This window comes from Protomyctophum bolini (assembly GCF_963924005.1).
Source record: "Protomyctophum bolini genome assembly, chromosome: 21".
Classification (NCBI taxonomy): Eukaryota; Metazoa; Chordata; class Actinopteri; order Myctophiformes; family Myctophidae; genus Protomyctophum; species Protomyctophum bolini.
Genome location: NC_137882.1, coordinates 34,598,334 through 34,670,422, shown reverse-complemented (window position 1 = coordinate 34,670,422; position 72,089 = coordinate 34,598,334). Strand labels below are relative to the sequence as shown.

At 43.7% G+C, this 72,089-nt stretch overlaps 2 protein-coding genes and 1 pseudogene across 3 annotated transcripts; all 3 read right to left on the bottom strand.

Annotated features, from left to right (window-relative positions):
• Nucleotides 1–611: 611 nt before the first annotated feature.
• LOC308336507 (extracellular calcium-sensing receptor-like) lies at nucleotides 612–8,563 on the bottom strand (the record flags this gene model as incomplete). Its single annotated transcript, XM_080793873.1, has 7 exons — nucleotides 612–1,522; nucleotides 1,611–1,734; nucleotides 2,067–2,294; nucleotides 2,832–3,107; nucleotides 3,337–3,482; nucleotides 3,708–3,924; nucleotides 8,501–8,563. 7 exons carry the CDS (start codon nucleotides 8,561–8,563, stop codon nucleotides 612–614), a joined length of 1,965 nt encoding a protein of 654 aa, XP_080649999.1.
• Nucleotides 8,564–31,594: 23,031 nt separating this feature from the next.
• On the bottom strand, nucleotides 31,595–64,769 carry LOC308336506 (extracellular calcium-sensing receptor-like; the record flags this gene model as incomplete). Its single annotated transcript, XM_080793872.1, has 7 exons — nucleotides 31,595–32,505; nucleotides 32,594–32,717; nucleotides 32,806–33,033; nucleotides 58,989–59,264; nucleotides 59,813–60,082; nucleotides 64,237–64,300; nucleotides 64,657–64,769. The coding sequence occupies 7 exons, from the start codon at nucleotides 64,767–64,769 to the stop codon at nucleotides 31,595–31,597; spliced, it is 1,986 nt and encodes a 661-aa protein (XP_080649998.1).
• On the bottom strand, nucleotides 55,584–56,856 carry LOC308335998 (extracellular calcium-sensing receptor-like; annotated as a pseudogene). The gene is made up of 3 exons: nucleotides 56,785–56,856; nucleotides 56,573–56,696; nucleotides 55,584–56,484 (listed from the first exon to the last, which is right to left on the bottom strand). The product of its transcript is annotated as an extracellular calcium-sensing receptor-like (transcript).
• Nucleotides 64,770–72,089: the final 7,320 nt, after the last annotated feature.

The window sequence follows — 72,089 nt, the reverse complement described above, 5'->3', positions numbered from 1 at the left end:
CAGACCAAAGTTATTGCTGCTGGTCGCAAGCGTGCGCTGCGCCCGGCCTACTTGCATCTTCAGAAAATAAAAGAAAAAGGATAGGGGGGTGGGGGGAGGCAGAATTTGGGTGGGGGGTAATGACAGAGAGGGAGGGGGGTAGGGGGCAATGGAGACATCACATCATCATATTACAATTTTAGTTGTATTGTGCAGAATAAGAATGTACTTGGGTGGGGGGCAGGGTGGGTTTTAGGTCTGGGCATCAATCAAAAAACCACTACCCTCACACCACTCCTCAGGATTGGCGGGGCTGCGTGAGCGTAGGAAAAAAGGAGGCACAGCCGGACAGCAGGATTGCGGGTATGGGGGGGGGTTAGGGGGAGGTGTGGGTAAAGTTCATGGTTCATTGTTACAAAAATCACCTATGACCAATGTTCAATCTTCACATTTATGAATTAAATAATTGCCTAAAAATCAGTGCATAATGTATGATTGGTATTAAATATGTAAATCAATGACCAATAATTAAGCTTATCAGACGGAACGTTAGGCCAATAGCAGTTGCCGGTTGGATTCCAACTGGCGGAACGTTCCGTCACGAGCAGTTCATTGGTTAAAAATGTCTGCTTCTACGTCTTGGTGGCATGACCCATGATGGACTTCTTAGTGTTTCTCTCAGGTTTCAAAATGATTATATAACACTTTGGTCCAAACAGTGCCACCAAAATGCCCAAACTAGATGCTAAAATAGCAAATACCTCCACTACATCTGCATATTTGCCTGGAGAACTGATATATGCTGGTATGAACGCTATCCACACGGCACAGAAGATCAACATGCTGAAAGTAATTAACTTAGCTTCATTGAAGTTGTCTGGAAGATTCCTTACCATGAATGCTAGGAGGAAACTGAGGAGTGCTAGTAAGCCAATATAACCTAGTAACACTGCAAAACCAACTGTTGATCCAACATTGCACTCATAGACTATCTTTTCAGAATAGTATTGTGTGTTTTTATGAGGAGTTGGTGAGGCAGACACAAGCCAGCCTGTGCAGATTATTGCCTGGATTGAAGTAAGAATCAGAACTGTTCCTCTCTGCTGCATAGGACCAAACCACTTAATGATGTCTGCACCACCAGGCTTGGAGGCCTTGAACACAGCCAGCACCACCATAGTCTTTACCAGGATGCAGGAGACACACAGCACAAAGCTGATCCCAAATATTGCATGCCTCAGCTGACAAGTCCAGAGTCTGGGACGACCAATGAACAAGAGTGAGCACAAGAAACATAGTTTGAGTGAAATCAAGAGTTGGAAGCTGAGTTCTGAGTTGTTGGCGCGGACCATTGGCGTCTCTTTATGATAAACAAAGATCCCCAGGACAATAGCACAGACAAATGTTCCTAGCAATGAGATGGTTGTTAAGGAGATCCCCAGGGACTCATGGTAGGACAGGAACTCAATGCTCTTAGGGACACAGTGGTCACGCTGGGGACTGGACCAGAAGTCCTCTGGACAACTGGTGCACTCTGTAGAGTCTAACAAATAGTACAAGATTAAAGGGACACACACGTATCTTCTTATAACCTTCTGTACATATACTGTAGCTACATTATGTAACCCTACCTGTCTCATTGCTGAACTCTCCCTCAGAACAAGCAATGCAGTCGTAGCAGCAGACAGGTTCTCCTTTCCTTCTGGCCACACGGGTTCCAGGAGAACAGCTCTCACTGCACACCGACCGAGGAGGCTACAGAGGAAAGTAAAAATGATCAGTTTAAATACCAGTAAGACGCGCAAACGCGGGAAGCGAACGCAGCTCGTACATATTTAAGTTAAGTTTTTAACTTAGCCATAACCATATAAGGAGTCCCCAAAGCAGCTATACGTCCAAATATGGAGTGTGTTGCAACAAATCACTCAGCTCCATATATGGGCACAAAGGGGACACACACACACACAGACAGACAGACAGACAGACAGACATGATCTGCTAGGTCTCATAGTAAGTGCTCACTGAATTCGCAATAAATTCCATTCACATCATGAGCTCAATTAAAGATTTTTGAAAGCTGAAATTACTTTTGCGGATTGAAAGTTCCAGAAGATTCTGTCTTCATCGAGGGTGAGTTCTTCATCTCCGGAGGCTGTCATCTTGACCACACCTACGTTGTGAATATTTGTGCTTCCATCAGGGAGCCACGCCCAGTTCATTATATCGAAGATTGGTAAAGCATCACCATTCTCATCAAAGTATACACGATCACCACCAGATGTGGTGAAGTTGACCTTTTCCAGGTAATAGAGAAGCTAGAAATGGTGATGAGCAGAATCATGAAGAGCAAGAGACGTTAAAAACATACTTAAGGGTCCTATTACAGTATGTGCCCAAGTCACGCTACACATTATTTGGGGATTTAAGCATTGTGCAAGTGTAGTAGATTTGTGTTTTGGTGAATCTGTGATCGATTGTTTTGGTCTGTCTCAGTGGTTCCGGTATGGGAACTGGCCTTTTGGCTGGCTTTGAAGAGAGACACAGCGTTGTGTGTTTGTTTATTCTCCTTATGCTCCTTTTACAGGTTAAACTGCCATCAGACGGCTCAAAGTATGAACCGAACGTATTGAGAATTGTTTATGACGTTGTGAACTGTATTTTCGTTTGTTTATAGTCACTTTAAGAGCTTAATACAGACCAAATACTTGATGAAGTTTATTGTGGTTTCAGAGAAGCATGGTGTACACTGGGCTCCGCCATCTTCTGTAGCTATACACTGTGGTTTGCGTCGTTTAAATGTGCAAATAAACAAATAAAAATAATCCTACAGGTTAACTGAATTAATATCCCACCTGCCATGGCTGTATTGTCTGCAAACTGGCACAGCTGTGCCCAGGGAAAGGCCCTCTTCCTGGCACACACTGCAACATGTCATGGAGGGCGTGGGCCAGAGCATACACAGCCTTGAATATATTATACTCTGTCCTGAGGTCAGACACATCCAAAAATATAGTTTCTGCCGTTCCCAGGTCCTCTTGTCCAGTACACACCCTTCCACCAGCGTCCACCCACTCTGATGGAAGTGGTGAAAATTTACACTGAAATGTACGTTCCCAAAACTGCCTCACCTGAAAGAACACAATTAATTCATAAGAATACCTGTAAATACAATAATTGATTAATGTAGGCCTATTTATTATTCACTTCATTCACAGTTTGCAGATACTACATTGGTACAATTATACAATGGTGCAAACACAAAATGTCCTAAGGGCTTGTGTTCATTGTGGTCCTGTGTCTCAATATTCAATTCAATGAGACATGTAACTATAGACATACAATTAAACAAATACTTACTATGTTATCCTCATGGTCATTGTCAGGACGTATTTTTAAAAAGAAGTCCTTCAAACCTGGTATCTCTCCACGACGGATGGCAAAACCCAGGGTGCCTCTCAGGTACGGCAGATAGTGAGGATACTGGAGATCGTCTCCCCACCAACCTGAAGTGGCAGCGAAGATCCATAGCAGACCTGTCACATTCTGCTTAACCACCTGTTCATCGTTTCGAAAGAAATGAAAGGCTTGTCTTTCTTTCAATACATTCTCATTTTAGATTATTCTAATTACGAATCCCTAAATTAACATCCTCCACAGATGTATCGTAACACAAACCTCATCCAAGACATTATAAATATAGGACCCATATCCAAACATAATGACCACACGAGCTGTGGACGTCTTCATCACAGTGACAATCCTCTGGAGTTTATCCAGGTCATTGTGGAAGGGCAGAGCCTCTGAATAAGCCACACAACCCAGACCAGACTGGTCCAGGCCAGACTGGAACAATCGGGCGGCGTCACGGCCAGCATCATCATCACTGAACAACAGTCCTACCCAGGTCCACTCGAACCACCTCATAGTCTGGAGCATAGCTCGAACCTGAGTGGATGAGGAATGGACGGAAATGTACTTAGGTTAGATCATACAGTACATGGGCAAACGGCGGCCCAGGGGCCACATGCCGCCCCCATGTTCACTTATGTGGAATACTAGAATTTTGCGGCCCTGACGGGCCGCTCATCCTAGTTACATTGCAGCGCACTATGGGAAGAAGGTAATTGCGGGAGTTGACTCCACATGTAGTAACGGATGGGTTATTAGTTATTATGTGTCCTTATTAGTGTAGTGTAGTCAACATGTTAAGGCTTGTACACACTGCCCAGTATTTGCTTCGATTATGCTGTCGGGGAGCATTTTTGGCACTCGCCGACAAAACCCCTTATCTGACGTTAAGCGATCTACAAAGGCTTTGCAGGTAGACCACATGACATGCCCCTAAAAATATATAAATTTTAATATAAAAAACGATTTTTGCATCTGCCACTTTAGATGACCTGAGATGACTTGATTGATTGACATCAAAAAGGGCCTGTCAGCTCAAACACACAATGCAATACTTGTTGTTGCTTACAATCATCAGTAGCAAAGTCAAATACCAACAAAAATAAAACCCTACCATTTCCATTTCCCCCCCTCTATTTCCCATTCCATGTGCGTTTGTCTTATATGTAGCCTATGAAAGGCCCCTCAATTACATTTTGTAACTATTTTCAGCAATGGGATGATAGTTTATTTGGTGGGTATGTTGAGCTGGTCGTTTTGAAAGTAGCTCTCAAGTAAAAATAAGTGTGGGCACCTCTGGTATAGATGATTATATATATATATTCATTCCGTCAGTAAATCCCTGTAGGCCAGTGTTTCTCAACCTTTTTTGTCCCAGCTGGGCACACTTTTCATAGCCTAAAAATCTCGGGGCACACCTAGATATACGGTGTGTGTATATACTGTATATTTACCGGTGTGTATATATATATATATATAGTAAATATATATATATTTTATATATATATATATATATATATATATATATATATATATATAGAGAATATTAGTGGTCCATGACATGAAAATGTTTGAGAACCACTGCTCTAAAACAACATTGGACAATGATGTTTGACAGTCAGCAATATTGTTGCTTATTCTAGATTTATTTTCTGACTTGATCTGGCCTGTTAACATTTTCATAGACCTGGTTGCTTGTTTCCCTCTCAGTCAATGTGGCTACACTGGTCAAAGCCATGTTGACTGTCTGTTGTGGTTCCGTATGATAATTTAGCTTAGCACACAACAGCTAGGAGGATGCAGCAGGCTGCTGCCGTCATGTTTAACAGTATTTTGCGCAATTTATGACCCCGCATTTATGGATATGGACTTATGGCTCCATCGCTGCCTCTTTCTTTAGTAGAAGTAGAAATTTAACGTGTTGCTGACTGTTTACCGTCCCTCTCACACGCGCGCGCGCACACGGGCGCACACACACACACACACACACACACACACACACACACACACACACACCGCCTCCTGGCCGCTGCAGACCCAGAGGCTCTGTTCAGAGTGAGACCCCGATATAAATTTTTCGGGTTAACGCAGCACGTTAGGTTTAGAAACACTGCTGTAGGCTATATATACCCACATATTGGTAGCCTATATTAGCCCAATATTGGCGTTACGCATTTCACTTGAATAATGTGTGTGCGCGTGCGCATGCGGAGAAAGACAGTTATTTAATGAAACGCAAGATTATAACGTCCTGTATTGGTAGCCTATATTAGCCCAATTCCTGTGTGTGTTACGTGGCGAGAGAGAGAGAGAGAGAGAGAGAGAGAGAGAGAGAGAGAGAGAGAGAGAGACTCCGAGAGAGGAGAGACACTGCACGTCAAAATTAATTGGAATAAAAAAAAAAAATGATGTAGCCGCTGTGTGTGTGTGTGTGTGTGGGGGGGGGGGGTGGCTTACAGGCGTGCGTGTGCGTGTGCGTGTGTGTGTGTGTGTGTGCAATCCAAAGCACTCGGCAGTAGCGAAATAGCCAATGCAAAGTTGCGAACAGTCTAATCGTTTTACTTAGGCAAAAAACAGCTATTGTCGAAGAACAATGTTGATGTAACTAAGACATTCGCTGAGTGACCTATATTTAATATACAGAGATTTAGAAGGAATAAGCAAAATGGTGAGGCGACTATTCCTCCTTCCGCAAAGATGTTTCTCTGCGGAGTCAGAGAGAGGGAGATCAGATTGCAGGGCTGGAGCTAGTGATGGGTGAGCACGGGTGAGCACATGTTGGCTCTGATTGGCTGGTGGCCACATCTTTTGATTGGCTGGTGGCCACATCTTTTGGTGGCCACATCTTTTCATTGGCTGGTGCGCACATCTTTTTGGCCACGTGACAACTTTACACTTGTTAAAATAGATATTATTGATTTCAGCTGTTACAATTCCAAACATGAAAACATGACCCGCTTTAAGTATATCTATAATGGCCAATATTAGTAGCGAAATTACAATTTCAATTGTCTTTTTATGTCCAATGGATTTGAGTATGTTTAATTTAAGTTAACATAAGTATAAATAAATGCATTTGAAATGCAACACGTGTTGAGCTAGAATGGAGATAAGATATTTCTACCAAACAGTATACACAATGTGGCCCTCTGGAGTGAGTGTAGAAATATAGTGGCCCTCTGGAGTGAGTGTAGAAACATAGTGGCCCTCTGGAGTGAGTGTGGAAATATAGTGGCCCTCTGGAGTGAGTGTGGAAATATACTGTAGTGGCCCTCTGGAGTGAGTGTGGAAATAATTGTGGCCCTCTGGAGTGAGTGTGGACATATAGTGGCCCTCTCGAGTGAGTGTAGAAATATAGTGGCCTTCTGGAGTGAGTGTAGAAATATAGTGGCCTTCTGGAGTGAGTGTAGAAATATGGTGCCCCTCTGGAGTGAGTGTAGAACTATAGTGCCCCTCTGGAGTGAGTGTGGAAATATAGTGGCCCTCTGGAGTGAGTGTAGAAATATAGTGGCCCTCTGGAGTGAGTATAGAAATATAGTGGCCCTCCGGAGTGAGTGTAGAAATATAGTCACCCTCTCCTACATCAAACTTGCCCACCCCATGGGTTTCAGTATTCCAGTTTGTGAAACATGAACTATTAGATACCAACACATCTATTGTTATAGAAGTTCACCTGGAAGACAAAACTTGGCATTGTTCTGAAGAAGGATGGGAACTGAGTCCGGTCGCTCAGACAGGAACAACCAGCCGAGTAACTTATCTAGAAAAACAGAATAAAAACAAATACAAAATATCTATTCTGTAATGTACTAGATCATAGGTATTCGACAGTGCGTCTGGTACCCTCAAGGAAGTGCTATTCAACCCATGGCCCCTGATTAATGTATCCGCGGCCAACAATGAAAATATAATATTAGTTATTTTCACAAGATTTTGTAAAAGGTTGTATGGCCTGATGTCAACTTAGTATTAACCACTTACTTTATCACCTGTGATAGTCTGTTCATTATATGTTCTCTTGTAAAGCAGGAAAATGATATGCACATCCCAGTTTCAGAATACGGTGCTGGACCCAAAAAATGACTGAATGAAGAAAAAAGTGGAATGTCCGCACACGATATAATTCTGCTCCCCGTCTTTTTTATTTCAACCTATACATAAAACAACGTTTCGCAGGGGCGAAACATTGTTGTATCGATTATATAGATATTCCACTGTTACGTTCTTAGCTTACATATGATTCATGATAACTACTTTTTAAGTATGTGATGTATTGCGATGCTTTTTGTTCTTGCCTAACTCTTTGCCAGATCCAAGGCATTTCAATGTAGTTGATAGGATTCTCTATGGGATAATGCCGTTTTTGAATGATTTGTGACATTGTGTGTTGTGAATGTGTGACTGTTGTGAATGTGTGACAACGAAAGACCTTCAGAGAAAGCTTGACTTGTCTGCATCCAGGAAAAAAATTAACTGAGTTGATAAAATGTTTAGTTGTTGTGTTGGAAGCCATTTAAAAGAGCCTGCATTTACACTGGGTAGTGTTTCTAGGACAACAAAAAAGGTTATGCCCGGTTGAAGTTTTATTTTATTTTCCAACAGAATAAGAAAGAAAAATAGCAGCCTACAATTTACAAGCTCAGAACATGTCACACTGTGACCTTGTTGATCGGCTGTGTTTGATACTTTTGTCTAACATTAGCATAATGAAGAAATAGGGAATTAAAAAACATTGCAAGTTGAAATATGGAGACACAAGGTTTCTTCTTGACAGCAACGATTATGTTCTATGTCTTTCAAACGGCAAAAAGACCACATTTAATATTTATCATATTATAGATTTGAAAATAGCCAAGTAAACAAAATTTAATAAAATAGTAGTGTAAGGGGGTAGGAAACTTACCATGGGCACTCTGTATACACCTAATATTCTAGAGAGGGTAATAGAACTTTTTGAGGTACTAGGACCCACAATTCCAAGTACCGGAGGAGACCCAACACAGCTCTGATCCAGTGTAAACTGCTCCTCTCTCCCACTGATCAGTGACAACGCTGCAGGGACTGCAACTCCAACTGTAAAACAGGTGTCATAGCAATGGTATCCCAGAGTCACATTGGGGAGCAGGCTGGGGTCTCTGTTGATCTCAGCGATGGCAAAAGCCATGGTCTGTGCCATTCTGAACACTGCCATGAAAAAACTAACACACACAATTACACTGTAGCCTTGAATATCATTGCTGTCGGGCAGAAACCTTGTATCTCCATATTTAAACGTTCTGTTTAATAAATGACTTACTTTGTCATACTACAGTGAGGATTTTTTTTGTTGCTATTTTTGAAGAAAATATTTAAGTGAAAGTGCTTTTGACTAAATAATAACTACCCTAGATCCATCCAAACACATGTTCTGAGAAGGTTTCCAACCGACAGCCTATATCTTTGTAGAAATATACACCTCAATTTATACATCAAAACAAGGTTGGTGTTGTCTTGCTGGCTATTCGTGATACTCACCCACTGCAGGAGGGCTTCTGTTCCTTGGACTGTGTGAACGTCAGCTCAGGGAACACAGAGGAGACGTGGAATGGAAACAAACCACCCAGAAGCACATCTCCAGCCTTGTACATTCCTCCATGTTTTAACTGTGCCTGTAACTCACAAGAAGAGGACGAGGATGAAGACAAAGGAGAGAAGGAAGATAACATCATCAAGTATGAAAACAGTTGTATGTCTAAAGAAGTCCTCATGACTGTCCTCCTCTGTCTAACAACCCCTCCCACCTTCTCCATCCAGTGTCCAGTTGTTAGGTTTTATACCCATGCAGTGCCGTCCCCTGTGCCAGATGACGACATTACGTAATCTTTCACAACACCGATCTGGGCCTTTAGGCCCACACAGAGGCAGGGCTTAACGTACATAGGTATCAGTGGTGGAAAGTAACAAAGTAGAGTTACTGAAGTACTGTACATAAGTTCAATTTTGAGGTATTTGTATTTTTAATTTCCAATGCTTTTACTACTACCAATATTGTACTTTTACTCCTCTACATTTAATTGGAAACTGTAGTTACTTTCTAGATTTTGATTATTATTACAAAACATACATTAACCACTTCAGCCTTATATCCATTTCGGCCATTTGAAAATAGCCGATTGCGACGCATTGTGAGCTTGTAGATCAGCTATTTTTAAAATATTTTTTTGATATTTGAAATGGGCCATATTCTATATAATGAGTAAGCTACTTATACTTTTGGTACATTAAGTACATTTTGATGCCAATACTTTTGTACCTTACGAGAGACAATGGGATCCGCAATAAACTTGCAAATCGGTTCGCAACATGTCACCTTAGTCAGTGGCAGGTTGGTGGTCAGTGTCAGGTTGGTGGTCAGTGTCAGGTTGGTGGTCAGTGGTGGTTAGTGGCAGGTTGGTGGTCAGTGTCAGGTTGGTGGTCAGTGTCAGGTTGCTGGTCAGTGGTGGTTAGTGGCAGGTTGGTGGTCAGTGTCAGGTTGCTGGTCAGTGGTGGTCAGTGGCAGGTTGGTGGTCAGTGTCAGGTTGGTGGTCAGTGGTGGTCAGTGGCAGGTTGGTGGTCAGTGGTGGTTAGTGGCAGGTTGGTGGTCAGTGGCAGGTTGGTGGTCAGTGGTGGTTAGTGGCAGGTTGGTGGTCAGTGGCAGGTTGGTGGTCAGTGGTGGTTAGTGGCAGGTTGGTGGTCAGTGGCAGGTTGGTGGTCAGTGGTGGTTAGAGGCAGGTTGGTGGTCAGTGCATGTTCGGACTAACGGGACTTCGGATCTATGGGCAGTTTCCGGTGGTCAGTGGCAGGTTGGTGGTCAGTGTCAAACCAAACTCAGCTTCTTCTACACAACGGTAGAGTCTGTTCTCCTATACGGCAGTGAGTGCTGGACCCTGAAGCCTGAAGCCAACTCTGCAGAAGTCTCTAGACGGGCACTACACTAGAATGCTGCGTGCCGTACTTAACATCGGTAAGAGCACACATGTTACTAACAAGAAATCTGTATGATGGAATGCCAAGGGTGAGCTAGAAAATAGCAGCCAGGAGAATGAGACTTTAGCAGGACACTGCCAAAGACACCAAGAGCTGCCAGCCAGTAAACTAGTGCTGTGGGAACCAACACACGGGCACCGGTCACGACGACGTCCCACATTAACATGTGCAACACCAACGAGCTGGCCAGATGTATGGAAAACTAGGTTCACTGGAAGACGTCTGAGGAAGACCTAGAGAGAGAGGCAGGTTTCCGGTTAGTGGCAGGTTGCCGGTCAGTGGCAGGTTGCCAGTCAGTGGCCGGTTGCCAGTCAGTGGCTGGTTGCCGGTCAGTGGCACCTGGACAATTTGGGCACCATAAAAACTGTTCAGCTCTGAAGTTGTTAATCAGAGCAGTGGTCAGTCCTCCCCCCACTTCTCAGGTGGCCACTCCTGATTACCAATGAAGTGTGAGGGAAAACAAGAGTAAAGCCCAAGGCATCTTCAACTCACTAGTTGTGTCCCAAATGACAGTCCCTTAGTTGAGTGATGTCATGCATGCAGGCACGCAGGCATGCACGCACACACGCGCGCGCGCACACACACACACACACACACACACACACACACACACACACACACACACACAATGATGTCATTTAATTAACCCAGGCCTTAGAGGCAAATTTTAATAACACAAGGTTGAAACATTGCAATAACACCAATTAAATATCACATGGTTCAATGCCTTAGCAAGTTAGCTGATCTTATCGTTTATTGTTTAATGCCTTAAAGCAGTTTCCCTTTCTACAATGATGTGACATGAAGAGTGTTTGTGTGGGTATAGTGTGTGTTTGTGCAGTCACTATAGGCTAGGTTAAGTGACCTGCAGTGTGTGTGTGTGTGTGTGTGTGTGTGTGTGTGCGCGCGTGCGTGCGTGTGTGTGTGCATATACATTACATAAATTACACAGATGCATTATAATACTATATAAAATGCATTCACATAAACACAGCAACAGTGATCATCAACAGTGGGGATTAGGTGAACTATTTAAACATTTTCTTATTTAAAATGTCCACAGCAGTTGGCACAAACAAAGTTTTGTATTTTTCTTTTTAGCCCCATTTTCGGCCTCCTGCCCGATGATGACAAGTCAAATTCAGAGCGAAGAGGGTGGGTAGAGTCATTGTAAATCTGAATTTGGTTATGAAGCGGTTGTATATGTCCTGAAGTTGCAATGGTTAGTGCAATGATCTTACTTGCCTGGTTGACTACCTGGGTGAGCTTGTTTTCTAACTGAGAGATTCCCAAACCACAATGTTAAAAGTGAGAACCCTCTCAGTGAGTGATCTATAGACCATGGTCAGCGTGTGTTTACTAGCATTAAAACGTATCAGTTTCCTGAGAAGATAAAGCCGCTGCCTTGCCTTTTTGTCTCCACCAGGCCGAAGGCATGGGGGGAGAGTATGTTTTGCACTCCATCCGTGTGTGTGTCCTTCCGTCCGTCTGTCCTTGCGTCCTTCCGTTACCAGCTAATCTCCGGCACCGTTGGCCCGATCCATGCCAAACTTTGCACACACACTCCCTGGATGCCAACGACGAACCTCTGCTCCAAATATTCCTCAGCGGCCTGTTATAGCGCCACCATGAGGCAAGTAGGGGTGCTGAGGGGGCTGTAGCACCCCCAGTGGTTTGTAGGGGAATTGTTTGGAATTGTTTGTATTTTATATATTTTTTTTTATTTGAATGGAAAGAATATATGCCGCCAACATCAACAACGATGTGGATCCACCACAGCCACCGCCGCCAGCCATACCTGTGGTTGTGTTGTTCTATATACATTTTTGTCACTGTATGTCTGGTCATGATCAGATCTATATGTAGTCTTATAAATTAAGGGATGATATTGTCATTGTTATGCGGCGCACCGGCGCCGTTGGGAGAAAAAAAAGGTCATTCTTTGCACGTGCACGCACATTTTAACATGTGCACGCGCATTTTGAAGCGCGTGCATGAGAACGCAGCTCCCCCTAGTGTAAAGTAGTTCCCACGGCTATGCCATGAGGCCAATTTAGGCAAAACACATTTCTGTAAATTATACTCGTACACATTTTATCCATACATAACACAATTCGGTATACACTATCTCCATAGTCATGTGATCAATACGGAGCGGCACCATTTCCCATCTTCCATCCTGATTGGCTAAGATTGGCTTCCAAAGCTCACACGATTGTGTGAAATTAGACATGCACGTGAAATTAGACATGCACATTTCCACTAGGCCGAGGACGACATGCCACAAATGTTCCCCCCAAATCAGCCTCACGGTGGCACTATAACAGGCCAATTCCTGTTTTTAGCTATAACTGCATCGATCTATATACAACTTATGTATGTGCACTCCCTAGAGGCCCTTCACATCTGCCGGTTATAGTGCCACCATGAGGCCGATTTCTGTAAAACAAATTGCTTGTTAGTCGCACAGATTTCATCCAAATCTCACGCAAATTGGTCCACATGATCTCTGTAGTCATGTGATCAAGACGAGTCTGTTGGACTTCTCAGATTCGACACTGATTGGCTTACACACTATGGCCCTCATTTATCAATCGAGTGTAAAATCTGCCACAGATTCGAGTGCAGGTTTCGTAGTACACCCACGTCGCCACGGCATTTATAAAGTGATCGCAAACAGCTGATCCTTCCTTAATTTCGTTCTGACGTTAATAAATGTGACGGCTGAAATCTATCTGGCACGCCCTATGAAATCAAGCCTCGCCCTCGTTTTTGCGACATGAAAACGGCAATACGTTTCCTGAAACCATGGTAACATGAAAAAATAAGTTTCTCCCGTGCCTTGCTGCTGCCTGCCTCACCCCCATCTCTCATACACACGCACAGCACGCACACGCAACTTGCAAGCCCAATGTGTTGTTAAATAAATAAAGAACGAACACCTGCATGAATTAAATAAAGTAGTAGGCCTACCCTGTCTGTTTCTCTCTCACCTCGCTTGCCTTGCCGTCATGCACGCATGCACCTACATGACACCAACATTAAATAAAGCTGTCTGTTTCTCCTCTCGCTTAATTCCCTTGCTGCCCGCCTCACCCCCCGCACGCACGCACATATCGCAATTTGCAAGCAACTTTCACTGTGTGTTGTTAGTTGTATATAAAATTATTAAAGTATTTTTAATTTAATATACAACAAGATATATTAGTGAACGAAACCCTGAACCTGAACCATAATTAAATAACAAATAGGCACACACACGCTGCTGTTTTGCAGGTGCTCCTCCTGTCCGTGACCAACTGACCATGCACGTTCGACAGTCTATTTAGATTGCCTCGCAGTCGCTAGTCGCTGCAGTGGCTGCAGTACTGTCAACTGTCAATTATATTAATGTGCAGCCAAAATATATGGTACTGGTGGTGGTGGGCTGACTGGCTGGGTTAGCCTATACCTATCGCCGATGCGGTTCCCATGCACTTGCGCTGGGCTGGCACGGCACATTTGACATTCCAGTGACACGTCAGGTTTATTAAACGAGGAGGAGATTGCATATACCGTAACTCCAGAAAGACATTGTTGGTCTGCTGTAGATTAGGCTACAGTACAGTATATAGGCTACCCATGCATGTTGGGACTCTCCGCAGCTGCATTGCACTATAGGCTACTTTCCAACGTCATGGAAATATTCCAGCACAGACAGCCCAAATCCTCGCATGTATGCGCTCATGCAAAACACTGTTTAAATGGCTTAAATCAAGCGCTATTTTATTTGTAAAGTTGGAAAGGTCATATGACACAAAGACACATCTTGTAGGTCTATTCCTTTTTTCTTCTTTTTACATGTGTAGCCCATATACATACAGTTTTATATTAACATTTTAGGAGTGAATACATATGTTTCGATGCCTTTGGCAGCCTCTCAGCTGGTCAAACAATGCTGCTCCGCCGTTCTACGACAGAAAAACAAGTGAGGAAAAAGCGTACGCCAGCTCCCGAGCAGACGTTGAAATTTAACTTTGTCAAGGAAATGGTAAATGTCGAAAATGTCGGTAATTTCGGCGTGCACCCATATTTTGGTGTACGCACGGTTGATAAATGAGGGCCTATCTTTATAGTCATGTGTTCAAGACGGATCTGTCCGATATATCATTTTCCATCCTAATTGGCTAACATTGGCTTTCAATGTTTGCAGGATTAGACCGTTTTGAACAAAAAGCCTCAAATCATCCAATTGCCATCCAAGGCAAGAAGAAATGGCACGCTTTTCACATTGGCCTATTATAGCGCCACCAGGAGGCCACAACCTGACCTGCCCTGGTGGAGACCTGTGCCGATGGGCACTTTATCTAGTTCTGGGTGCCTGCCATGCAATGGCAGAAACACAGGTTGAAATCCGAAACCAATACTTAATAATAATCCTATTCAAGACACGAAACTTTGACGTCTATGGCCGGCCGCACGGTTTACCAAAGCCCCACAATATATACATCGAAACGTGCGGCTCGGCCGGGAATGGTGTGCTTGTGCTTTTCTTTCCGATTCGAGTTACCGTGCCGACGTAATTCGCAATAAACGACGCGAAAAATGCCCCATGCAAAGTCAATGGGGAAACGCGGGTAAAAACAGAAAATGACGCGTTACTTTAGAGCCACATTGCTCTTGCACACTGTTACGTAGACACACGATTTAAACGTCAAACAGCACAGGAGGCCATCGACTTTGTCCTGGTTGAGACGGAATTCGAATACGTTGCACGGTTTGCCCGCTATCGCAGTTCAAAGTGTGTGTGGTCTGAGCAAAAATCTCGACTTAGAGTGTCGCACGCCCAGAGAGAGAGCGGGTCAGAGTGAGAGGCCAATGTGAAAACTGTAGCGAAATTCTCCTAACAAATCGTTCTCACGGCCAAAATATTAACTTTACACGCATGGGTTTCGGTAATTTTGTAGCCACACTCGTCCTCTTTCACCCAATGTCACAACCACAGCCCAGATTCATATGGTACGCGAACTACAGCCCTGAAAGCGACAGGTGTACCATCATAATGTTTCATGAAACGCCATGTTAACTGCCTGAATGAGTCAGCATTTTTTTCATCACAAACACAATTTCTTAACTCGCTCTTATAACCACGTTTTTTATCGTACCAATACCACGATCGCACACGGCGTACCTCAATGTCTCGGGTCACTCACGGCGAAAACAAAAATCGCATTCAACTTTTACTTTTTGCGCTAGAGCAATTTGTTCGGACCGTATATCTGAACAAATTCAGCATAACAAAAAAAAGGAGTTCCCGTTCAGAATGGGTTAACTTTCAATAGTGGTGGCATTTGCATAGACTAGCCCAGCTGAAATTGATACATTGTTAATGATTCACCCTTCACACACGCGCGCACACAAACGCACACGCACGCACATGCACACATGTGCACGCACACACACACACATTGAAAGTCAATGAAGAAAATTGGGGAAACACGTAACTCTGTCATTTCTTCGGAACCGGGCCGCCCCCCTGAGAGAAACCAAATGGACACACACACACACACACACACACACACACACACACACACACACACACACACACACACACACCCTCTCTTCCTATTGGCTGGCCTTTACACAGCTATAACTTTTGTTTGCAACATGCTACAGTCTTGAAACTTGCTCCATGGACTTGGACCACCAATAGGAGCACGCTGTAAATGTTTAATTGCTTAAGCCCCGCCCCTCTGTCTTCCTATTGGCTGGCCTTTACACAGCTCTAACTATTGTTTACAACATGCTACAGCCTCAAACTTTGGTACATGGACGTAGACCATCAAGAGGAACAAGCTGTAATGGCTTGATTGCTTAAGCCCCGCCCCTCTGTATTCCTATTGGCTGGCCTTTACACAGCTATAACTTTTGTTTGCAACATGCTACAGTCTTGAAACTTGCTCCATGGACTTGGACCACCAATAGGAGCACGCTGTAAATGTTTAATTGCTTAAGCCCCGCCCCTCTGTCTTCCTATTGGCTGGCCTTTACACAGCTCTAACTATTGTTTACAACATGCTACAGCCTCAACATTTGGTACATGGACGTAGACCAGGGATACTCAAATAGATTTACCTGTGGGCCACATTACAAAAATGGCAAGGGGCCAGGGGCCAGTAGATAAAATTACGACATTAATGATAGTTGATAACTTCTCTCTTTCAATTGCTTTATTTTCGCAAAATGTATCAAAGTACAATGTGCATGCACACAATATGTAAATAAATAAATGTGTTACATTTTCTTGCATAAACACAAAGAGCTGTTTCCATAACTGCACAGCAGCACAAATGATTGCACATAACATGAGTAGCTGTTATAATAACATAACATGAGTAGCTCTTTGCCTGCCTGCCTGTTTGTCTGTCCATGAGTAGTTATTTGTCTGTCTGTCAATGAGTAGCTGTCTGTCTGCCTGCCTGTCCAATTGTCCATGAGTAGCTGTCTGTCTGCCTGTCTGAGTAGCTGTCTGCCTGCCTGCCTAATTGTCCATGAGTAGCTGTCTGTCTGCCTGTCTATGAGTAGCTGTCTGCCTGCCTGCCTAATTGTCCATGAGTAGCTGTCTGTCTGCCTGTCTATGAGTAGCTGTCTGCCTTCCTGCCTGTCCAATTGTCCATGAGTAGCTGTCTGTCTGTCTATGAGTAGCTGTCTGCCTGCCTGCCCAATTGTCTATGAGTAGCTGTCTGTCTGTCTATGAGTAGCTGTCTGCCTTCCTGCCTGTCCAATTGTCCATGAGTAGCTGTCTGTCTGTCTATGAGTAGCTGTCTGCCTTCCTGCCTGTCCAATTGTCCATGAGTAGCTGTCTGCCTGCCTGTCCAATTCTCCATGAGTAGCTGTCTGTCTGCCTGTCTATGAGTAGCTGTCTGACTGCCTGCCTGTCCAATTCTCCATGAGTAGCTGTCTGTCTGTCTGCCTGTCTATGAGTAGCTGTCTGCCTGCCTGCCAGCCAGCAAGTTGGTTAACAGAAAATAAATTGTTATGGCTGAGTAAAATAAAATACAATAAACACAATTTGCCTGAAAATAGATTACCCAGCTATGACCTTTTTCATGAAAAAAAATGAGTAGTGATATGGCTGACTGAGTAAAATAAAACAATCTACCTGAAAATAGATAGCTATAAGTGAAGAGCAATTTCCGCAATTTCCTCAATTTCCATTTCCGCAATTTCCATTTCCGCATTTCCATTTCCACCATTTCCGCAATTACAATTTCAGCAATTTCCATTTCCGCAATTTCCGCAATTTCCATTTCCAACTATTAATGGCAGCTGGGTTTCATCATTCAAATAAAATAGAATTCTGACCGTTTAGCTATAAAATTATGTCAGGGAATAGGGATACACAGTATATGTCTTTCATTTGCATTGCATCTCCCCCCCCCCCCAAGCTTTTATTTTCGTTCGAGTAATAGTACAACTCTAATAGTATTACTTATAATAATGTAATTAAAGATAACTTCATTCAGATTTATTTATTTTTATTTCATTTTCCAGATTTATTTTTCTTCTTTTTTTTTTGATTTTCATTGGTGGGCCAGTCATAATGGTCCCGCGGGCCTGATGTGGCCCGCGGGCCTGAGGTTGAGTATCACTGACGTAGACCATCAATAGGAACAAGCTGTAATGGCTTAATTGCTTAAGCCCCGCCCCTCTGTATTCCTATTGGCTGGCCTTTACACAGCTATAACTTTTGTTTGCAACATGCTACAGTCTTGAAACTTGCTCCATGGACTTGGACCACCAATAGGAGCACGCTGTAAATGTTTAATTGCTTAAGCCCCGCCCCTCTGTCTTCCTATTGGCTGGCCTTTACACAGCTCTAACTATTGTTTACAACATGCTACAGCCTCAAACTTTGGTACATGGACGTAGACCATCAAGAGGAACAAGCTGTAATGGCTTGATTGCTTAAGCCCCGCCCCTCTGTATTCCTATTGGCTGGCCTTTACACAGCTATAACTTTTGTTTGCAACATGCTACAGTCTTGAAACTTGCTCCATGGACTTGGACCACCAATAGGAGCACGCTGTAAATGTTTAATTGCTTAAGCCCCGCCCCTCTGTCTTCCTATTGGCTGGCCTTTACACAGCTCTAACTATTGTTTACAACATGCTACAGCCTCAAACTTTGGTACATGGACGTAGACCATCAAGAGGAACAAGCTGTAATGGCTTGATTGCTTAAGCCCCGCCCCTCTGTATTCCTATTGGCTGGCCTTTACACAGCTATAACTTTTGTTTGCAACATGCTACAGTCTTGAAACTTGCTCCATGGACTTGGACCACCAATAGGAGCACGCTGTAAATGTTTAATTGCTTAAGCCCCGCCCCTCTGTCTTCCTATTGGCTGGCCTTTACACAGCTCTAACTATTGTTTACAACATGCTACAGCCTCAACATTTGGTACATGGACGTAGACCATCAATAGGAACAAGCTGTAATGGCTTAATTGCTTAAGCCCCGCCCCTCTGTATTCCTATTGGCTGGCCTTTACACAGCTATAACTTTTGTTTGCAACATGCTACAGTCTTGAAACTTGCTCCATGCACTTAAACCAAGTTGACCACCTCTCACACCCGCGCACACACGAACGCACATGCACACATGCACACATGTGCACACACACTCATTGAAAGTCAATGGAGAAAATCGGGGAAACACGTAACTCTGTCATTTCTCGACCGTTTCAGAAGCAGGGCGGCTCGCCGGAACCGGTCCGCCCCCCTGAACGAAACCAAATGGACCCTTACAGCTCAGACATCCTAGCATTAGCATGTTAGCATTAGCATGTTAGCATATTAGCATGTTAGCATATTAGCATGTTAGCATTAACATGTTAGTGTGGCAGGATGGGCGTAAGCATTCCCACGCTGTCACGTCCCATCCTCCGCCCACTGATTAGGGCTAGATTGTATCAGCGGCTTTATAAGGTGACGCGTCGGCCGTGTTTGTCAGCTGTCTGTCTCTCCCCTCTACACTGCTGGTGGGTGACACAGGCTCTACGGGTTTGAGTCATTCCTCCCGCACCTCGTTCGCCTAAGAGCTGTCCCGTGGCGCGCTTGGTTCGCACTTCAGTGCAGGTATGTCTCTCTATCTTTGCTGTTACGCTCACCTGCCCTGCTAGCTGACTGTGAACTTGACTGTGAGCACTTGTTGTGTTTTAGCCTTGAAGCTACTTACGCTTTCCCCTGCTGTCCAGTGGCGTGTGGTGAAACAGCACCGCGCCACCTAGGTTAGTGTCCCTCCCTCTCCGCAGCATTTATATTTAATTTGGTGTCTGACGCCATGGGAGCATAAACATGGGCATTTGTTGTTTACAGTATACTGCTTTACCTGGCTACCGCTGCAGTGGGTACAACGCCAGTGCACGTTGGTATCATTAACGCGGGTGAGTTTGTGTGTCTCACTGTTCCTGCCTCAGTGACTATAGTAGTATAAGGGTAGTATTTTAATACAGCCGTTGTGCTTCCAGGGCCGGCACCACACCTGCTGCTTTGCTGCACCCTATCATTCGATCCACACTCGGACTGCAGTGTGTGAGACGGCGCAACCGACGGCCACGAGTGGTCCTCTGGTTGATCGTTTGACTCAATGTCCTCTTGATTGTAGCCCATAGCGGCCGTCCTCTATATTCTACCTATTATAACATATTCCTCTCTATATTGGCTTGTGTGTATATATATATAGATACTTAGTGCTGTATTATATATATTACAACTAGGCCCACTATAGGCCGGAGAGAATCACTGTTATTGTTATCCTGTACCCTACTTGCCCCTGCGACAAGCTAATCTATCTATCCTTCTTGCAGGACCGGTACCGGGGACAGCCACGCTGGAGCAGAGTACAGCCGTCCAGTGGTGGTGGTAAAGCCCTTTTCTTTGAGTTTGTTGTGTTGTGCTTTATTTTGAGTTGCTGTGTTGCATATTGCCACCACCCTGGATAGGTGAGCCTGCCAGCTCGCCTCCTCCCCCCGGTACTGGCTTGTAGTGGTGTGATATAGATATATATATATATATATATATAAATGTATTTGTGTATTGCATATATATAATATATCTCCATGCTCTAGCACTTTATAACCCGTATAGCACTTTAGACCTTATTTACTGAACTGTATTCTTGCTACATGAAATACCTTATTTATTGAACTGTATTCTTGCTACATGAAATACCTACTTGATTGACTGTTTTATACCTTTTATATTGTTAAAACCAATTAACTTAATAAAGACTTTTCTATATTGGTACACACGTTTCTGCCTTGCCTAATTATACTGTATACTGAACCTGTGTTTGGGAGTCATTACGTGCTCCGGGTGTCCAGTATTGCACTTAGTAAATATCTCCTGGGGCGCAATTCCCCAGGTGGCGTAGTTGGCTACCTTAAGCAATACCACCTTACCACATTTGGCGTGGGTCGGCAGGACTTACAAATTAGAAATAGGCTTGGCAGAGACGTGTTAATTTGTTTTCTTTTTCTTTTCTGTTTGGAACAGTGGTTCCTGTGGAAAAAAAAAAACTGGGAGTGTATGGTGTGGATTGTGGTTAATTTGTTCTTTTTTTTTTCCAGTCTGAAGCAAAGCAGCAGTGTGTGGTGGTGGGACGTGAGAGCACCCCGTGGTCACCTGAATTGGCTCCCTGGTTTCCACGGTATACGGGTTGGGTACTACTCCAATTGGTCGTAAGTCTTGAAAATTTTCTGTTCCCATCATGGCTTCGGAGGCTGAGCTACAAGAGCTCAGGGACCTGGTAGCGCAGCTAAGGGCGGATAATAGTTCGCTGAGGCAGGAACAGAGAGATGCACAACCAGGTAGTAGTAGTATTATCTCCTCTGAGGTGTCAGTTCCCTCCACTTTGGCACCGCCTTCGGGAGGGGCCAGTGCTATTGCACCAGAGAGGTTGGTCTTTGTGCCGCGAGATAGAAAGTGCCCGTATTTTAACGGCAGGTCAGGTGCAAGTATAAATGAATGGGTTGAGGAGGCACAGGCTTGCATGCGTGCTCGCTATCTTTCGGCCATAGACCAAGCTTTTTTTCTGTTTGACCACTTGGAGGGGGAGGCACGGGAGGAGATAAGACATCGCCCTGCTGCGGAGAGGGAGGACCCCAATAGCATTATTGGCATTTTAAAAGACTTGTATGGGTGCTCACAGTCCTACGTAGCTTTACAGGAGGCATTTTTCTGCAGGAAACAGCAAGATGGAGAAACGTTACAGGAATTTTCTCTTGCTCTTCTGAGTTTAATGGAGAGAGTCAGACAGCGCTCACCGGCCGGCATGGCTAATGCAGGGGCCTTGTTGAGAGACCAGTTCACGGAACATGTCCTAGAGAGCTCCCTTCGACGGGAGTTGAAACAATTAGTACGTCGGTGTCCAACCAGTACCCTATTGGAGGTTAGAGAGGAAGCGATCCGCTGGGAGCGGGAGGGCATGCCAGGGGGGGCAAGGGGCCGTAGCTATTCCGTCCCCTCGGCACATGGCATCCAGTACGCGGTCCACAGCGGTCCACAGCGTCCATCAGGCGGTAACTCATCTCAGCTCACCAGGGAGGAGTTTAGTGAATTGAAGGACATGCTAAAAAAACAACAGGAGCAGATAAACCAGCTCACTCAGGCAATGGCACTCCGATATGACACTCCGCAGCCTAGTCGGACATCACGTGGTGGTCCGGTGATCTGTAGGAGGTGCCAACAGCCCGGCCATTTAGCTAGAGAGTGTGTGGCACCGGCTCCATCATCAGGTAGGGACAGGCCATCGTTCCCCCACGCACAGGCGGAAAACTAGCACCCCCTGAACTACAGAGCCGTAGTTCGGGTGGGGACCCTAATGGCTCAAGAGGTCTTATTAATGCGGGTACAATATCAAGCTTAATGTCATCTTGTCCGCATTTGGATGTTTGTATTGGGGGGAGACTGGTGCCTTGCTTGATCGACACTGGATCCATGGTGTCCACAATAACTGAGTCCTTCTTTGTACAGAACTTCGAGCCATGGGGCCAGGATCGCCTACGATCGTGTCACTGGTTGCGGCTGAGTGCTGCTAATGGTCTCCCTATCCCCTATGTCGGCTACATGGAGCTGGACGTAGAGCTTTGTGGGAAGATCGTGCCGAAGTGCGGAATACTAATCGTCAGAGACCCTCCAACAACTCTTGCTTCCCAGGCTCCTGGGGTCCTGGGGATGAACGTCATGGTTCGTCGCTATCGTGAGCTCTTTGGCCAGCACGGGGATGCACTCTTTAAATCACTGCCAGTATTGCAGGCCCCCAGTCCCATCGTAGATGCTTTACAACGATGCCACAGGGCGGAAACTCAACCAGCTAGGTTTGACCTGGGGAAGGTAAAGGTTCGTGGCAGGCACGCATGGCGCATCCCAGGGGGCATGATGAAGCTGGTCGCGGCGACATGTACAGACCACGAAGTTCCCACCTCTGTCTTCTTCGAACCCCCGGAGTCTGGTCTACCTGCTGGGTTGTTGGCTTCTCCAGCCTTACTTACAGTGACTCGGGGCACGGTCTATGTCCCAGTAGTCAATGTGGGAACCACTGACGTGTTGCTTTACCCACGGGTTGTCTTGGGCCAAGTGTGCAGCACTCAGGTGATTACCTTGCCTTCGGGCGTCATCGAGGAGGGATCAGTCACAGCGACCATCTCTTCCCAAACCGGGGGTACTTCCATAGCAGACCAGATTGAGGCTCTGGATCTGAGTGCTCTGTCGAGTGAAGACCAAGGACCGGCTAGAGCCCTGCTGCGGAAGTACAGCGGAGTGTTCTCGGCCCACGAAGGGGACTTGGGCTGCACGGACTTGATCTCCCACGAGATCCCGTTACTGGACGATGCGCCAGTTCGCCAGAGACATCGGCGCATACCTCCCTCCGAATACGAGGTTGCAAAGGCCCATATAAACCAGCTGCTGGAGTCTCATATTATCAGGGAGAGTAGCAGTCCATATGCATCTCCCATCGTCTTGGTGAAGAAGAAAGATGGTAGTCTCCGCATGTGCGTTGACTACCGACGGCTAAATGCAAAGACGAGGAGGGACGCATTCCCGCTTCCCCGGATCGAGGAGTCACTGGATGCATTGACGGGAGCTCGCTGGTTCTCGGCTATGGACTTGGCCAGCGGGTACAACCAAGTCCCGGTCGTTGAAAAGGACCGTCAGAAGACTGCATTCTGCACCCCATTTGGCCTCTTCGAATGGAATCGAATGCCATTCGGACTCTGCAATGCCCCGGGGACTTTTCAGCGCTTGATGGAACGCTTGTTTGGAGATCAGAACTGTCAAACTTTACTTCTTTATCTTGACGATATTGTCATTTTCTCTTCCACCGTGGCTCAACACTTGGAGCGGATGGACCTCGTTCTTGGCAGGCTGCAACGGGAGGGCTTGAAGGCCAAGCTGTCGAAGTGTGCTTTCTTCCAACGTGAAGTTCACTACTTGGGCCATGTGATCTCCGGCCAGGGAGTCTCCACAGACCCCGGGAAAATTGAGGCTGTCGCCAACTGGAGTCAACCAGCCACGGTCTCAGAGTTGCGCTCATTCCTGGGCTTTGCCAGCTACTACCGCCGTTTTGTAGAGGGGTTTGCCAAAATGGCAGCACCTCTGCATGCACTGGTAGCTGAACTGGCAGGGACAAAGTCCAAGAGGGCTTCCCTTAAAGTTTCAGAACAGAACTTTCCTTCTCTATGGTCGGAGCAGTGCCAATCAAGCTTTGAGGCCTTGAAGAGGAAGCTTACATCTGCGCCTGTCCTGGCTTACGCTGACTTCTCCTTGCCTTTCATCTTGGAAGTGGACGCCAGCCACAGCGGATTGGGTGCTGTCCTATCCCAGGAGCAGGAGGGCAAAGTGCGCCCAGTAGCTTTCGCCAGCCGGGGCCTCCGCCCCACTGAGCGCAACATGACGAACTATAGCTCCATGAAGTTAGAGTTTGTAGCGCTCAAGTGGGCCATGACCGAGAAATTCCGTGAGTACTTGCTGGGGCATCGTTGTGTGGTCTATACAGACAACAACCCACTGGCGCACCTATCTTCAGCCAAACTCGGTGCAGTGGAGCAGCGTTGGGCCAGCGAACTGGCGCCATTCGACTTCGAGCTGAAATATCGCTCGGGTAGGAGTAATGGGAATGCGGACGCACTGTCTCGACAACACCCAGTAGAGGCGACAGAGCTACAGGAGTTGATCCCTGGTACCACCCTTCCAACTGTGCTGCGGATGGCTGTACCACCGGAGCAACCAGTTCAGGCAACTCAGGCCACCATTACAGCTTTGCCTGGCCATAGCTTATCCGACTTGCAGACCTTACAGGCTGGGGATACGGTCATTCAAGAAATTCTAGTTCACTGGAGGCAGGGGACACGCCCAAGCCCTGCGGAACGCAAAGTATTGTCTAAACCAGCAACAACACTGCTTGGCCAATGGGATCGCTTGGTGGAGAGAGACGGTGTGCTATACCGTAGGGTTTTCCGCCCGGATGGGGCGGAGGAGACGCATCAGTTGGTTCTGCCTGAGGTCCTGAGGAAGGACGTTCTGACGCAGCTACACCAGCAACATGGACATCAGGGTGTCGAGCGAACCACAGAGTTAGTCCGTCAGCGATGTTATTGGCCGGGTGTGTCCGCTGATGTGGCCCAGTGGTGCCTAGAATGTGAGCGGTGTCAGGTAGCAAAGGATACCAGACCGGCTGCACGAAGCTTCATGGGTCACCTTCTTGCTTCACGGCCCAACGAGATTGTGGCGATTGACTTCACCATCTTGGAACCTTCCCGGTCAGGGCACGAAAACGTCTTGGTCATAACTGACGTGTTCAGCAAATACACGCTGGCCATTCCCACTAGGGACCAACGGGCATCCACTGTGGCGCAAGTACTGGTCAATGAATGGTTTTATAAATTCGGGGTCCCTGGTCGCATTCACTCGGATCAGGGCCGAAACTTTGAAGCATCGCTCATCCAACAGCTCTGTAGTCTGTACGGGATTCAGAAGTCTCGGACTACACCGTACCACCCTGCTGGCAACGGACAGTGTGAACGATTCAATCGAACTCTACACAACCTCTTGCGCACACTGCCATCCTTCCGTAAGACTGATTGGGCTGACTACCTCCCGCAGATGCTATTTTGCTACAACACCACCCCCCACCAGGCCACAGGAGAGACTCCTCATTACTTACTGTTTGGTCAGGAACCACGTCTACCTGTGGACTTCCTGTTAGGGAGGGTCCCTGAACCGATAGCAGGCAGTGTAAACGCTTGGGTCACCGAACATCAGAATCGGCTGCAGATAGCCTTTGAGGGGGCTCGGGATCGGCTGAAGATGGCGGCAGATCGGAGAAAAGCGCTTCATGACCCAAAAGTCCGGGACCCGTCCTTGGAGGAGGGCCAACTGGTTTATCTCCGGGACCTTAGCGTGAGAGGCCGCCACAAAATTCATGACTTATGGCATCCCGAGGTCTATAGGGTAATTAAAGCCCCCAAGCCTGGGGGGGCCGTGTACACTATTGCACCGGTGAAGGAACCGAGCCAAGTGAAGCATATTCATCGCTCACTCCTCAAACTCCGGATTGGGAAAGAATCCGCCACCAGTAACTCTCCAAGCAACCAACGGGTAGAACAGTCACCTCCTCAGGTGGGTGACGATCACAACGATGGTGACTGGTTTGTTCTGACATCAGAAGTACCCCAGGCCCCTTTGTCTTTGCCCGTAGATCCATCTTCCCTGTGTCCTTCTGGCCAACCAGATTCCATCCTGGCTGAGCCTGTTATCCCAGAAGAGAGCCCTACGGGGCAGTTGGACCTAGAACCCGCCGTTCCTCAGTTAGACGAACCGCTTATTAACGAAGATAGACAGGTGAGTCCAGAGTGTGCGGAAGCTGATCCGAATCGGAAGGATTCAGCCCCCACTGTGCTGGTGGCTCTCGAAACATCTGCGGTTGTGCCTGTGGACTTAGAGTCCAGCAGGTTACTTCCACTCCCTAGATCTGACGATAATAGCGAGGCAGTCCGGAGAACAGTGAGGTCTACAGCGGGCCAGCATTCGAACCGTTACCACCTTCCACAGGCTGTGGATAGGGGGTCCACGTCGGCATCTAATGCTGTCTACGCTTTGCACAGACCATGGAGTTAGCCATCGTCGGGTCGACGATCCAAATGGAGGGGACGGATTGTGGCAGGATGGGCGTAAGCATTCCCACGCTGTCACGTCCCATCCTCCGCCCACTGATTAGGGCTAGATTGTATCAGCGGCTTTATAAGGTGACGCGTCGGCCGTGTTTGTCAGCTGTCTGTCTCTCCCCTCTACACTGCTGGTGGGTGACACAGGCTCTACGGGTTTGAGTCATTCCTCCCGCACCTCGTTCGCCTAAGAGCTGTCCCGTGGCGCGCTTGGTTCGCACTTCAGTGCAGGTATGTCTCTCTATCTTTGCTGTTACGCTCACCTGCCCTGCTAGCTGACTGTGAACTTGACTGTGAGCACTTGTTGTGTTTTAGCCTTGAAGCTACTTACGCTTTCCCCTGCTGTCCAGTGGCGTGTGGTGAAACAGCACCGCGCCACCTAGGTTAGTGTCCCTCCCTCTCCGCAGCATTTATATTTAATTTGGTGTCTGACGCCATGGGAGCATAAACATGGGCATTTGTTGTTTACAGTATACTGCTTTACCTGGCTACCGCTGCAGTGGGTACAACGCCAGTGCACGTTGGTATCATTAACGCGGGTGAGTTTGTGTGTCTCACTGTTCCTGCCTCAGTGACTATAGTAGTATAAGGGTAGTATTTTAATACAGCCGTTGTGCTTCCAGGGCCGGCACCACACCTGCTGCTTTGCTGCACCCTATCATTCGATCCACACTCGGACTGCAGTGTGTGAGACGGCGCAACCCACGGCCACGAGTGGTCCTCTGGTTGATCGTTTGACTCAATGTCCTCTTGATTGTAGCCCATAGCGGCCGTCCTCTATATTCTACCTATTATAACATATTCCTCTCTATATTGGCTTGTGTGTATATATATATAGATACTTAGTGCTGTATTATATATATTACAACTAGGCCCACTATAGGCCGGAGAGAATCACTGTTATTGTTATCCTGTACCCTACTTGCCCCTGCGACAAGCTAATCTATCTATCCTTCTTGCAGGACCGGTACCGGGGACAGCCACGCTGGAGCAGAGTACAGCCGTCCAGTGGTGGTGGTAAAGCCCTTTTCTTTGAGTTTGTTGTGTTGTGCTTTATTTTGAGTTGCTGTGTTGCATATTGCCACCACCCTGGATAGGTGAGCCTGCCAGCTCGCCTCCTCCCCCCGGTACTGGCTTGTAGTGGTGTGATATAGATATATATATATATATATAAATGTATTTGTGTATTGCATATATATAATATATCTCCATGCTCTAGCACTTTATAACCCGTATAGCACTTTAGACCTTATTTACTGAACTGTATTCTTGCTACATGAAATACCTTATTTATTGAACTGTATTCTTGCTACATGAAATACCTACTTGATTGACTGTTTTATACCTTTTATATTGTTAAAACCAATTAACTTAATAAAGACTTTTCTATATTGGTACACACGTTTCTGCCTTGCCTAATTATACTGTATACTGAACCTGTGTTTGGGAGTCATTACGTGCTCCGGGTGTCCAGTATTGCACTTAGTAAATATCTCCTGGGGCGCAATTCCCCAGGTGGCGTAGTTGGCTACCTTAAGCAATACCACCTTACCACATTAGCATTAACATGTTAGCATTAAAATGTTAGCATGATAGCATGTTAGCATGTTAGCATTAGAATGTTGGTGGCAACGTAATGCGCAATAAACTAAGACAAAATACCCCATTGAAAGTCAATGGGGAGACCTGGCTCACATGTAACCAAATGGACCCTTCTTGAGGCTAAATGTCATCAAATGGTGGTCCGTGGCTCAAATGCTGCACAGACTTGGCAAGCTTCAGGCACCCAGTAAAATTTCTTGAAATTTTGTTTCTAGTTGTAGATGTTATCTGCATTGGTCTGAAAGGTGAATTTATTGTCTATGGTCGTTCCCAGATATTTAAAGTCACTGACCTGCTCCACTTCCTCCCCACTCATAGTAACAGGCCTAAAGATGGACCCTGGACCCTCTGCTCCTGCCCCCCCCCTCCCAAACACAGCTCCTTGGTCTTAGTGACATTAAGGGCAAACCAGGTGACAATACGGTCGATGTGCTGGGAGTAGGAGGGACTGGAAATGTCCTGGCCAAGGCCATGTCATCAGCGTATGTTATGATAGAGAACTCTTTGTTGGTGTATTTCAACTCATTTGTGTATAGGGAAAATATCAGAGGGGATAAAACGCACCCCTGTGGAACGCCAGTGTTTAGGACAAGGCAGTCAGACAGAATGCTTGTCTAAGTGACTAAATTAATTTTTATCCAATAGAGTTAGAGTGGCAACCACTCAAAAAGAAGATAGCCACTAGGTGGTGCCACCGCACTTCATTTGGTTGCCTTTTGACTTGCAATGTTTTCTCATGCTGACAATAAAGCCCTGAATTGATTTGTATTGACAGAACAGAACGGACAGAACAGAACACTGAAATGGTAACTTCACATTGTAAATTGTTAATATAATATACAGTACCAGTAAGACACCTGAGGGTGTACAGGTGTGTTAATAGGCCTATACAGTACCAGTAAGACACCTGAGGGCGTACAGGTGTGTTAATAGGCCTATACGGTACCAGTAAGACTAACCCTATACAGGATCAGTAAGACACCTGATGGCGTACAAGTGTCTTAATAGGCCTATACAGTACCAGTAAGACACCTGAGGCAGTACAGGTGTGTACAGGGTTTGATGAGGGGGGGGGGGAGGGGGGGCAGTTTAAAGGGCCGGGACTTAATTTTCTGACCTGTTGAGAACTCTAGTTTTCGCCGGCTGCACTAATTCATTTGGGGCAGGCCCTTCTAGATTTTAAATGGACAGGTATCAGTCAAAAGGGAGACATCGAAGAGGAAGGACGGATGGGCAAGGATCAACATATTGAATGTCAGAACAAGTTCTGACATACAGTATATCTATATATTAATATTGATGACATCAGGGATCTCCATATATGGGTTTATTTGCGACAGAAGGTCGCATTTACTATATCCTGATTTACTATCATACCTGATGATGTCATAGTGATGTCACGAGACCTGGGCAGAATATATGGGGGATTTCATGTATGGGGATTTTGAGTACACTGACGCACAATTCCATAGTTAACTTCGAACCATTGACATCTTTGTTAGGCAGAATTTCTTTTAAACAATACTTTTGATTATTATTATCGTGAGAACGATGGCTTCCATTTTCACATTGCAACTTTTCTCGACTAGAAAGCCTGCAGTTTCTATTAGCTTGGATTCCCCATCGATGATGTCACTGGTGGACGGGTTTCTGAACTGCCCACAGCCCTCCTATGAACACAGACAGAGTAGAAAAACATCATGATTATCAACAAGGATTACAGCTTGTATAAAATAGCCGACACTATCTGGGTACACATATGTAAGAACTCAATGGCTAAGTTATAGAATATAAACACAATAAAAAGCAAGACAAGTACTTGTTCTATACACTATGATTTATTAAGTCATTATAGCCAAACGGCATCAGCATGTGAGTCATGTCAATGTCATTACAAAGCACAAATTAAATTAATGAAAGAGTTCAACAAAAATCACCTATGACCAATGTTCAATCTTCACATTTATGAATTAAATAATTGCCTAATCGCAATTATTTAAGATAATCACAATAATTTTTGCATAATCATAAATTGTTTCCATGTTGAAAAAAGTCAGTGCATAATGTATGATTGGTATTAAATATGTAAATCAATGACCAGATCTATGGCCATAACAACACATGTACCGACTATCAACAGTTGATGTGATGTGAGGCTGATATGTGTACAACCTCAGTACAGTAGGAAATGAATAAAAATGTGGGTGCGTGCGTGAGTGCCTACACTGTGCCTACGCTCTCCTACACTGTGTCCGACACTGTCTCCTACACTGTGTCCTACAAAGTGTCCGACACTGTCTCCTACACTGTGTCCTACACTGTCTCCTACACTGCCTCCTAAACTGTGTCATACACTGTGTCCCAGTACACTCTCTCATACAATGTCTCCTACACTGTGTCCTACACTGTGTCCTACACTGTCTCCTACACTGTGTCTGACACTGTCTCCATACACTGTGTCCTACACTGTGTCTGACACTGTCTCCTACACTGTGTCCTACACTGTCTCCTACACTGTGTCCTACACTGTCTCCTACACTGTGTCCTACACTGTCTCCTACACTGTCTCCTACACTCTCTCATACACTGTCTCCTACACTGTCTCCTACACCGTGTCCCTCTCAGCTTGCTCCTGAATACCAATACTAAAAATCTCAGCCACTCGCTCACTCACACTCGGTCACACAGTGTTATGGTGAAATTGGTCACCTGCCGAAATATGTGGCAATCGCACGACTTGCCACACTCAAGCCGCGCTACGCATATGCTGAGTTGACGGTGCCAGTGTTCGACACCAGGGGAAGTATGACTGTTGGCTATGGTTGGATCAGTGGAAGTATGACTGTTGGCTATGGTTGGCTCAGTGGAAGTCCGACTGTTGGCTATGGTTGGCTCAGTGGAAGTCCGACTATTGGCTATGATTGGCTCAGTGGAAGTATGACTGTTGGCTATGGTTGGCTCAGCTGAAGTATGACTGTTGTCTATGGTTGGCTCAGTGGAAGTATGACTAGATGTAGTTTAATATGGTAGAAAACAGACCATTAATAACAAGGTTATCAGCAATATATATATATATAATATATATATCCAATACACGTATTGTAATATCATCTGTTATCCATGCTTTTTGCGCAGTGTGGATAGCTCCGTAGATTTCGAGTTAGCTTTTTAGTCAGCCTGTATAAAGGGAGGTGAACGGCAGCGAGGATGCGCGATCCGGTATAGGATCACTAAAGAAGGAAAGGCCAAGCAAAAAAGAAGAAATCAGCGATCTGGTTTGGTATCAATAATTAAGCTTATCAGACGGAACGTTAGGCCAATAGCAGTTGCCGGTTGGATTCCAACTGGCGGAACGTTCCGTCACGAGCAATTAATTGGTTAAAAATGTCTGCTTCTACATCTTGGTGGCATGACCCATGATGGACTTCTTAGTGTTTCTCTCAGGTTTCAAAATGATTAGATAACACTTTGGTCCAAACAGAGCCACCAAAATGCCCAAACTAGATGCTAAAATAGCAAACACCTCCACTACATCTGCATATTTGCCTGGAGAGCTGATATATGCTGGTATGAACGCTATCCACACGGCACAGAAGATCAACATGCTGAAAGTAATTAACTTGGCTTCATTGAAGTTGTCTGGAAGATTCCTTACCATGAATGCTAGGAGGAAACTGAGGAGTGCTAGTAAGCCAATATAACCTAGTAACACCGCAAAACCAACTGTTGATCCAACATTACACTCATAGACTATCTTTTCAGAATAGTATTGTGTGTTTTTATGAGGAGTTGGTGAGGCAGACACAATCCAGGCTGTGCAGATTATTGCCTGGATTGAAGTAAGAATCAGAACTGTTCCTCTCTGCTGCATAGGACCAAACCACTTAATGATGTCTGCACCACCAGGCTTGGAGGCCTTGAACACAGCCAGCACCACCATAGTCTTTACCAGGATGCAGGAGACACACAGCACAAAGCTGATCCCAAATATTGCATGCCTCAGCTGACAAGTCCAGAGTCTGGGACGACCAATGAACAAGAGTGAGCACAAGAAACATAGTTTGAGTGAAATCAAGAGGTGGAAGCTGAGTTCTGAGTTGTTGGCGCGGACCATTGGCGTCTCTTTATGATAAACAAAGATCCCCAGGACAATAGCACAAACAAATGTTCCTAGCAATGACATGGTTGTTAAGGAGATCCCCAGGGCCTCATGGTAGGACAGGAACTCAATGCTCTTAGGGACACAGTGGTCACGCCGGGGACTGGACCAGAAGTCCTCTGGACACACGGTGCACTCTGTAGAGTCTAACAAATAGTACAAGATTAAAGGGACAGACACGTATCTTCTTATAACCTTCTGTACATATACTGTAGCTACATTATGTAACCCTACCTGTCTCATTGCTGAACTCTCCCTCAGAACAAGCAATGCAGTCGTAGCAGCAGACAGGTTCTCCTTTCCTTCTGGCCACACGGGTTCCAGGAGAACAGCTCTCACTGCACACCGACCGAGGAGGCTGCAGAGGAAAGTAAAAATAATCAGTTTAAATATAAATTTCATTCACATCATGAGCTCAATTCAACATTTTAGATAGCTGAAATTACTTTTGCGGGTTGAAAGTTCCAGAAGATTCTGTCTTCATCGAGGGTGAGTTCTTCATCTCCGGAGGCTGTCATCTTGACCACACCTACGTTGTGAATATTTGTGCTTCCGTCAGGGAGCCACGCCCAGTTCAATACATCAAAGATTGGTAAAGCATCACCATTCTCATCAAAGTATACACGATCACCACTAGATGTGGTGAAGTTGACCTTCTCCAGGTAATAGAGAAGCTAGAAATGGTGATGAGCAGAATCATGAAGAGAAAGAGACGTTAAAAACATACTTAATGGTCCTATTATGTGCCCAAGTCACGCTACACACTATTTGGGGATTTAAGCATTGTGCAAGGGGTGTTCCTGTTGCTGAGTTGCTATCTTCCGCCACCAGCCTCATTACTAAAACATGTGCTCTACCCTTTACATTATGCATTGCCTTTCAACAAAACCATATTCATAATGTCACCCACATTTGTTGAGCATTAGGAGTGAGGAAGACTATTTAAAATACCACATTCAGAAGAACATGTAATTATACCACCTGCCCCCTATACTTGAGAGGCATCACCTCTCAAGGCCTGCAGCACGCTCCGTAACACATTCTGTATTTAGTTAGTGCTTTACCTTACTATTTTCCTATGATTTTGTTATATTGTTTTCCTTGTGTCTTAGTTCCAGTTGGAGTTTCCTTTGCACTTTTTTGTACTACGTTTTGTCTCTTGGTTTCCTCTGTTGCTTTTGTTGCCTGTGTTGTCTCACCATTGTTACTCCTTGTGTTCTCCTCGTGTATGGATTTTGGTGAATGAACTCTACATGTACTCTACATGTACTCATTACTCTACAGGTCATTCCAGAATAACTGTTTTTAATGATGTTCACTATCTTAGTGGGCACTCCGTGGTGTCTCAGTAACTTCCAGGTGGTCTCTCTATCTACACTGTCAAATGCCTTTTCGTAGTCGACAAAGTTGACATAGAGTGGGGAATTCCATTCTAATGACTGCTCTATGATAATGCGAAGAGTCGCAATCTGGTCGACACATGACCGATTCTTTCTGAAACCTGCTTGCTCGTCTCTTAGTTGCTGGTCGACTGCCTCCTTCATTCTCTCCAGGATAACTTTATATAGCACTTTCCCTGGCACAGAAAGTAGGGTGATCCCTCTATAGTTGTTGCAGTTTCCCAGGTCTCCTTTCTTTGGGAGCTTGGTAATAAGGCCCTCTTTCCAGTCTGCTGGTATTTCTTCTTCTTCCCAGATTCTTTTGAAGAGTGGATGCAGCAGGCTCACGGTGGTATCAACATCCACCTTTAGGGCTTCTGCCGGGATGTTATCTGGCCCTGCTGTCTCCGCTCTTAAGATGTTGTACAGCTTTCCTGATCTCCTCTCTGCTGGGTATGTCGCAGCTGATGGGGAGGTCGGTCTGTGCTGGTAGGATATCTGGGGGGTTTGCTGGTGGGGGTCTATTTAGCAGTTCCTCGAAGTGTTCTGCCCATCTCTGTAGTTGGCCGTCCTTTGTTTTAATGCTGTTTCCATCTTTATCCCTAACCGGTCTTTGTGGTCTGCTGTATTTGCCCGACATCTTTCTGGTGGTGTCATATAGCTGTTTCATATTTCTTGCTGCTTCCTCTGCTTCTTCGGCTAAGTTGTCGATGAATTTCCGCTTGTCTGCCTTTATGCTCTTCTTCACCATTTTTGTGCCTTTGCTTTCGATGCTCTTGTGCGGCTTTTTGACACTGCTGCTTTCTTCTCCTTCCTTCTTTGAATCCTGTGTTGGGTTTCTGTAGAAATCCACTCCTTTTGTTGGAATTTCCTGTATCCGACCACTTCTTGGCATGTGGATGTTAGTGTCTCTTTGATATGTTGCCACTGACTGTCAATGCTGATCTCATCCTCGAGTATGTCCTGGAGAACTTCAAATTTGTTTGAAAGTTTCAGTCTGTACTCTTCTTGTTTTTCTGCGTCCCTCAATAGGCTCATGTTGAATTTCTGTCGGTTTGTTGTCTCCGTCTTGTTCTTCTTTAGTTTCAGCTTCAGCCTAGCAGTTAACAAATGATGGTCTGATGCTACATCCGCTCCCCTGTTAACTCTCACGTCCTGTAATGTTCTTCTGAACTTTTTGCTTATGCAGATGTGGTCTATTTGGTTCTCTGTTATGTGGTCTGGTGATACCCATGTTGCTTTGTGAATCCTTTTATGGGGGAAGATGCTGCCTCCGATAACGAGCTTGTTCAGTGCGCAGAGATCCATGAACTTCTCTCCGTTTTCACTCATTTCTCCAAGTCCATGTGTCCCCATCACTTCTTCGTAGCCGATGTTTACTTCTCCTATTTTTGCATTAAAGTCTCCCATGAGGATGGTGGTATCTTTCTCTGGAAAAGTGTCCACGATGTTCTGGAGTCTATCGTAGAACTCCTCTTTTTCTCCTTCTTCGCTGTTGTTCGTTGGTGCATAACATTGGATGACATTCATCTTTATCTTATCATTTGTTGTTCTGAACAATGCTGTGATGATCCTTGGTCCATGGGCCTCCCAGTCTATTAGTGCTCTCTGTGCGGGTCTTGATAGCATGAAGGCTACCCCTTCTGTTTGTGGGGCACCGTCCTCCTCATGGCCTGAGTAAAGTAGCATCTCTCCGCTCATCAATCTTTTCTGTCCTGATTGCGTCCATCTTGCCTCGCTGATTCCCAGTAGTGCCAGGTTGTAGTTTTTCATCTCTTGCGCTATCTGAAAGGTCTTCCCTGCTTGGTACATTGTTCTTACATTCCATGTTCCTATGGTGATGCTTTTCCTGGTTGAGAGAAGGGTGGTCGGTCCTGCGGCTTCCAGGGGCTCCTGGCTTTCACCACCTAACGTCATACGTCCTCGAGCTGAAGAACTTCTCTCTCCCAGTGCCGAATTCTCTTGTATCCTTGTCGTCGTTTCTGTAACGGAAAGTGTTTTACGGGGTGGGGTTGTTGGCCCCACGCCCAACCACCAACCTGGAGGACCGGGTGCTGCTTTTTGTCTGACCTCTACTCTAAAACCTGCCAGGCATGGTTGAACCTGCTGAGGGTATGAACCCCCTCCGGTATAGCCTTCAGAGTCACGGAGGTACGCAAGCCTCCCCACCACGGCAAGGTAGCAGCACAGTGGGGAAGCTGGAAGCTAACGTTGAGCGAGTTTGGCTAATCGCGGGAATTGCTCCTGGTTTCGGGACCACCACTTAAGAGGGTTATTCATTGTGGGAATGTGACGAGTCGCGAAGTAATCCTGTATCTCCTCGGCTGGAGTGGAGCGACCGCAACGCTCATCCTTCCCGCTTTCAAAATGTGGACCGAAAAGTTCCTTAAAGTCACTTTCCAGTCTGGACCTTTTTATCACCGGGCGCGGAACAGCACCATCATCCCCATCTTCAGCTTGGATATTCCTCTCGTCGTCATCATCATCATTTTCACCTGCAATGAAAATGAATAACGCCGATTAGTTTACTTTTACATAACATGCAAGAATAATTGCAGCCAAATTGTATTTAGGATTGGGCCTACATTTCCATAGTCACCAAGATAATTATTATTATAGTTTAAAAAATAACGAAATAAATATAGAAATAAACAAATTATTTTTGTAGGCCTATAATAAATTAACAATAACATTGATAGCTTTTATGCACGCAGTAACCATTTAACCATTTTAACAGTCCGCCTATTGGTAGAACAAAGTTGAAGTCATTAATTCTAATTGGAAACACTGTTGTTTTTAATTATACATAGTAGAGCCGACTGTTATATTAACAGCATGGGCTATTGTGACAAAATAAGTAATTCTACTGAACAGAATTATTAATAGACTTATTAGACTGCACTTTAAGCCTTTAAGGCATTATAACATTACCTGCGGCAACAGGCGGCAGCTCGGCGGCGGCCTCCTCGTCTCGCAGCAGCTGATGCAGGTGGTCGCGGGCGTCATCTCTCTTGCTGTCTGGGAGGAACTGCAGATGGTGGAAGCGGGGATCTAGCTGACAGGCAATGATGGGAATTGACTCTGCCAGGCCATCGGACTCGAGTTTGAAGCGAGTTACCAGTTGTTTTTTAACAGTGGTTTTGAAGTGGCGGATCGCACCCAGGTCCTCTTCCTTGACACAGAGGGTTTGGTTGACGGTGTTGAAAATCACGGGATAGAGGAAGGACAGGCCAACATGCAACTCGCCACACATCAGTTTGGTAGCCTTTGCCAGGGGAGATAACACAGGAATGAGTTGCTCTATCAGCTCCCAATGTGATGCTCGCATCGCGAGGGCCTTGGCTAAACTTGGCTTTGTCACAGACTCATCTGCCAGGACGTGTAAGCGTTCAAGCATCATGAAAGTGGAGTTCCACCGAACCGCACAGTCATTTTGGAGTTTATTTTTTTTGGGCATTTTGAGGTCATGCTGTTTTTTTTTTTAACTTTGTTTTTATTTAGGGTTTTACAGACATTATGATCAAACAAATAGAAATAACAACAACATAGTACAAAGACAAACTTCCACATGGACATAGAAATCAAAAACAACAAAAACAAATAAAATAGACATAAAATAAGAAACAAAACAAACAAATTGCATAAATTAAATTTACAAAATAAATTAAATACAATTAAATACAATTAGAACCTTACTTTGGGAATATTTTTAACTCTTCTTTTCCATCATCCTATTATGTTTCACCTCTTGTATATTTATATAACGACCATTTTTCCCATCTTTTTTCATAGAGGTCTACTCTTATTCTTATCTTGAATGTCAACTTTTCCATGTCTTCTATATTGTCCACGATTGCTCGCCATTGTTTATAGCCTGGTATGTCAGTCTTGAGCCAATTTTTTGTGATTGCTTTCTTTCCTGCAGCTAGAAGGATTTTGACCAGATATTGGTCTCTCGGATGGATAGATTCCTCAATAAGACCCAAGTACAATACAAGGCAAGAACAGGGGATGTCGTATCCTATTACCTCACAAATAGCTGTGTGGATTATCAACCAGAAAGGTTGTATCTTTGCACAATTCCAGAAAACATGTGTATGGTCAGGGTTCATGTGGTTACACTCTCTCCAGCATGGCTGTTGGCTCTTAAGCTGTTTGCTCTTAATTTGGGGTGTTATAAAATACCGTATTTGGTTTTTCCATACAAATTCCCTCCACTCCTTTGATTGGGTTGTTGTCTGGTGTTTTTCCCACATATCGTCCCACATCTTTTCTGGAATGTCCTCACCCAACTCCTTTTCCCATTTATTTTTTACATATATTGTGGAAAACTTTTTGGAATCCATCAAACACGAGTACAACACAGATATGGCTTTGGGTGTGACTCTACCATACGCCCGTTCAATGATTCGTATTATGGGGTGTATTTCTTCCGCCGGTCTTTTAATGTTTCTGTTATAATAGTCTCTCATCTGTAAATATCGGAAGAAGTCCTGATTAGTCAGGTCGTATGCATTTTTTATTTCTTCGAAGCTTTTCATTTTTCCATTTTTAGTTAATAGGCATATGGCTGTCACACCCAAATCCCTCCATTGCTTAAACCTTGAATCGGACCTTCCTGGTTCAAACTTCTTATCATATGAGATCCATTTTAACATACCCAATTCCTTTCCAACCTTCAATTGTTTCACTATTGAGTACCACGTAGTTAAAGTAAAAGATGTTATTGGGTCCAAGTCTAATTCACTCTTCACGCTCGTTTGGATCCCTCGTTCTCCTATATTTGTATGAATCGGGATTGTAAACCCTTTTACCTCGATGTCCTTCCACTTAGCTATATACGGTAGACTGCACCAGTTAAGGAGTGGTCCCAGTTGTGCTGCATGGAAGTACTCCTTTAAGTTTGGAAGTGCCATTCCCCCTTTATTCTTTGGTAATTGTAGAGTACTATATCTTATTCTAGGTCTTTTTCCATCCCATATAAACCTTGATATAAGTTTATCCCATTTCGTGAATTGGGCCGGTGGTATAGGGATAGGTAATGACTGGAATAAATATAACAGGCGTGGCAGAACGTTCATTTTAATCGCTTGTATCCTATCACTAAACCCCATTGGATATGTGGCCCATCTCTCTATATCTTTTTTTATGTTATCATCAATTTCTTGGTAGTTACTTGCATATAGTTTGGATAGGTCTTTGGTTATATTTATGCCTAAGTACCTAATTGATTTTGCCTCCCAATTTATATTTATTTCCTTTAGTTTTTGATTCGGCCTACAATTGAGCATGAGAATTTGAGTTTTAGACTTGTTTAATGTATAGCCTGAGTATAGACTAAACCGATCTAATGTTTGCAGTAGGTGTTCAAATGATTCCAATGGATTTTTTAAGTGGACCAATACATCATCTGCAAAAAGGCTCACAACATGTCTTTCACCATTCATTTCTATTCCCGCTATATTTTCGTTGTCTCTTATCATCTGGGCCAGTGGCTCTATAAAAAATGCGAAGAGGGAGGGGCTTAAATTACATCCTTGTCTACAACCTTGTTCTATTTCAAATCTATCTGTCAGAGAACCATTTACCTTTATTCTAGCTGTTGGATTAATATAAAGCGTTTTAATACACTGAATTGCCTTTTCATCAAACCCAAATCTTTCCAGTGTTAGGAATAAGAACCTGTGGGAAACTTTATCGAATGCTTGGGCGGCATCCAGACTAACCATTGCTGCGGGAGTGTTATTATTCTTTATTTTGTGCATAATGTGTAAAGTTCTCCTAATATTATCCTGCGTTTTTCTTCCGGGAATAAAGCCACATTGGTCCTCGTCTATCATATCTGCAATAAAAGATTGAATTCTCTCTGATAGGATTGAGGTATATAGTTTGTAGTCGACATTTAGTAGTGAAATTGGTCTGAAGTTCTGACAAAGTGTTTTGTCTTTCCCAGGCTTTGGTAAAACTGTAATTACCGCTTCCTTCCAGGAGGGGGGGGTAGAGCCATTCTTTTTAACCCAGTTAAAAGTGTTGTGCAATAAAGGTATTAATTCACTTGCAAATTTCTTGTACCATTCTGATGGGAACCCATCACTTCCAGGAGTCTTGCTAGCCTTTGATCTTCCTATTGCTGTGGTGATTTCATCAATGGTTATAGTTTTTGTTATCCTTTTATTTTCTAATTCACCAATACTAGGCAAGTCCAATTTATCAAGAAATGTTCTGGTTTCCTCTTCAGAGGAGGTGGGTGTTTGGGTATACAGTTCTTTATAGTATTTCTGGAAGATACTTTCTATTTCTCCTTGTTTGTATTTTATTTGATTTGTTTTGGGGTCCATCAGTTTGTGAACTGTTATATCGGCTTGCTGTTTCCTTAGGCGTCTAGCCAATAGCCTTGCTGCCCTAGGGCCAGCCTCATAGTAGCTCTGTTTAAAGTACCTTGCTTTCATTTCCACCTCCTGTTGGAGAATATTATTGATTTGTTTTCTTACCTCAGTCATTTGTGTGAATATTTGTCTGTCTGCTCTTATCTTATGTTTTTGTTCCAGTGTTTTAAGGTCAGATAATAGTTGCTTATAATTAGCCAGTTTTTCCTTTTTCATTCTGCTCGAGATTGCAATTAATTTCCCCCTGATAACTGCCTTTAGGGCATCCCATAGTATTGCTGGAGTAGTTTCACCATTGTTGTTATCAGTTAAGTAGTTCTCAATGTCGGTTCTGATTTGTTCTACCACCTGGTTATTATTTAACAGTCCAGCGTTTAACCTCCATATTGTATTCCTTTTTCTGTCAGATAAACAGACCTTCATATAAACGGCACTATGATCAGACACATCTGCTATTCCAATATTACACCCCTGGATCAATTCTCTATTTTCTTTTTGCGTATAGAAATAATCTAACCTGCTATAGACAGAGTGGGTCTGGGAGTAATGGCTATAGTCCCTTTGGAGCGGGTGGAAGTCTCGCCAAACATCAACAAAACCCATTTCTTCCCATGTGTTTTTGACTAGTTTTGAAATGGGCTTTTTATTCCTGTTCAGGCTAGTGGTGTCTAAGTCATAGTCAATCACAACATTTAGGTCTCCCGCACACCAGCAAATTCCTTCTGATTCCAAAGTTATGATGTCAAATAATGTTTTAAAGAATTGTTTATCGCTCTCGGGTGGAGCATAAATATTAACCAACGTCACTTTTGTCTCCTGAATTGTTCCCTTAACAATAATATATCTGCCTTCTTTGTCCTTTATTTCTTTTTGGCATTCAAACTTGATTTGATTAGAGATCAGGATTGCCACTCCTCTTTTACGGGTATTGGTGTGTGAACTATAATATGTATGCTTATAGCCAAATTTCTTCAATTTTTCATGTTCTGATTTGGATAAGTGGGTTTCCTGAAGAAAGCTTATTTGTGCTTTTTCTTTTTTAAGCTTGGTCATAACTTTAGCTCTTTTGACCGGGTTTCCCAGACCGTTGACATTCAAAGACATAAGTTTAATCTCCTGTTTCGTGGTCATATTTGGTTATAGAGTATCCGAAAAAATAATTATGACGGTTCCCTCTTAGGTTCTTGGTGCATTCATATGCAAAGATCAAAATAAAACTGTAAACCCTTTTAACTATATACAAAAACAAAAACATAGATACATATACGAATGCAGACTTCCAAAAAGAGTTGTCAACCTCCTCTCCTTTTTGTTGACCCTCCTGTGGTTTTGTGGGGGAAATCCCTGCGTTAAGGAGGGGCCCCCATCCAGTATTAAAGTTTACCCCTAAAGGTTTACTCATACTAGAGTTAAAGTTGCATCACTTCCCTTTGAACCAACTTAAATTGTTCTATATTCCTTATTGGTAGAAAAATAAAATGAACGTTGAAGGATCTAATAATATGCTTATTTGCTTCCCATTGTATCAAACATGTTCTCATCCCTCCATCTATCCACACATGTACAAGTCAGTGTCCCTTTGATCTTATTTACATTAATTAATTATTCCCCAGTCCTCCATCCACAAAGTAGATGGACGACTGGGGAACACACATAGCACATGTAGATAAATGTTGTCAGAAAAAGAAAAAGAAAAAAAAACATGCTTTCCCCACAGTCAGTCACCCTATCCCTCCCTCCCCACACATACATACACACACACACACACACACACACCGAGGTCCGTATATATAATCCACTTTAATATGTTAGATTGAAGCTTCAGTTCTCGTTCCTAATGTTCTCCTTTGTGAGACAAGTGAATCACATCAACCCCCCTCCTCACCCCGTGCACACACACACATGCGCGCGCATGTGCGCATGCACACATGGGCTGCATGTATAGCTCACCATAATGTTAGAATTAAACTTCAGTTGTTTACTTAAAAAGATTAGCGAACTACACCAACCCTCCTCCCTCCCCACATACACGCACGTACGCACACACACACACACACACACACACACACACACACACACACACACACGAGAATGCAAATATCACACGTTAGGTTTCAGTCCTTTTTTTTTCAATGATTTAACTCACGGCTTTATAGGTTCCTTCTCTCAGTTACTTAGCGTGACTGTATGTTTGCAGCCGTCCTCTCGCCCTTCTCCTCCATGCCGCATTCCGGTCGACTTGTGTCCAGCTGGCCAGTCTGGCATTTTGCAAGCTTTCGATGAGCGTGGGTTCTTTTCCGCCTTCTCTCATGTTGTTTCTGTTGCCGTCGCCTGTCCCCTCTCCTTCTCCGCCGGTCATCAGTCCTCTTTTCCTCATATCCTTGGCTGCTTCTTCTGCGCTGTGGTACACCACTTTCCCAGTGGTCCAGTGGATCCGCATCTTGTTGTAGGGTGTGTTGAACTTGATTTTCGGACTTTCCGCATTCAGGACCCTCTTGATTTCGGCGTAGGCTTTTCTCTGTTGTAGTACTCTGTCCGTGAAATCGTGGTCGAAGTAGATTCTGTTCTGCCCGTACATCACCGTCTTCTTCCCCCAAGCCGTTGATAGCACTGTCTCTTTTACAGCAAATTGCTGAAAGTTAATCACTATTGATCTCGGCGGCTGGTCCGGGTTCCTCTTCGGAGCTAGTGCTCGGTGGGCTCGTTGTATAGACAGTTCAGTATCCACTATTTCTCTTCTCAGCCAATCGTTGATAAACTTTACCATCGATTCACTCTCTGATTCAGCGTCCTCTGGCAGATTGTATAAACGCAAATTACATCTTCTGGAGCGCGATTCAGCATCATCTAGCTTGTCAATCATCATTTGACGTTCTTCCAACATTTGTTGCAAAGTATGGTTTACTTCAGTGCTCCACTGCTCAATCTCTTCGGTGCGCAGCAGGGCGCCGTCCATCTTAGCGTGCTGCTCCTTCATCTCCGTGTCGATCTTGGTGAATTTTTGTGTGAGATCCCTGTTGAATTCAATCAGCTTATTATCCATCTGTGTCGCGATTTCTTCTTTGAAAGTTCTCAAGTCCGTTTTCACCTCCTGTCGTAGGGCGCCGAGCTGGCTGTTGATAGCGTCCAAACTAGCCTGGAGGGAAGCCATGCTGATGTCGTTAGCTTCGGATGCTAGCGTGTCTTCTCTTGTGACTTCTTCTTGGTGTGTTTCTTCACTTTTCTCGTCTCTTTTTTTGTTTCCCCTTCTCGTGTGCATTTCTCGTTGACTGTGGTTTTTGTTTTCTACTTTACAAGTATCTAGCGTGGTATAAATAAGTTGGCTGTGGGAGCTCTCAACTTTATGCGACCGTCCTGTTCGTCGCCATACCGGAAGTCAGAGTGAACGTTTTTAACTCCGAGGTCATGCTGTTTTGCCTTCAGACCGCAAGTTGCCGTCGATGAATGGCGAAAATGACTCACGACACGTTTCGCCAGCTCCACGGACTTGGCGATTTCAGGTAGGACTAATCCAGCTTTTATTGCCAACTGTAGAGTGTGCCCTGCACATCCGAGGTCTGTTGGCGACAGCTCACACATCTCCAAGGCCAGGTTCATGTTTGAGGCATTATCGTGCACCGTACAAAACGCCTGTATGTCCCACTCTTTGATTATTGCAGACAGGCGAGCAGAGATGTTGGTAGCTGTGTGTCGCTCTGTCATGAGGGAGGTAGTCAGGACTCTGGCTGTCATGGTCCACTCATTTGTAATGTAATGGGCCGTTACCGTGATGTAGGGCTCCATGGTTGAGGACGTCCACAGGTCCGTTGTCAGCGACACACTCCTGCCTTTCATCTCCTCTTTAATGCTGGCTCGCACGGAGTCACTCTCTCGGTTGATATTAGCCCACAGAGTTTTGTGGCACGGGGCTATGTATTCCGGTTCAAAAAATTTCAGCATCGCTTTGAAGCCTCTCCCTTGCGCTATACACAAAGGTCTGGTGTCTTGGACGATTACATCTATAATTACTTGCGCAAGCAGAGCGCGCAAGTAATCATTTCGCTTGGTCTCTTCGAAGTGAAGCCAAGTTTTCTTCAACCGTAAGTCTGTGCCTGGTTTGCTGGGACCAGTTACAACATTACGTCATCCTTGAGAGAGTACATGGTGTGTATATGACGTAATGTTACAAGTTACAAGTTACAAGTTACAACATTACGTCATATACACACCATGTACTCTCTCAAGGATGACGTAATGTTGTAACTGGTCCCAGCAAACCAGGCACAGACTTACGGTTGAAAAAAACTTGGCTTCACTTTTTGGAACCAAGTAACCACAGTATACTGCTAATCAAATTACAACTACATACTCTGTATGTAGTTGTAATGTGATTTGTAATTTGTAAATCTGTGCCTGGTCTGCTGGGAACAGACTACACAGATGACCATATCTCTTACGTCATCACTGAGAGCTAGTCATACATATACACACACCATGTACTCTGGTCCCAGTTCTCAACGATGACGTAATGTTGTAACTGGTCCCAGCAAACCAGGCACAGACTTACGGTTGAAAAAAACTTGGCTTCACTTTTTGGAACCAAGTAACCACGGTATACTGCTAATCAAATTACAACTACATACTCTGTATGTAGTTGTAATGTGATTTGTAATTTGTAAATCTGTGCCTGGTCTGCTGGGACCAGACTACACAGATGACCATATCTCTTACGTCATCACTTACTATTTACTATTACTATTTTTCATATAAAGGCAGAAGATAGTAGAAAAGATAAAGACTAGAGCTGGGACTCGATTAAAAAAATTAATCTAATTAATCAGAGGCTTTGCGATTAATTAATCTAGATTAATCGCATTTTAATCGCATATCATTATTTGACCCGAGAACAGTGAGAAAGCATTTTTTTTCAACTGGATTTTGGTATACTAGTGAATCAATGAATAGTGAATACATAAGTTTAAGCAATAAAACATTGTTTTTGTAGTAATAGGGGTAATAATTCATTATTGAATAATTGCACACAACTGTGCTGTAATCCACGCTACCATCGGATAGCCTTTTAAATCCTATTTCCAATCCACGGGGACAAGCAAAGTGATCTCAGCGGCTTCCCCCAGTCTGGTGAACTGTCTGCGGTGTCTGGTGGTGTTATTATCTGAAGAGGACACGAACACTTTGAGCGCAGGTCCGTCTGAAAACTGTCCAGTGACAACGTTCCGCGGTGAAAGAAATAGTGCGATTAAAATGCGTTAATTTTTTTAATGCATTAATTGTTCTGTAGTTAATTAATCGTAATTAATCGCAATTAGTCCCGGCCCTAATAAAGACACACGGTTATTTGATCTGGATTGCACAAAAAGTTAACTATCACAAACAGGAGGTTTACCAACAACACTCAGTATAGCAATTGGTGCACAAGTGATGTTGACTACTAATGTAATGGTATCTGATGGATTAGTCAACGGTATCAGAGGACTTGTTGAGTATATTGACTTTGAGAAAAACGACACCTATGTTACAGTAATACTTGTTAAATTCCAAGACAAAGATGTTGGTCTTAATGCGAAGTCTAATAGTAAATATAAAAATTACCCAGAAGCAGTTCCAATATACAGACATGAAGCTATAATTTTCCATGGAGGCAGAAGAACAGGATCAACAAATAGGTTTCAATTCCCGTTGACATTAGCTTGGGGATTAACTATTCATAAGGTTCAAGGTTTAACTATACAAGAGATTGTCGTATCTATGAAGGGCTCACGTTTTAACCCGGGACAAGCCTATGTAGCATTCAGTCGAGTGAAAAGGATAAGAGATCTATACTTGATTTTAGTCCTAAAAAGATCAAAGTAGATAAGAATGTAGAAAGAGAAATGATACGATTACGACAATCACCTCTAGAAAATCCAAATATACGGAAGATAACTCAATTACCATTAAAACATTCATTAAAAATTGGATTGTTGAACATCAGAGGTTATCTAACACATTTACAAGATATAAACTCAGATTCCCAACTCGAAATGTTGGATCTAATAGCTTTTACTGAAACACACTTAAAGAAAAATAATAACATTACTTTTAAATTAAAAACAATGAACACCAATTACAAAACAATCAGGAATGACAGAGAATATGATATAGGTGGGGGAGTTATGTTTGCTATAAAAGAAGATATTGCCATTGAAATAATTAAAAAAGAAATCGAGATATTAGAAAAAGTAGAACACGTACATGTAAAAAATAAAGATCTATATATCATTCTTATGTACAGATCACCTAAAACAAACCTTACGGAATTAAACACATTTCTCAAGAAAATGGTAAAGTATCTATCATCTCCGACTTCCACAATTATGATAATAGGAGATTTCAATGAAGACCATTATACTGAAAAAGATATAAATATAAAGACCTTCATGTCAAGATTAGGCTTTAAACAATTAAATACAAATCCAACTACAGATTTCGGAAGTATTTTAGATCATGTATATTTCAACAAATTTGAAAGTATTATTACAGAAATTGAAGTTAGAGACACATATTACTCTGATCATGATTTAGTATTAATATCACTATAGTACAAAATGAAATACATTTAAAACAATTGACAATTTACAATAAGTAATAAAATAATTATACTGTATAATATATTTTAATTCAGTTTATATACCTTTTTTTTCATCACATATCAATGATTCATTTTTCTGTAAAAAAGTAGTTAGGTAGCAAATAGTTACACGTAATGATTATACATTTCAAACGTTCCTTCACAGAGATACTGAGATGTGATACTTTCCAGCGGTCGAAAGTACTTGCGCGCTCTGCTTGCGCACTAGTAGGCCATTTATGGCCTACTAGTGTGCAACAAGCAAGTATGCACTCGGCAGAGTGCAGTTCTAGTTAAACCTGTGATATCCCGTTTTCTTTGGTCTGATAGAGGCTTTTTGGCGTAACTGCTCATTGACGTCTGCACTGGGCGACTAGTATCCCCCTTACCGGCATGCTTGTTTTTGAGATGGCCGAGCATAACGCTTGTGTTCTTGTGGTACACGTAGGTCGCCTTACAGAGTGTACAGGACACCGTTTGTTTTTCTTCATCTAATGTGAAGTATTTCCACACGTGTGACCATCTATTTGTCGGGGTCTGCGAGCTGGTTTCACCTGCATTCTCTCTCTCCGCCATTGTTGTTTTCGTCTTGACACCTTTCTCCTTATTTTTCCCTCCACCGTGCTAAGTTCCGCCCTCTGTGTTTAAGTTTTCCCTCCACTGTGCTAAGTTCCGCCCTCTGTGTTTACGCATGAGGTGATTATTGGTAAAGCCAGGACACACTATCAGGGTAAGCCAATCAGGTTTTGCATTCCGTGTCCCACACACACAATCGCATGAAAAAAGGGAAAAAAAAAAAAAAAAAAGCTCAACTTTCGACTCGCGCTGCTGCGAGTCGACTCGTGATAATTTATCGATAAATCGATAAATCGATTTTTTGATGAATGCCCTAACACACACACACAAACAAACAATGATGTTATTTAATTAACCCAGGCCTTAGAGGCAATTTAAATAACACAAGGTTGAAACATTGCAATAACACAAATTAAATATCACATGGTTCAATGCCTTGGCAAGTTAGCTGATCTTATTGTTTTTTTGACAAGACTGTCAATAGTGTAAGTTTAATGCCTTTAATCCAGTTTCCCTGTCTACAATGATGTGACATGAAGAGTGTTTGTGTGGGTATAGTGTGTGTTTTATTCCTGAATAAAGTGCCTGGTGCTGGGAGTCTGGTGCAACGCACAGGGCCTGACCTGGTGAGAGCAGGAGTGGACCTGGTGAGACGTAGGAGGTGCCCGGACAGGAGTCAACCTAGAGCCATAAGAAATCTGTGTTAACGGAATCGCGGACGGAATCGCGGAAATGACCAATAAAAATGGAATTGGAATAAAATGCGGAAGGACGAGCTTTTTAGCCACATGCGTGAACGTGCAGTAAGCATGTCGTTGTTGTTTATATATACTTTTATTTTGAAGGTTTAATGCTGTTGTGCTGTGTTTAGTTACACAAGTGACGTTGTTTGGGCGGAAACAGTGCTCTCTGATTTTCACAATAAAATTACACTACAGCTGTTGCAACGTGTACGTTACTTCCACACTTGGACTGTAAAAAATATGGACAAAGCGTTCCCCGGGTCTAACATGAACGTAAAATGAAGCCTGTCAGTTCTTGCAATGGAAGTCGCCATCTTTCTAGATCCTTTTGGGCCCAGCTGGCCCATTGGCTGGCCCTGACAACGAGGCGGGACTTCCCCCCTTCTTCTTCGTTGGTTTTTATTTTGACTCGAGTAGGTGGGGGATCCCGTACATAGACTGTAACGGTAGCCACGCCCCTCAGAACATGCGCGACTTTATGGTAATTTTTTTAATAAATGGGACTATAATTTTCCAAAAAGAATATTATGACATTATAAATGAGACTTTAAACTAGTGACTGGAAGCAAAAAGTATTCATGACCATGTTTATTAAGGTAATACAGTCTAGGGGAAGTTGGGCCCAAATACATGGACTTCTATGGGGCTATGGGTTTTTTTGGGCCCAATGACAGTGCCACAACAGGCCATTATATGAACTTTCAGGAAATCCCGATTTCCTTGTGGCTTCACAAAATATCTGTCTGACTGCCCCCCTGCTTCCACAATGCTCCAAAACACAACAACACAACCATGTCCAAGCGAGCGGCTCCCTCCCCTTTAGCGTCTTCAAAAAAGTTATGAAACTCCACGCTAGGCGCTAAATACAGAGCAGATCAGTACACTGACTTTTATGCCTCAGGGGATAAGCGTTTTTGTAAATGCTGTCAACATACCATGGACTGGACTCGCAAAAACATGTGCGACGATCACATAGCCTCCAAAAGCCATAAAAAGAACAAGGAAAAACACCGTGCTTCTCAAAGCACACCAGCTCTGCAAACGACCATAACAGCAAGTACCTCATCAGCAGACTCAAGGCTCAAAGCTTTGAACAAGCTAAAGAATCTACGACCGTTTCTAGTGAAACACTGCAAGCAGGGAGGAGCGCTGCCCGAGAACGGAACGACCCTTCGCCAAACGCATCTGCCCCGTGTGTTTGACCAACAAGTGCTGTTTTGGAGAAACTGCGTGGGAAGAAGTTGGCGGTGGTTGTTGATGAGACAACCGATACCAGGGACTGCAGCGTTATGGTGAGCTACTTAACAGCCTATTAACATAGCGTTTAAATAGACTACATTATTTTAGCTGCAGTGTCCATTGTACACATGCAAAGTGTGATAACGATGATCAGTGATCACAATAGATACAACTAGGGCTAATCACTGACACTATTGTGATTAAATAGCCAAACAGTACAAAGCAAGTTATCAACATAGGACTATAATGGTAAATCAATTGTTTAATGCAAATAATGTACAATATAGGTGCATATTAATGATATAAAGTAAACTAAAGGTGCATAAATTATGCATTACTAATTTACTATATTATCCCAATAGAATAGATATAGCTAGACTACTGACATTGTCATATCAGTAGTACCTAGCTGTATTTGTTTACACTTGAAATGTGAGTGACGTTTTTATTTTGTCACAATATAATTTGTCTTAAATATAATTATGTTTGGCTTGTGTTATCTTCCATTGCAGGTGTTGAAAACCACTACTCTCTGGTGGATGTGATTTTCATGGAGCGATGCAACCACTCAACAGTTGCCCAAGCCATCATACAATAATAACACAGCAATAATCTGGACCTGAATGATGTCTGGGCAGTGGTCACAGATAATGCTGCCTACTGTCTGAAGGCATACCGGTAGGCTACTGGACAAGGAGTTTATGTTAAGAATCAAATGTTAAAGTGTATTATTGTATTTGTAATATTTAATTAAAGGAGAAAAAGGCCACTTTTAACAATTGATTGTTTAAGCCTGTAAGACTAAGGGCTGGATTTTGAAGGTGCGTTTTACCATGTGGTAATACATAAATTGGCCTCGCTCTGCGCACAATCGTATTATGAAAGCCTTATCGTCCCGTGTTGAACGCACACACATATGGAATACGACGTTGCTGAATATTTTAGCATTGTGGGAGTGTCCATATGTTAATTATTTTCGCTTTGCGCAATTTGCTATTAAGCCCCTTGACCTGCGCATAACGATTAGACGTGGGTCTAGGCACCTCATAAACGCAAAAATCAGATAAAGCACTGTTTGATTTTACACTTGAGCGGCTCTGGGACGCTGCTGGAGTGTTGCCAAGTCTGTTTATTATAAGCGGCTTCTTTTTCTGTAAAGTTGCTTGTAAATATTGGTAGTTGTGGTTGCTTTTCTTGTTTTTAAAGGTTTCTCTCCTAATGCTGTTTAAACCAGTGATCCTCACACAGCACATTCCCATGTCAAGGATCCCCAGATGAATGCATTTGCCCAACTAAGGACGGCTAATACAAAAATGTAATTACATTTTTCCAAGATTACTTTTGAAAATAGCAGATCTACCAGCTCACAATGCATCACATTCATTCATTAAAACTATGAACTCTGACTGCAGGCGGATATATAATGATCATTATAACAATGTGCAAGAAAATATTTAAAAAGATGTAAGAACTTTATATTTGTGGACAATCAAAATATGTTTTTTATTTTAATGTGGTGTCATTAAAATTAATCTGGATATGGCAGACTCAATATCTAGAAAATAAAAACATGGCACTTCATTTAAAATAGGTTACAGACCCCTGTTATATGCGCTTATTTTGGGATTATTTTTATAGACCTATTTACTTGTTTCTCTGAGACATGGCAACAGCGTCTTTTTATTGCGTCATTTTATTGTGAATGTTGAGATTAGAAACGGCCATAATTCTTTCATTTCTCAACCTTAAAAAAAACCAAAAACATATGCATAATCCTTGGGAAGTTTGCTTTCATACGCTGTATCACACTTGATTCAAGTCTTCTTCAATAAAATGCTACGAGCGAAGACCATACCATCACAGGACCATACCGCATCACGGGCATACGCACCAGGCATTCAACTCATTACTCATTTCAAATATAATATAATTATAATTTAAATTAAAATATAATTTTACTGGTGTTTCTCAATAGAAACAACTTATTTTGAGGCATGAAGGTGACAGCATGCAGTGCAATAGGAATAATTAACCCAAATGTGACAAAGTCATATATGTCATGTCTTCTATGGTGCCAGCCTGAAGAAATGTAATATAACGATCCCCAAAGTGCGCATTCCGTATGTGACATCAGCTGACTGGTAAAGAAAATAGTACGGACATGTTGATTGGGTAACTCTCAAACACGCCTTAAACACTCCCATGACTAATTCAAGGCCGTTTTGCGCACTCCACGGGGTGTCGAAAGCGCTTCTTAACATGCTTAAAATTGCAATATGACATACCTCACGCCCCCAGCTCATATTACTATAATATTACATGTAATATTATATGACTTGCATAATCGAGCCCTAAGACTTCTAAGATTCTCACCCCTGGACACAACTGTAAACAAATACAATAATGTATAATAACTGTGTGTGTGTGTGTGTGTGTGTGTGTGTGTGTGTGTGTGTGTGTGTGTGTGTGTGTGTGTGTGTGTCATACAGGGATATTCTGCAAGGAATGATGCTCAACAGTGTCCATGTAACCTGCCTCTGCCATATCATCAACGGGAGGCATACTATGTCGGGAGAGGGTTGGGGTTAGGTTTAGGTGTGCTGCCCCGGGGGAGGTTAGGGTTAGGGTGAGGGTTTGAGGTAGGTTGTCGATCGGACCAATGCTCCGTCGGACCAAAGTATAGTAACCATCATCAACCTGGTGGGTGATACCTGGCAGCACTACAACTACTTCTCTGAAGCTGCATCACTTGTGTCAGCGATGAGATCTGTCTTCTGCAGGAAGCCTGCTAGAAAGAGAAGATGGGTGAGCAGCTTCCTCGTCAACAAGGAGTTTGTGCACACCAAGGCTCCTCCTGAATCAGTGGGCACCAGATGGAATAGCTGGTTTGAGGCAGTGCAGTACCACGCAGAGCATGTTCATCTGTACAAAGATTTTTTGTTGGCAGAAAATTCATCCGCCCAAGCAGTCACAAACATCATCAGCCTGCTGGAAACAGAGGAAAAGTTGGAGGCCCTCACTGTGAAGCTAACCTTCATCGCAGAAGGCTGCTCCAAACTGATGACAGCTCTGACCATCCTGGAAGGAACCCACCAACCCACAGCAGTGTCTGCATACAACATCATGGAGGACCTGGGCTCTTACCTAGTGAATGGAACCGCAAAAAAAATGCTGAAGAAGACAGGTGTTCGAGGGAGGAAGCAGATTCTCGACAATCTCCATGACGCCTTCCACTTGGCCTTCACAAAGTTCTCCAAGCACTGGGACCTTCACCCAGCCAAACAGGTCTACAAGCTCATAAGAGTGTTTGATCCAAGGCAGGCACCATCCATGGGGAAGCAGATGGAAGCCTACACAGCACTCAAAGCCATGGAACAGCCATCACCTGAGCTCAGTGAGCAATGGATTGCCTACCAGCACTGCAGGGAGCCCTTGGAAGCTGATGTCACGCTTGCTGATTACTGGAAGGGCATGAGTGTGAGATTCCCAAAGGTTGCAGAAGTGGCAGTGCCCTACATCTACTTCCCAGTCAGCTCAGTTGACTGTGAGAGGAGTTTCAGCAAGTATATAATTCTCCTTACAGACAAGAGAGAGAGGCACTCACCGAGCTCAACACCAAGAGGCTGACCATCATGTACTACAATGGAGATGTCTCCGACAGATGGAATGGAAAGCAAGCTAAACGGACAGACAGGAGCTAATAACTTAAGGAGTAGTCAGCTACTATACTGCTACAGGGAAACAGAAAGTAGAAACACTTGTGATGTGAAACACGTTTTATTGTTTCAGTTTATTCCACAGTTCAGGTTTTGATTCAAGTTGCTGCACTGTTGTTCATTTATAATGAAGCTGAAAAGCACTTTATTTTATCTTTATAACAGAAAAACTTATTTATTATTTGTCTTTATTTTAATTGAACAGTATTTCTGTGTTGCAGCACTTTACAAATTAAACGGACTGTTGTTTCTCCATTCAATTGTGGACATTTATTCATTAGTGATGTGTGCCGGTTCCGTTTATGGTACTAAAAATACTATTATATAAATATTAAAATGGAAAAAACTGAATTTGGGAAAAAATAAAACGGAATTGGGAACTGAATTTGGGAAAAAATAAACCGGAATTGGGAAAAAAATTAAACGGATTTCATATGTCTCTAACGTTATGCAATGCCGATCCGGTGCAGATTATTCTTATTCGCCGTGGGGTTTTATGGCGGTTGGCATTCATACGGGCAAGTCGGTGCTTAGGCAGTTCATCATGTTTTTTCCGAGACCGAGAGACAGACCCCCCCATCTCGAAAGGTCCTCCTCCTCGGGAGAAACCATGGAGAAACAGGAGGGGAAGGGGGAATCGAGTGTTGTGGTGTTGGGTGAAATGTGACTCTCTTCTATTCACAAACACACTAGATCATGGGCACGTCCATTTTAGATGCCCTGGCTTCTACACGTAAAGGAAGCGACCCGCCGTCCTCTTTTCAGGAGGGGGGGGGGGGGGGGGATTTTTTCCGGATCACGTAACCGGATCTTTGAAGATGCGACCGGAGCTACTTTATATATTGTCCGGGTGCATAGAAAGATGAATGAAAGTATTCAATAAAAAAGTGATAAAAGCGTGTAGATACGTCGTTCGCAACGGATGTATGGCTGACAAATGACGTATAAAAACGCACCGCGCAAATTTTGTGTTAAGGCGCGATTCACCACTTGGCATATGTTGTGGTAGTGTGAATGATGCGTACCGTTCGTGGGAGCGGATCGCCCAACTGTCCCCGGGACCGCATGGGGGGCGGGTCTCTTGACCGTTGAAGTGTATTCAGATATGGCTCGTTCCAATGTGAATGCATGCATACCTAAAGAAGGAAGTGGACTGTTTTTTTTAAAGAACATGACATAATCTCTAATCGACGAGCCAAGCGCCAACAAAAAAAAACACAGACGCTGCACGATGCGTAACACCAGCGCATTTCTCAACGCCGCTCCACGTGGCTCTTGGGCTTTGCTTGGCATAGTTTCCAAAGTAAAACAAAATAATAATAATGCTAAATTAGAATCCATAGCAAACTAATATCAAACACGACACTGGAGCACAGAACTGACTGACACGGTGAATAGCAGGCAGGCTGACAGTGAAGTAGTATAACGGCAAAGAGCAAAAGAGGCAATGCAATGCAATGTGTTGGGATTTATTGAGACAATGTTGCAGAGTTGATGGTCAGTGTCCGTGCTTGCCAGCCATCAAGCACACCGCCACCTGGAGGATCAAAGTGTGTTATGCATACCCGGGTGCGCTGTTGAATCTCGTCTGTCCACCTCCATGAATGTCCTGCAGTTCCAGCTTTGGCCAGAAGGGTAGCGTGGCTTTAATGTTGGCCAGCCGCTCTGGTGGCGTGGTCAAAGCGGGCCGGCTGCACAAGGACTGAGCCTTAAAGACCACATGACAACCAACACATTCTACATATACACACTGCCGGGTGGAAACCGTGTCCAAACCGTCTTTACTTTTTTATTATATCTCTTCAATCTCTTGTATTTTTTGAAATGTTTTTGAAAATATTAATCAAAGCAGCTTTAACCCATTGAAACCAGAGCCCTTAACAAAGTAATGCTACCGATACATAATTTGCCTCTTACTGTACATACATAGTATTTTCTATTTTGACCCACAGATAATGGAGAGGTGCACATGGTTTATTGTCAATATAGCTCAAACATCAACAAACAGTCTTTAAGGGAGGGTAATCAACTTTAACTTTAACACAGATAATGTTTGTATCTCTGACTAGATGTAGTTTAATATGGTAGAAAACAGACTATTGCTAACAAGGTTATCAGCAATCTAATATTAGCATCTTAGATGCTAAATAAATAGCGTCAATGCTAGGGAGCTAAAATGAAGCCATCCTTGCTATAGAGAGCGCCAATGTTCCCATCTAGATCACCGGATAATCAGCAAAGACCCCCGGACATTGCGTGGTTTATCCAAACCATGGCAGTTTCCTGTAATATCATCTGTATTCCATGCTTTTTGCGCAGTGTGGAGAGCTCCGTATATTTCGAGTTAGCTTTTTAGTCAGCCTGTATAAAGGGAGGTGAACGGCAGCCAGGATGCGCAATCCGGTCTAGGATCACTAAAGGAAAGGCCAAGCAAAAAAAAAGAAATCAGCGATCCGGTTTGGTATCAATAATAACGCTCATCAGACGGAACGTTAGGCCAATAGCAGTTGCCGGTTGGATTCCAACTGGCGGAACGTTCCATCATGAGCAGTTAATTGGTTAAAAATGTCTGCTTCTACGTGGTGGCACCTCGACCCATGATGGACTTCTTAGTGTTTCTCTCAGGTTTCAAAATGATTATATAACACTTTGGTCCAAACAGCGCCACCAAAATGCCCAAACTAGATGCTAAAATAGCAAACACCTCCACTACATCTGCATATTTGCCTGGAGAACTGATATATGCTGGTATGAAGGCTATCCACACGGCACAGAAGATCAACATGCTGAAAGTGATTAACTTGGCTTCATTGAAGTTGTCTGGAAGATTCCTTACCATGAATGCTAGGAGGAAACTAGTAAGCCAATGTAACCTAGTAACACTGCAAAACCAACTGTTGATCCAACATTGCACTCATAGACTATCTTTTCAGAATAGTATTGTGTGTTTTTATGAGGAGTTGGTGAGGCAGACACAAGCCAGACTATGCAGATTATTGCCTGGATTGAAGTAAGAGCCAGAACTGTTCCTCTCTGCTGCATGGGACCAAACCACTTCCTAATGTCTGCACCACCAGGCTTGGAGGCCTTGAACACAGCCAGCACCACCATAGTCTTCACCAGGATGCAAGAGACACACAGCACAAAGCTGATCCCAAATACTGCATGCCTCAGCTGACAAGTCCAGAGTCTGGGACGACCAATGAACAAGAGTGAGCACAAAAAACATAGTTTGAGTGAAAGCAAGAGTTGGAAGCTGAGTTCTGAGTTGTTGGCGCGGACCATGGGCGTCTCTTTATGATAAACAAAGATCCCCAGGACAATAGCACAGACAAATGTTCCTAGCAATGAGATGGTTGTTAAGGAGATCCCCAGGGCCTCATGGTAGGACAGGAACTCAATGCTCTTAGGGACACAGTGGTCACGCCGGGGACTGGACCAGAAGTCCTCTGGACAGACGGTGCACTCTGTAGAGTCTAACAAATAGTACAAGATTAAAGGGACAGACACGTATCTTCTTATAACCTTCTGTACATACACTGTAGCTACATTATGTAACCCTACCTTTCTCGTTGCTGAACTCTCCCTCAGAACAAGCAATGCAGTCGTAGCAGCAGACAGGTTCTCCTTTCCTTCTGGCCACACGGGTTCCAGGAGAACAGCTCTCACTGCACACCGACCGAGGAGGCTACAGAGGAAAGTAAAAATGATCAGTTTAAATGTAAATTCCATTCACATCATGAGCTCAATTAAATATTTTAGATAGCTGAAATTACTTTTGCGGATTGAAAGTTCCAGAAGATTCTGTCTTCATCGAGGGTGAGTTCTTCATCTCCGGAGGCTGTCATCTTGACTACACCTACGTTGTGAATATTTGTGCTTCCATCAGGGAGCCACGCCCAGTTCAATATATCGTAGATTGGTAAAGCATCACCATTCTCATCAAAGTATACACGATCACCACCAGATGTGGTGAAGTTGACCTTTTCCAGGTAATAGAGAAGCTAGAAATGGTGATGAGCAGAATCATGAAGAGCAAGAGACTTTAAAAACATACTTTAGGGTCCTATTATGTGCCCAAGTCACGCTACACACTATTTGGAGATTTAAGCATTGTGCAAGGGTGTTCCCGTTGCTGAGTTGCTATCTTCCGCCACCAGCCTCATTACTAAAACATGTGCTCTACCCCTTACATTATGCATTGCCTTTGAACAAATCCAAATTCTTAATGTCACCCACATTTGTTGAGAATTAGGAGTGAGGAAGACTTCTGCATCTTGTGTGACTATTGCATAATGAAGAGAGGCATGACCACATTTCTAGACAAAAAGACACAGCGGTAAACGTTATTTAACATACCACATTCAGAAGAACATTTACCTCCTGTCCCCACAGACCACCTTCAGAAGAACATGTAATTTACCACCTGCTCCCTATACAGACCAACCTTCAGAAGAACATGTGATTGCCACCTGCCCCTATACAGACCACCTTCAGAAGAACATGTGATTGCCATCTGCCCCTATACAGACCACCTTTAGAAGAACATGTAATTACCACCTGCCCCTATACAGACCACCTTCAGAAAAACATGTGATTGCCACCTGCCCCTATACAGACCACCTTTAGAAGAACATGTAATTACCACCTGCCCCTATACAGACCAGCTTTAGAAGAACATGCAATTACCACCTGCCCCCTATACAGACCACCTTCAGAAGAACATGTGATTGCCACCTGCCCCCTATACAGACCACCTTCAAAATCTCCCGCGCAACACCAGCGGCAGTGGGTAGTGTTTCTCGGCGGCATCAGTCTAACACTCTACCCCAAACCTTTACCCTAACCATAACCGCAAGCACGACGCAACGCATGTCGGACCAAACGCACTGCCGTAGAAGCGAGCAGCAGTCGAGTGTCATAATCCCCCCAGTTTCCCTGGCAGCTGCCGCCCCTTCTCCCGGCAGTTTACCGGCAGTTGCTGCTAGAAGCGACGGCCACGAGATGGAGCGTTAGTGGAGTGACATAATCCCCCGGTACATGCTGCTCCTCCACCCCCCCGCTCCCCGGCAGCGCCACGGCTGTTACCGGCAGTTGCGGCGGCTGGGCGGCGCCGGCTGCCGAACAGACCAGAGTAGCAGAACGGAGCTGTCCTAATCCATCCACCTACTCCGGCTGCTGCCGGTCTCATGCCGTTGCCGGATTATGCACTCTGCAATGTAGGACCAGAGATGAGGGCATGTCTACACAAAACTGAGCTGGCATCCGGGTTCTGTCAAATGTTTCAATGACATTTTCCTTAATATTATTCTATGAGGAATAATTTCATACAATAGTTTTCCTTATTATTCTACATTTGAAAAAGATATAGGCCTACTGTGATCTCATCAAAGTCTTATTCAATAAATAATTGTAAGCTTAGAATCCATTTGATGATCAAATCTAGCAATTAAATGTCTTCCACTCTTACAACTACGGTCATGTTCCGTGACACGTTCTGTATTTAGTTAGTGCTTTACCTTACTATTTTCCTATGATTTTGTTATATTGTTTTCCTTGTGTCTTAGTTCCAGTTGGAGTTTCCTTTGCCCTTGTGTTCTCCTCGTGTATGGATTTTGATGAACAAACCGCCTGCAATTTTGACTGCTCTACCTCTCTGCCTTTGTCCTGCGTTTGGGTCCTAACCCTCTTGATTCACACCGTGACACCTACACACTACACATACATATTTTTCTATTAATAATGTGTAATTATGTATTTTTTTCATTTATACTGTGTAATTTAGATTGTTTTGATTGTTATAATTTATTTTAAATATGGTGAGATTAACTTTATAAACTGTTATAAACTAGACTGTCTCACCTGCACAACCCAATAATATGTTTGTTTTTCAAATGTGGTGTTTTTAAATGCGCATATAAACAATAAATAAAAATAATCCTACAGATAATCCTACAGGTTAACTGAATAAATATCCCACCTGCCATGGCTGTATTGTCTGCAAACTGGCACAGCTGTGTCCAGGGAAAGGCCCTCTTCCTGGCACACACTGCAACATGTCATGGAGGGCATTGGCCAGAGCATACACAGCCTTGTATATATTATAACCTCCCCTGAGGTCAGACACATCCAACAGGGTAGTTTCTGCCGTTCCCAGGTCCTCTTGTCCAGTACACACCCTTCCACCAGCGTCCACCCACTCTGGTGGAAGGGGTGAAAATTTACACTGAAATGTGCGTTCCCAAAACTGCCTCACCTGAAAGAACACAATTAATTCATAAGTAAACCGGTAAATACAATGAATTGATTAATTTATTGATTATTCACTTCATTCACAGTTTGCAGATAATACAGTGGTACAATTATACAATGGTGCAAAAAGGATAACACAAAATGTCCTAAGGGCTTGTGTCCATTGTGGTCCTGTGTATTCAATTAATTGAGACATTTAAAAACATACAATTAAATAAATATACAATCAAATTAAACAAAAATATTTACTATGTTATCCTCATGGTCATTGTCAGGACGTATTTTTAACAAGACGTCCTTCAAACCTGGCATCTCTCCACGACGGATGGCAAAACCCAAGGTGCCTCTGAGGTATGGCAGGAAATGAGGAGACTGGAGATGAAAATCTCCCCACCAACCTGAAGTGGCAGGTAAGATCCATAGCAGACCTGTCACATTCTGCTTAACCACCTGTTCAACGTTTCGAAAAAAAATCAATACATTCTCATTTTAGATTCTTCTAATTACGAATCCCTAAATTAACATCCTCCACAGATGTATCGTAACACAAACCTCATCCAAGACATTATACATATAGGGCCCGTATCCAAACATAATGACCACACGAGCTGTGGATGTCTTCATCACAGTGACGATCCTCTGGAGTTTATCCAGGTCCTTGTGGAAGGGCAGAGCCTCTGAATAAGCCACACAACCCAGACCAGACTGGTCCAGGCCAGACTGGAACAATCGGGCGGAGTCACGGCCAGCATCATCATCACTGAACAACAGTCCTACCCACGTCCACTCGAACCACCTCATAGTCTGGAGCATAGCTCGCACCTGAGTGGATGAGGAATGGACGGAAATGTACTTAGGTTAGATCATACAGTACATGGGCAAACAGCGGCCTAGGGCGAGCCCTGTGTTCACTTATGTGGCCGGCAGGTTAATATTGGAATACTGTTATATTATTGATTTCAGCTGTTACAATTCCAAACATGCAAACATAACCCGCTTTAATCTATAATGGTCAATATTAGTAGCATAATTACAATTTAAATTCTGTCATTGTCAAACAAATAAGTTTGTTTTAAGTTAACATAAGTATAAATAAATGTAATAAAAATGTTAGACCTACTTTTCAGGATTAGCAAATCCTGAAATACTCAAATCCTTAGCAAAAATAGCAAATAATAATTCAGGAGACTGTAGAAATATAGTGGCCCTCTGGAGTTAGTGTGGAAATACAGTGGCCCTCTGGAGTGAGTGTAGAAATATATTGGACCTCTGGAGTGAGTGTAGAAATATATAGTGGCCTTCTGGAGTGAGTGTAGAAATATAGTGGCCCTCTGGAGTGAGTGTAGAAATATAGTGGCCCTCTGGAGTGAGTGTAGAAATATAGTGGCCCTCTGGAGTGAGTGTGGAACTATAGTGGCCCTCTGGAGTGAGTGTAAAAATATAGCGGCCCTCTGGAGTGAGTGTGGAACTATAGTGGCTCTCTGGAGTGAGTGTAGAAATATAGCGGCTCTCTGGAGTGAGTGTAGAAATATAGTGGCCCTCTCCTACATCAAAGTTGCCCACCCCATGGTTCGAGTATTCCAGTATCTGAAACATTAACTATTAGATACCAACACATCTATTGTTATAGAAGTTCACCTGGAAGACAAAACTTGGCATTGTTCTGAAGAAGGATGGGAACTGAGTCCGGTCGCTCAGACAGGAACAACCAGCAAAGTAACTTATCTGGAAAAACAGAATAAAAACAAATACAAAATATCTATTCTGTAATGTACTAGATCTTTGAAAGGTATAGATGTCAGCGAGGAACAGACCAATAGAACTGGACTGTAGGTATTCATCAGTGCGTCTGGTACCCTCAGGGCAGTACTACTCAACCCGCTGCCCCTGATTAATGTATCTGCGGCCAAGAATTGAAGTATAATATTAGTTATTTTCATTGTTTTGAACAAGATTTTAGTTATTGTATTGTAAATAGTTGTATGGCCTGACAACTTAGTATTAACCACTTACTTTATTACCTGTGATAATCTGTTCGTTATATGTTCTCTTCACATTTTGTGAATGAAGCCTCATTTTGGTCTTCAACCAGCCAGAATTCTCCCACCTTCTCCGCTCCCTCCATTGACTCTGATGCTAGCATCCAAAGCAACCAAAGGTATGGCATCCCCATATCTTGCAAGTCCGATATACACGGGTATATTTTACCCAATGTAAAATATTCCATACAAAATATTTCTCATCAAAATATATTGAAGTACAGCAATACATGCATGCAGGGGCGGCCTTAAGGATCGTGAGGCCCCGTTCATGACATCACCATTTTAATAATTCATAATTATTTTTTGTCAGTGTGTATTATCGGACTTCAAAGCATGAACAGCATACACAGCCAAGTAGAAAATACACAAAAGCAGCTTGCTTGATTAAACATTTACTATACTATTACTAGGCTGTTCTGCGCTCTGATGCCCTCTCCACGACCACGCACCGTGGCGCATGAGCAACAACAACAACTCCACATGAATTAGATAGTTTATAAGAAATGGCACGGCGGCCATCCTTGCAGGCAGTGACAGTAACAGAATGAGAATCCTGTAGGCTGTAACCTGTTCATTTTGAGGGGCATTCAGCCTGTTGTTGATGATGAATGATACTATGAAACTTAACAATTCATTAACTAGTACTCACCTAATGACGCCGCCATGGAGGATATACCATGTTTAACGTAATTGCATTTTTTATGAACTTTGGCTAAAAGCATGTTGTTGTTATTATTCCACTACCACCCGGCACTTCTAGTCAGGTAGACTTCCTCTTCCTCAGTGGTTAAAAATAAAAACTACTTATAACAATACTTTTATTTCTTAAGTGAACTACAGGATGTAGTAGACGCAGGATGTATAGTACATGGTATAGTAGGCTTGGAAGGATAAATAAATCACACAGAAGGCAGGAGAAATAAACTCTGCAGACAGTCGCGGCTTTATTATTTTTAAATCTTGCCAACAAAATGGGGAGGCCCCTGGAGGCTCGAGGCCCGTTTCAATTGAAACGATTTAAACATATATAAGGCCGCCACTGCATGCATGGCAACTTGAGCTACTCTTCTTCAATATTTCATCATGACTCACAAAAACAACAAAAAATAGATATCATGGTGCGGGCCTATCATGGGGGGGGGGGGGGGGATCTGTGAAAAACATGCATATTAGATTTTAAATATTCCTTGAAAAAAGAGAAATGAAGTTGGGAACTTCTCCTTTGGTCCACCAATTCCTAAGACGTGTGAGAATGGTCCAGTGAATACAAATATAAAAAAGTGAATGTTAACCAGGAATGTGGGCAGGGAAACAAACCTACCTTCTATGATGTCACTGAGCATCATGAAGGTACTGAAAGACCCACCCACCTCAGACATCAGCAATATGAAAATTGCAAAAAATATAATCGCCCGGGTGAAAATCACCCGTGTAGTGTTCTAGGGTTAAAATAAATGCACTGACAGGACCAGAACTGTCAAGAAAAATGATTCATAATTTGATCACACTTTCAATAGCTGCTTTTAACCCTCCACTGTGTGGATTCAGAATGACCAGGTCATAAGCGTACATAAGGTGATTCATGATAGTTACCTATAAGACAGCCTGTATTGCACTAGATAGATCATCCATGTATATGCACAATGTGCTTAGCCACAACCAGCTTTTGAAACAGTTTGGTTTATCCTGTCAAAAGCTCAAGAAGTTTCAATTTAGCAAAGGAAGATAGTGGAAATATGTAGCTGGCAATCATTTCCTTAATTGCAAAAATGCATAACACTGTGCCGGATTTATTTTTTTATCTGAAAGTAAAGACAAACATTTCCATATGTACAAACATGATTATTTCCAATACTGTGGAACGGATGCTGACCAGAGATATTTGGAAGTGCTGTTTGAGAACTTTACATGTCATTGGAAATTCAGTAGAATGCAGTGCATTGTCAGAAACAGAACAGTTCAGTAGATTGTCAGTGCATTGTCAGAAACAGAACAGTTCAGTAGATTGTCAGTGCATTGTCAGAAACAGAACAGTTCAGTAGATTGTCAGTGCATTGTCAGAAACAGAACAGTTCAGTAGATTGTCAGTGCATTGTCAGAAACAGAACAGTTCAGTAGATTGTCAGTGCATTGTCAGAAACAGAACAGTTTAGTAAGGGGCATATGTCAATGTGTTTTATGTAAATGATCCTGAATAGATATTGTTCCTCTGCTGGACACTTAGCATTAACATTAGGCTAATCAGTGAATTAAACCTGCAGGGAAAACATGCATTTTCAGAAACATTCAAGAACAGATCAGTATGAAGAGTGTGAAGTGTGAAGAGTTGGAATGGCACATCTGTAGGTCTGTTTAGTTTACCTGCCTTTTCTTTAAGGACAGTCTATAATTGTATAGAGGTGATTGATGCTGTACCATGAACCAACATACCTGTAAAACACAGGCTAAGTGCAGTAACTTACCACTTTCACTTAAAACAAAAAAGGGGGGGGAAAGACAGAACAAGAAAGAAAAAAGAAAAGCTCAGAACATGTCACACTTTGACCTTGTTGATCGGCTGTGTTTGATACTTTTGAATAACACTAGCATAATGAAGAAATAGGGCATTAAAAAAGCATTACAAGTTGAAATATGGAGACACAAGGTTTCTTCTCGACAGCAACGATTATGTCTTTCAAACTCCTAAATAAAATAGGCTATTGTGAAAGGGGATAGGAAACTTACCATGGGCACTCTGTATACACCTAATATTCTAGAGATGGTAATAGAACTTTTTGAGGTACTAGGACCCACAATTCCAAGTACTGGAGGAGACCCAACACAGCTCTGATCCAGTGTAAACTGCTCCTCTATCCCACTGATCAGTGACAACGCTGCAGGGACTGCAACTCCAAGCGTTAAACAGGTGTCATAGCAAAGGTATCCCAGAGTCACATTGGGGAGCAGGCTGGGGTCTCTGTTGATCTCAGTGATGGCAAAAGCCATGATCTGTGCCAATCTGAACATTGGAATGGAAAAACTAACACACACAATTGCACTGTAGCCTTGAATATCATTGCTGTCGGACAGAAACCTTGTATATCCATATGTTCTGTTTTAGTTTAATAAATTACTTACTTTGTCATACTACAGTGTGACAAAAAAAAGGTTTTTTTTTTTTTTTTTTGAAGAAAATATTTAAGTGAAAGTGCTTGTGACTAAATAATAACTACCCTAGATCCATCCAAAGACATGTTCTGAGAAGGTTTCCACCCGACAGCCTATATCTTTGTAGAAATATACACATCAACTAATCATGTTTCTATATATCAAAACAAGGTTGGTGTTGTCTTGCTGGCTATTCGTGATACTCACCGACTGCAGGAGGGCTTCTGTTCCTTGGACTGTGTGAAAGTCAGCTCAGGGAACACAGAGGAGAAGTGGAATGGAAACAAACCACCCAGAAGCACATCTCCAGCCTTGTACATTCCTCCATGTTTTAACGGTGCCTGGAACTCACAAGAAGAGGAAGAGGATGAAGACAAAGGAGAGAAGGAAGATAACATCATCAAGTATGAAAACAGTTGTATGTTTAAAGAAGCCCTCATGACTGTCCTCCTCTGTCTAACAACCCCTCCCACCTTCTCCATCCAGTGTCCAGTTGTTAGGTTTTATACCCATGCAGTGCCGTCCCCTGTGCCAGATGACGACATTACGTAATCTTTCACAACACCGATCTGGGCCTTTAGGCCCACGCAGAGGCAGGGCTTAACGTACATAGGTATCAGTGGTGGAAAGTAACAAAGTAGAGTTACTGAAGTACTGTACATAAGTTCAATGTTGAGGTATTTGTATTTGTCATTTCCAATGCTTTTACTTCTACTCCACTACTCAAATCCCAATATTGTACTTTTACTCCTCTACATTTATTTGGAAACTTTAGTTACTTTGTAGATTTTGATTATTACAAAACATACATTAACCACTTCAGCCTTTTATACATTTCGGCCATTTGAAAATAGCCGATTGTGACGCATTGTGAGCTTGTAGATCAGCTATTTTCGAATGATTTTTTTTGACATTTGAAATGGGCCATATTCTATTATAATGAGTAGGCTACTTATACTTTTGGTACATTAAGTACATTTTGATGCCAATACTTTTGTACCTTACGAGAGACAATGAGATCCGCAATAAACTTGCAAATCGGTTCGCAACATGTCGCCTTAGTCAATGGCAGGTTGGTGGTCAGTGGTGGTCAGTGTCAGGTTGGTGGTCAGTGGTGGTCAGTGTCAGGTTGGTGGTCAGTGGCAGGTTGGTGGTCAGTGTCAGGTTGGTGGTCAGTGTCAGGTTGGTGGTCAGTGTCAGGTTGGTGGTCAGTGGTGGTCAGTGGCAGGTTGGTGGTCAGTGGCAGGTTTGTGGTCAGTGGTGGTCAGTGTCAGGTTGGTGGTCAGTGGCAGGTTGGTGGTCAGTGGTGGTCAGTGACAGGTTGGTGGTCAGTGTCAGGTTGGTGGTCAGTGGTGGTCAGTGGCAGGTTGGTGGTCAGTGTCAGGTTGGTGGTCAGTGGTGGTCAGTGGCAGGTTGGTGGTCAGTGGTGGTCAGTGGCAGGTTGGTGGTCAGTGTCAGGTTGGTGGTCAGTGGCAGGTTGGTGGTCAGTGTCAGGTTGGTGGTCAGTGGTGGTTAGTGGCAGGTTGGTGGTCAGTGTCAGGTTGGTGGTCAGTGGTGGTTAGTGGCAGGTTGGTGGTCAGTGTCAGGTTGGTGGTCAGTGGTGGTTAGTGGCAGGTTGGTGGTCAGTGTCAGGTTGGTGGTCAGTGGCAGGTTGGTGGTCAGTGGTGGTTAGAGGCAGGTTGGTGGTCAGTGGCAGGTTGGTGGTCAGTGGTGGTTAGTGGCAGGTTGGTGGTCAGTGGCAGGTTGGTGGTCAGTGGCAGGTTGGTGGTCAGTGGTGGTTAGTGGCAGGTTGGTGGTCAGTGGCAGGTTGGTGGTCAGTGGTGGTTAGTGGCAGGTTGGTGGTCAGTGGCAGGTTGGTGGTCAGTGGTGGTTAGTGGCAGGTTGGTGGTTAGTGGCAGGTCGGTGGTCAGTGGCAGGTTGGTGGTCAGTGGTGGTTAGTGGCAGGTTGGTGGTCAGTGGCAGGTTGGTGGTCAGTGGTGGTCAGTGGCAGGTTGGTGGTCAGTGGCAGGTTGGTGGTCAGTGGCAGGTTGGTGGTTAGTGGCAGGTTGGTGGTCAGTGGCAGGTTGGTGGTCAGTGGCAGGTTGGTGGTCAGTGGTGGTTAGAGGCAGGTTGGTGGTCAGTGCATGTTCGGACTAACGGGACTTCGGATCTATGGGCAGTTTCCGGTGGTCAGTGGCAGGTTGGTGGTCAGTGCCAGGTTGGTGGTCAGTGTCAAACCAAACTCAGCTTCTTCTACACAAGGGTAGAGTCTGTTCTCCTATACGGCAGTGAGTGCTGGACCCTGAAGCCTGAAGCCAACTCTGCAGAAGTCTCTAGACGGGTGCTACACTAGAATGCTGTGTGCCGTACTTAACATCGGTAAGAGCACACATGTTACCAACAAGAATCTGTATGATGGAATGCCAAGGGTGAGCTAGAAATTGGCAGCCAGGAGAATGAGACTTTAGCATGACACTGCCAAAGACACCAAGAGCTGCCAGCCAGTAAACTAGTGCTGTGGGAACCAACACACGGGCACTGGTCACGACGACGTCCCACATTAACATGTGCAACACCAACGAGCTGGCCAGATGTATGGAAAACAATTTGGGCACCATAAAAACTGTTCAGCTCTGAAGTTGTTAATCAGAGCAGTGGTCAGTCCTCCCCCCACTTCTCAGATGGCCACTCCTGATTACCAATGAAGTGTGAGGGAAAACAAGAGTAAAGCCCAAGGCATCTTCAACTCACTAGTTGTGTCCCAAATGACAGTCCCTTAGTTGAGTGATGTCATGCATGCAGGCACGCACACACGCGCGCGCACACACACACACACACACACACACACACACACACACACACACACACACACACACACACACAAACAATGATGTTATTTAATTAACCCAGGCCCTAGAGGCAAATTTTAATAACACAAGGTTGAAACATTGCACATTGAAACACCAATTAAATATCACATGGTTCAATCGTTTATTGTTTAATCCCTTTAATGCTGATGTCCAGTTTCCCTTTCTACAATGATGTGACATGAAGAGTGTTTGTGTGGGTATAGTGTGTGTTTGTGCAGTCACTATAGGCTAGGTTAAGTGACCTGCAGTGTGTGTGTGTGTGTGTGTGTGTGTGTGTGTGTGTGTGTGTGTGTGTGTGTGTGTGCGTGCGTGCGTGCGTGCGTGTGTGTGTGTGTGTGCATACATTACATAAATTACACAGATGCATTATAATACTATATAAAATGCATTCACATAAACAAAGCAACAGTGATCATCAACAGTGGGGATTAGGTGAACTATTTAAACATTTTCTTATTTAAAATGTCCACAGCAGTTGGCACAAACAAAGTTTTGTATTTTTCTTTTTAGCCCCATTTTGCCCTAAGCCTCCTGCCCGATGACGACAAGTCAAATTCAGAGCGAAGAGGGTGGGTAGAGTCATTGTAAATCTGAATTTGGTTATGGAGCGGTTGTATATGTCCTGAAGTTGCAATGGTTAGTGCAATGATCTTACTTGCCTGGTTGACTACCTGGGTGAGCTTGTTTTTATCTCTAACTGAGAGATTCCCAAACCACAATGTTAAAAGTGAGAACACTCTCAGTGAGTGATCTATAGACCATGGTCAGCGTGTGTTTACTACTAATAATAATAATAAACTTTATTTGTATAGCACCTTTCATACATAAATGTAGCGCAAAGTGCTTCACAGGGCAAAAATAGAATACAATAAAAATAAGTAGTTAAAATGATAAAACAATGGCAAAGAACAAAATTGAATATAAGAACATAAAATAAATAAAAACAAATAAAAACAAATAAAATAATAATAAAAACACCACATGCAGCAAATCAGTCAGGGCAGGGTGGGAACGTGCAAATTAAAACTCAATTAAAAGCAATGTTGTAGAAGTGGGTCTTGAGCTGAGCTTTAAAAATGTCTACAGAGGCTGCCTGACGAAGGTACAGTGGGAGTTTGTTCCATGCCGACGGCCCATAGAAGCAAAAAGCTGCTTCCCCGTATTTTTTAGTTGCCATTTTTTTCGGCAGCGCGAGCAGGCCAGCAGTGGAAGACCTTAGGGGGCGGTTTGGGACATATTTAGGCAGGCAGTCATTTAGGTAGGAAGGTGCGAGGCCATTGAGAGCTTTATAGACAAGTAAAAGAATTTTAAAATCAATCCTAAAAACAACCGGAAGCCAGTGCAGTGATGCCAAAACTGGAGTAATATGTTCTCTCATCTTAGTTCTAGTTAAAACTCTGGCTGCTGCATTTTGGACGAGTTGTAATCTGTCAGTTGTTTTCTTAGGCAGTCCTGAATAAAGTGCATTGCAGTAGTCAAGCCGAGAGAAAACGAAGGCGTGGATTAGCGTTTTTGCATCGTCCAAGGACAAATAGGCTCTGATTCGTGCAATATTTCTAAGGTGAAAAAAGGCAATCTTGGTAACATGATTAATGTGAGAATTAAAATTCAATTCAGAATCAATAATAACCCCCAGGTTCTTTACTGTACTGTTACTTTCTACAGTCAGGTTACCAAGTCTGCTTATTATTGATTGTTTCTGCTCACTAGAACCGATTATGAGAACTTCTGTCTTATCCTCATTTAGCTTGAGAAAGTTCTCACTCATCCAACATTTAATGCTAGACAAACAGGTATTAGCATTAAAACGTATCAGTTTCCTGAGAAGATAAAGCCGCTGCCTTGCTTTTTGTCTCCACCAGGCCGAAGGCATGGGGGGAGAGTATGTTTTGCACAAACTTTGCACACATACTCCCTGGATGCCAACGACGAACCTCTGCTCCAAATATTCCTCAACGGCCTGTTATAGCGCCACCATGAGGCCAATTTAGGCAAAACACATTTCTGTAAATTATACTCGTACACATTTTATCCATACATAACACAATTCGGTATACACTATCTCCATAGTCATGTGATCAATACGGAGCGGCACCATTTCCCATATTCCATCCTGATTGGCTAAGATTGGCTTCCAAAGCTCACACGATTGTGTGAAATTAGACATGCACGTGAAATTAGACATGCACATTTCCACTAGGCCGAGGACGACATGCCACAAATATTCCCCCCAAATCAGCCTCACGGTGTCACTATAACAGGCCAATTCCTGTTTTTAGCTATAACTGCATCGATCTATATACAACTTATGTATGTGCACTCCCTAGAGGCCCTTCACATCTGCCGGTTATAGTGCCACCATGAGGCCGATTTCTGTAAAACAAATTGCTTGTTAGTGTCGTATAATTCTATAAATGAACCAGCAAATTTGAAGGTGCTATCTTCAACAAAAGGCGCTCCTTTCAACGTCTCAGAGACAGTCATTTACAAACTCACATCTGAATCCCAGGCCATTGTCCTAAACCGTTTGAAGCTCTCTCCCCTGGAGTCATTCAGTTGGTAATTCTGGGTGACTGATTTTCACTGAGTGGACAGCTAAAACTTAAGAAAACTACTTTTAAAACTAGTCTACCCTATTAGATAGTTATAGTCATATATAGTTATATACGCTATAACTATTAATAGGGAGTGCAATTGATGCTGAGTTGAAAATATATTATGTATTGTTATAAGATTATAATTTCCTATTGGTTTAAAACTGTGTTAATCACCTCTTAAAGATAATATGTTCAGATTCATTCTTAGTTCCGTTTTAAACATTGCTTAGATATTAACTATGTTTCATAAGAGTATGTTTAGTTTTCATCTAGTTCTGGTATGTTTTAACTATGTATTCATTAGATTAGCAATTCATCACATTCTGTATAAAAGTTAGGACTCCAGTTAGAAACAGTAAGTTCCTGGTCCCGCCTCTCTCTGACCGGAAATAGCCAGACCTCAGACGTCATTGGTCAAAAGTCATGGAAACGCCTGTTTCCATTTCCGGAGGAGGCGGGACTCCAAAGTAGATATGGACGGGAGCGCAGTCTCAAACGAGACTCTTGTTTTGGGTTCCGGGTTCTCGTCATTTGGTCAGCAGAGAGCTGTGTGTGTTTTTACCCAAGGGAGTCCAAGGAGCTTTCTCTTTGTTGTCTTTGCCGTGAGCGGATTGGTTTTCCTGCAAATAAAGCCTCTCTTTCCAAATCCAATGGAGCTGGTCAACTTGTCTTTCTGAACGCCGTTTACAACTGTGCTATTGTCTGCCAACACGGGAGAGAATTTACCACATTAGTCGCACAGATTTCATCCAAATCTCACGCAAATCGGTCCACATGATCTCTGTAGTCATGTGATCAAGACGAGTCTGTTGGACTTCTCAGAATCGACACTGATTGGCTTACACACTATGGCCCTCATTTATCAATCGAGTGTAAAATCTGCCACAGATTCGAGTGCAGGTTTCGTATTACACCCACGTCGCCACGGCATTTATAAAGTGATCGCAAACAGCTGATCCTTCCTTAATTTCGTTCTGACGTTAATAAATGTGACGGCTGAAATCTATCTGGCACGCCCTATGAAATCAAGCCTCGCCCTCGTTTTTGCGACATGAAAACGGCAATACGTTTCCTGAAACCATGGTAACATGAAAAAATAAGTTTCTCCCGTGCCTTGCTGCTGCCCGCCTCACCCCCCTCTCTCATACACACGCACAGACGCACAGCACGCACACGCAACTTGCAAGCCCAACTAACTGGTGTGTTGTTAAATAAATAAAGAACGAACACCTGCATGAATTAAATAAAGTTGTAGGCCTACCCTGTCTGTTTCCCTCTCACCTCGCTTGCCTTGCTGTCATGCACGCACGCACCTTCATGACACCTACATTAAATAAAGCTGTCTGTTTCTCCTCTCGCTTAATTCCCTTGCTGCCCGCCTCACCCCCCGCACGCCACGCACGCACATATCGCAATTTGCAAGCAACTTTCACTGTGTGTTGTTAGTTGTATATTAAATTATTTAAGTATTTTTAATTTAATATACAACAAGATATTAGTGAACGAAACCCTGAACCTGAACCATAATTAAATAACAAATAGGCACAGTGCACACGCTGCTGTTTTGCAGGTGCTCCTCCTGTCCTGTCTGTCTGTCTCTCTCTATCACTGTGGTCCGTCCGTGACCAACTGACCATGCACGTTCGACAGTCTATTTAGATTGCCTCGCAGTCGCTAGTCGCTGCAGTGGCTTCAGGACTGTCAACTGTCAATTATATTAATGTGCAGCCAAAATATATGGTACTGGTGGTGGTGGGCTGACTGGCTGGGTTAGCCTATACCTATCGCCGATGCGTTTCCCATGCACTTGCGCTGGGCTGGCACGGCACATTTGACATTCCAGTGAGGAATTTCTCAGGTTTCTTAAACGAGGAGGAGATTGCATATGGCCAGACTTGTCTCCGGGTCTAGCTGGATACCATGGTCGTACATTGTTGTGTGGGTTTGTCTCCCAGCAGTACTTGTAATATAGGCTCCAGTAAGGCCTGCCACTAATCCAACATCCGGGGAATCTCTCCCCGGAGTCTCTTTTCGTCCTCCCCGTCACAGTTCTGTGGACCTCTAATATTAACCCCCAACTGACTGCCGAGTGTGACTGTGGATCAGGCCTCTTCATGGAGCCCACCAGAAGTGTGACCTGGACCCGGCCTCACAGAGCTGGACCTCTAATATTAACCCCCAACTGACTGCCGAG